Raw genomic sequence first — 72,089 nt, forward strand, 5'->3', positions numbered from 1 at the left:
AACTCCACTCCATACATATATATGGGGAGGTACTAGCTCCAACAAGGTTTTACAGTGAAAACTGCAGGAACTTCAAACCGGCACTACGAATCAGACTGAGAAACCAGAGTAAAATTTTTCCTGCAACCCGTTCCCTTTGTGCTAGATGAACGAACGTCTCTCCACATGCTCAGTTCTGAGAGATAAGTGTGTGTGAAAGCCGTCCTTCACCTAGCTTGTTGGGAACACAAAGTTTCTTTTCACTTGCCAACTCCACTCCATACATATATATGGGGAGGTACTAGCTCCAACTCGGTTTTACAGTGAAAACTGCAGGAACTTCAAACCGGCACTAGGAAACAGACTGAGAAACCAGAGTAAAAGTTTCTCCTGCAACCCGTTCCCTTTGTGCTAAATGAACAAACGTCTCTCCACATGCTCAGCTCTGAGAGATAAGTGTGTGTGAAAGCCGTCCTTCACCTAGCTTGTTGGGAACACAAAGTTTCTTTTCTGTTGCAAACTCCATTCCAAACATATATATGGGAATGTACTAGCTCCAACTCGGTTTTACAGTGAAAACTGCAGGAACTTCAAACCGGCTCTAGGAAACAGACTGAGAAACCAGAGTAAAAGTTTCTTCTGCAACCCGTTCCCTTTGTGCTAGATGAACGAATGTCTCTCCACATGCTCAGTTCTGAGAGATAATTGTGTGTGAAAGCCTTCCTTCACATAGCTTGTTGGGAACACAAAGTTTCTTTTCACTTGCAAAGACCACTCCATATATTTATATGGGGAGGTACTAGCTCCAACTCGGTTTTACAGTGAAAACTGCAGGAACTTCAAACCAGCACTAGGAAACAGACTGAGAAACCAGAGTAAAAGTTTCTCCTGCAACCCGTTCCCTTTGTGCTAGATGAACGAAAGTCTCTCCACATGCTCAGTTCTGAGAGATAAATGTGTGTGAAAGCCGTCCTTCACATAGCTTGTTGGGAACACAAAGTTTCTTTTCACTTGCAAACCCCACTCCATAAATATATATTGTGAGGTACTAGCTCCAACTCTGTTTTACAGTGCAAACTGCAGGAACTTCAAACCGGCACTAGGAAACAGACTGAGAAACCAGAGTAAAAGTTTCTTCTGCAAACCGGTTCCCTTTGTGCTAGATGAACGAACGTCTCTCCACATGCTCAGTTCTGAGAGATAAGTGTGTGTGAAAGCCGTACTTCACATAGCTTGTTGGGAACACAAAGTTTCTTTTCTCTTGCCAACTCCACTCCATACATATATATGGGGAGGTACTAGCTCCAAATAGTTTTTACAGTGAAACCTGCAGGAACTTCAAACCGACACTAGGAAACAGACTGAGAAACCAGAGTAAAAGTTTCTCCTGCAACCCGTTCCCTTTGTACTAAATGAACGAACGTCTCTCCACATGCTCAGTTCTGAGACATAAGTGTGTGTGAAAGCCGTCCTTCACCTAGCTTGTTGGGAACACAAAGTTCCTTTTCAGTTGCAAACTCCATTCCAAACATATATATGGGAAGGTACTAGCTCCTACTCGGTTTTACAGTGCAAACTGCAGGAACTTCAAACCGGCACTAGGAAACAGACTGAGAAACCAGAGCAAAAGTTTCTTCTGCAACCCGTTCCCTTTGTGCTAGATGAACGAATGTCTCTCCACATGCTCAGTTCTGAGAGATAATTGTGTGTGAAAGCCTTCCTTCACATAGCTTGTTGGGAACACAAAGTTTCTTTTCATTTGCAAAATAAACTCCATACATATATATGGGAAGGAACTAGCTCCAACTTGTTTCTACAGTGAAAACTGCAGGAACTTCAAAACCGGCACTAGGAAACAGACTGAGAAACCAGAGTAAAAGTTTCTCCTGCAACCAGTTCCATTTGTGCTAGATGAACGAACGTCTCTCCACATGCTCAGTTCTGAGAGATAAGTGTGTGTGAAAGCCGTCCTTCACCTAGCTTGTTGGGAACACAAATTTTCTTTTCACTTGCAAACTCCACTCCATAAATATATATGGGGAGGTACTAGCTCCAACTCGGTTTTACAGTGAAAACTGCAGGAACTTCAAACCGGCACTAGGAAACAGACTGAGAAACCAGAGTAAAAGTTTCTCCTGCAAACTTTTCCATTTGTGCTGGATGAACGAACGTCTCTCTACATGCTCAGTTCTGAGAGATAAGTGTTTGTGAAAGCCGTCCTTCACCTAGCTTGTTGGGAACACAAATTTTCTTTTCATTTGCAAACTCCACTCCATACATATATATGGGGAGGTACTAGCTCCAACACGGTTTTACAGTGAAAACTGCAGGAACTTCAAACCGGCACTAGGAAACAGACTGAGAAACCAGAGAAAAAGTTTCTCCTGCAACGCGTACCCTTTGTGCTAGATGAACGAACGTCTCTCCACATGCTCAGTTCTGAGAGATAAGTGTGTGTGAAAGCCGTCCTTCACCTAGCTTGTTGGGAACACAAAGTTTCTTTTCACTTGCAAACTCCACTCCATACATATATAAGGTGAGGTACTAGCTCCAACTCGATTTTACAGGGAAAACTGCAGGAACTTCAAACCGGCACTAGGAAAAAGACTGAGAAACCAGAGTAAAAGTTTCTCCTGCAACCCGTTCCCTTTGTGCTAGTTGAACGAACGTCTCTCCACATGGTAAGTTCTGAGAGAGAAGTGGGATTGAAAGCCGTCCTTCACCTAGCTTGTTTGGAACACAAAGTTTCTTTTCACTTGCCAACTCAAATCCATACATATATACGGGGAGGTACAAGCTCCAAGTCGGTTTTACAGTGAAAACTGCAGGAACTTCAAACCGGCACTAGGAAACAGACTGAGAAACCAGAGTAAAATTTTCTTCAGCAACCCGTTCCCTTTGTGCTAGATGAACGAACGTATCTCCACATGCTCAGTTCTGAGAGAGAAGTGTGTGTGAAAGCCGTACTTCACCTAGCTTGTTGGGAACACAAAGTTTCTTTTCAGTTGCAAACTCCACTCCATACATATATATGGGCAGGTACTAGCTCCAACTCGATTTTACAGTGAAAACTGCAGGAACTTCAAACCGGCACTAGGAAACAGACTGAGAAACCAGAGTAAAAGTTTCTCCTGCAACCCGTTCCCTTTGTGCTAGTTGAACGAACGTCTCTCCAAATGGTAAGTTCTGAGAGAGAAGTGGGATTGAAAGCCGTCCTTCACCTAGCTTGTTTGGAACACAAAGTTTCTTTTCACTTGCCAACTCAAATCCATACATATATACGGGGAGGTACAAGCTCCAAGTCGGTTTTACAGTGAAAACTGCAGGAACTTCAAACCGGCACTAGGAAACAGACTGAGAAACCAGAGTAAAAGTTTCTTCTGCAACCCGTTCCCTTTGTGCTAGATGAACGAACGTCTCTCCACCTGCTCAGTTCTGAGAGAGAAGTGTGTGTGAAAGCCGTACTTCACCTATCTTGTTGGGAACAGAAAGTTTCTTTCAGTTGCAAACTCCACTCCATACATATATATGGGCAGGTACTAGCTCCAAATCGGTTTTACAGTGAAAACTGCAGGAACTTCAAACCGGTACTAGGAAACAGACTGAGAAACCAGAGTAAAAGTTTCTCCTGCAACCCGTTCCCTTTGTGCTAGATGAACGAAAGTCTCTCCACATGCTTAGTTCTGAGAGATAATTGTGTGTGAAAGCCTTCCTTCACCTAGCTTGTTGGGAACACAAAGTTTCTTTTAACTTGCCAAAACCTCTCCATACATATATATGGGGAGGTACTAGCACCAACTCGATTCTACAGTGCAAACTGCAGGAACTTCAAACCGGCACTAGGAAACAGACTGAGAATCCAGAGTAAAAGTTTCTCCTGCAACCCGTTCCCCTTGTGCTAAAAGAACGAACGTCTCTCCACATGCTCAGTTCTGAGGGATAAGTGTGTGTGAAAGCCGTCCTTCACCTAGCTTGTTGGGAACACAAAGTTTCTTTTCACTTGCAAACTCCACTCCATACATTTATATGGGGAGGTACTAGCTCCAACTCGGTTTTACAGTGAAAACTGCAGGAACTTCAAACCAGCACTAGGAAACAGACTGAGAAACCTGAGTAAAAGTTTCTCCTTCAAACCGTTCCCTTTGTGCTACATGAACGAAAGTCTCTCCACATGCTCAGTTCTGAGAGATAAATGTGTGTGAAAGCCGTCCTTCATATAGCTTGTTGGGAACACAAAGTTTCTTTTCAGTTGCAAAATAAACTCCATACATATATATGGGGAGGTACTAGCTCCAACTTGTTTCTACAGTGAAAACTGCAGGAACTTCAAAACCGGCACTAGAAAACAGACTGAGAAACCAGAGTAAAAGTTTATCCTGCAACCCGTTCCATTTGTGCTAGATGAACGAACGTCTCTCCACATTCTCAGTTCTGAAAGATAAGTGTGTGTGAAAGCCGTTCTTCACCTAGCTTGTTGGGAAAACAAAGTCTCTTTTCACTTGCAAACACCACTCCATACATATATATGGTGAGGTACTAGCTCCAACTCGGTTTTACAGTGAAAACTGCAGGAACTTCAAACCGGCACTAGGAAACAGACTGAGAAACCAGAGTAAAAGTTTCACCTGCAACCCTTTCCCTTTGTGCTAGATGAACGAACGTCTCTCCACATGCTCAGTTCTGAGACATAAGTGTGTGTATAAGCCGCCATTCACGTAGCATGTTTGGAAGACAAAGTTTCTTTTCACGTGCAAACTCCACTCCATAAATATATATTGTGAGGTACTAGCTCCAACTCTGTTTTACAGTGCAAACTGCAGGAACTTCAAACCGGCACTAGGAAACAGAATGAGAAACCAGAGTAAAAGTTTCTTCTGCAACCCGGTTCCCTTTGTGCTAGATGAACGAACGTCTCTCCACATGCTCAGTTCTGAGAGATAAGTGTCTGTGAAAGCCGTACTTCACATAGCATGTTGGGAACACAAAATTTCTTTTCACTTGCCAACTCCACTCCATACATATATATGGGGAGGTAATAGCTCCAAATAGTTTTTACAGTGAAAACTGCAGGAACTTCAAACCGACACTAGGAAACAGACTGAGAAAGCAGAGTAAAAGTTTCTCCTGCAAACTTTTCCATTTGTGCTGGACGAACGAACGTCTCTCCACATGCTCAGTTCTGAGAGATAAGTGTGTGTGAAAGCCGTCCTTCACCTAGCTTGTTGGGAACACAAATTTTCTTTTCATTTGCAAACTCCACTCCATACATATATATGGGGAGGTAATAGCTCCAACACGGTTTTACAGTGAAAACTGCAGGAACTTCAACCCGGCACTAAGAAAAAGACTGAGAAACCAGAGTAAAAGTTTCTCCTGCAAACCGTTCCCTTTGTGCTAGATGAACGAACGTCTCTCCACATGCTCAGTTCTGAGAGATAAGTGTGTGTGAAAGCCGTCCTTCACCTAGCTTGTTGGGAACACAAAGTTTCTTTTCAGTTGCAAACTCCACTCCATACATATATAAGGGGAGGTACTATCTCCAACTCGGGTTTACAGTGAAAACTGCAGGAACTTCAAACCGGCACTAGGAAACAGACTGAGAAACCAGAGTAAAAGTTTCTCCTGCAACGCGTACCCTTTGTGCTAGATGAACGAACGTCTCTCCACATGCTCAGTTCTGAGAGATAAGTGTGTGTGAAAGCCGTCCTTCACCTAGCTTGTTGGGAACACAAAGTTTCTTTTAACTTGCAAAATCCACTCCATACATATATATGGTAAGGTACTAGCTCCAACACGGTTTTACAGAGAAAACTGCAGGTACTTCAAACCGGCACTAGGAAAAAGACTGAGAAAGCAGAGTAAAAGTTTTTCTGCAACCCGTTCCTTTTGTGCTAGATGAACGAACGTCTCTCCACATGCTCAGTTCTGAGAGATAAGTGTGTGTGAAAGCCGCCCTTCACCTAGCTTGTTTGGAACACAAAGTTTCTTTTCACTTGCAAACTCCACTCCATAAATATATATGGTGAGGTACTAGCTCCAACTCGGTTTTACAGGGCAAACTGCAGGAACTTCAAACCGGCACTAGGAAACAGACTGAGAAACCAGAGTAAAAGTTTCTCCTGCAACCCGTTCCCTTTGTGCTAGATGAACGAACGTCTCTCCACATGCTCAGTTCTGAGAGATAAGTGTGTGTGAAAGCCGTCCTTCACCTAGCTTGTTGGGAACACAAAGTTTCTTTTCACTTGCAAACTCCACTCCATACATATATATGGGGAGGTACTAGCTCCAACTCGATTTTACAGTGAAAACTGCAGGAACTTCAAACCGGCACTAGGAAACAGACTGAGAAACCAGAGTAAAAGTTTCTCCTGCAAACTTTTCCATTTGTGCTGGATGAACGATCGTCTCTCCACATGCTCAGTTCTGAGAGATAAGTGTTTGTGAAAGCCGTCCTTCACCTAGCTTGTTGGGAACACAAATTTTCTTTTCATTTGCAAACTCCACTCCATACATATATATGGGGAGGTACTAGCTCCAACACGGTTTTACAGTGAAAACTGCAGGAACTTCAAACCGGCACTAGGAAACAGACTGAGAAACCAGAGTAAAAGTTTCTCCTGCAACCCGTTCCCTTTGTGCTAGTTGAACGAACGTCTCTCCACATGGAAATTTCTGAGAGAGAATTGGGAGTGAAAGCCGTCCTTCACCTAGCTTGTTTGGAACACAAAGTTTCTTTTCACTTGCCAACTCTAATCCATACATATATACGGGGAGGTACAAGCTCCAAGTCGGTTTTACAGTGAAAACTGCAGGAACTTCAAACCGGCACTAGGAAACAGACTGAGAAACCAGAGGAAAAGTTTCTTCTGCAACCCGTTCCCTTTGTGCTAGATGAACGAACGTCTCTCCACATGCTCAGTTCTGAGAGAGAAGTGTGTGTGAAAGCCGTATTTCACCTAGCGTGTTGGGAACACAAAGTTTCTTTTCACTTGCAAACTCCACTCCATACATATATATGGGCAGGTACTAGCTCCAAATCGGTTTTACAGTGAAAAGTGCAGGAACTTCAAACCGGCACTAGGAAACAGACTGAGAAACCAGAGTAAAAGTTTCTCCTGCAACCCGTTCCCTTTGTGCTAGATGAACGAACGTCTCTCCACATGCTCAGTTCTGAGAGATAAGTGTGTGTGAAAGCCGTCCTTCACCTAGCTTGTTGGGAACACAAAGTTTCTTTTCAGTTGCAAACTCCACTCCATACATATATATGGGGAAGTACTAGCTACAAGTCCGTTTTACAGTGAAAACTGCAGGAACTTCAAACAGGCACTAGGAAACAGACTGAGAAACCAGAGTAAAAGTTTCTCCTGCAACCCGTTCCCTTTGTGCTAGATGAACGAAAGTCTCTCCACATGCTTAGTTCTGAGAGATAAGTGTGTGTGAAAGCCTTCCTTCACCTAGCTTGTTGGGAACACAAAGTTTCTTTTCACTTGCAAACTCCACTCCATACATTTATATGGGGAGGTACTAGCTCCAACTCGGTTTTAGAGTGAAAACTGCAGGAACTTCAAACCGGCACTACGAAACAGACTCAGAAACCAGAGTAAAAGTTTCTCCTGCAAACTTTTCCATTTGTGCTGGATGAACGAACGTCTCTCCACATGCTCAGTTCTGAGAGATAAGTGTTTGTGAAAGCCGTCCTTCACCTAGCTTGTTGGGAACACAAATTTTCTTTTCATTTGCAAACTCCACTCCATACATATATATGGGGAGGTACTAGCTCCAACACGGTTTTACAGTGAAAACTGCAGGAACTTCAACCCGGCACTAGGAAAAAGACTGAGAAACCAGAGTAAAAGTTTCTCCTGCAACCTGTTCCCTTTGTGCTAGATGAACGAACGTCTCTCCACATGCTCACTTCTGAGAGATAAGTGTGTGTGAAAGCCGTCCTTCACCTAGCTTGTTGGAAACACAAAGATTCTTTTCAGTTGCAAACTCCAATCCATACATATATAAGGGGAGGTACTATCTCCAACTCGGGTGTACAGTGAAAACTGCAGGAACTTCAAACCGGCACTAGGAAACAGACTGAGAAACCAGAGTAAAAGTTTCTCCTGCAACGCGTACCATTTGTGCTAGATGAACGAAAGTCTCTCCACATGCTCAGTTCTGAGAGATAAGTGTGTGTGAAAGCCGTCCTTCAAGTAGCTTGTAGGGAAAACAAAGTTTCTTTTCACTTGCAAAATCCACTCCATACATATATATGGTGAGGTACTAGCTCCAACTCTGTTTTACAGTGAAAACTGCAGGAACTTCAAACCGGCACTAGGAAACAGAATGAGAAAGCAGAGTAAAAGTTTCTCCTGCAACTCGTTCCTTTTGTGCTAGATGAACGAACGTCTCTCCACATGCTTAGTTCTGAGAGATAAGTGTGTGTGAATGCCTTCCTTCACCTAGCTTGTTGGGAACACAAAGTTTCTTTTCACTTGCAAACTCCACTCCATACATTTATATGGGGAGGTACTAGCTCCAACTCGGTTTTACAGTGAAAACCGCAGGAACTTCAAACCGGCACTACGAAACAGACTGAGAAACCAGAGTAAAATTTTTCCCTGCAACCCGTTCCCTTTGTGCTAGATGAACGAAAGTCTCTCCACATGCTCAGTTCTGAGAGATAAGTGTGTGTGAAAGCCGTACTTCACCTAGCTTGTTGGGAACACAAAGTTTCTTTTAACTTGCCAACACCATTCCGTACATATATATGGGGAGGTACTAGCACCAACTCGATTCTACAGTGCAAACTGCAGGAACTTCAAACCGGCACTAGGAAACAGACTGAGAAACCAGAGTAAAGTTTCTCCTGCAACCCGTTCCCTTTGTGCTAAATGAACGAACGTCTCTCCACATGCTCAGTTCTGAGACATAAGTGTGTGTGAAAGCCGTCCTTCACCTAGCTTGTTGGGAACACAAAGTTTCTTTTCAGTTGCAAACTCCATTCCAAACATATATATGGGAAGGTACTAGCTCCAACTCGGTTTTACAGTGAAAACTGCAGGAACTTCAAACCGGCACTAGGAAACAGACTGAGAAACCAGAGTAAAAGTTTCTTCTGCAACCCGTTCCCTTTGTGCTAGATGAACGAATGTCTCTCCACATGCTCAGTTCTGAGAGATAATTGTGTGTGAAAGCCTTCCTTCACATAGCTTGTTGGGAACACAAAGTTTCTTTTCACTTGCAAACACCACTCCATACATTTATATGGGGAGGTACTAGCTCCAACTCGGTTTTACAGTGAAAACTGCAGGAACTTCAAACCAGCACTAGGAAACAGACTGAGAAACCAGAGTAAAAGTTTCTCCTGCAACCCGTTCCCTTTGTGCTAGATGAACGAACGTCTCTCCACATGCTCAGTTCTGAGAGATAAATGTGTGTGAAAGCCGTCCTTCAAATAGCTTGTTGGGAACACAATGTTTCTTTTCACTTGCAAAATAAACTCCATACATATATATGGGTAGGAACTAGCTCCAACTTGTTTCTACAGTGAAAACTGCAGGAACTTCAAAACCGGCACTAGGAAACAGACTGAGAAACCAGAGTAAAAGTTTCTCCTGCAACCAGTTCCATTTGTGCTAGGTGAACGAACGTCTCTCCACAAGCTCAGTTCTGAGATATAAGTGTGTGTGAAAGCCGTCCTTCACCTAGCTTGTTGGGAACACAAAGTTTCTTTTCACTTGCAAACCCCACTCCATACATATATATGGGGAGGTACTAGCTCCAACTCGGTTTTACAGTGAAAACTGCAGGAAATTCAAACCGGCACTAGGAAACAGACTGAGAAACCAGAGTAAAAGTTTCTCCTGCAAACTTTTCCATTTGTGCTGGATGAACGAACGTCTCTCCACATGCTCTGTTCTGAGAGATAAGTGTTGGTGAAAGCCGTTCTTCACCTAGCTTGTTGGGAACACAAATTTTCTTTTCATTTGCAAACTCCACTCCATAAATATATATGGGGAGGTACTAGCTCCAACACGGTTTTACAGTGAAAACTGCAGGAATTTCAAACCGGCACTAGGAAACAGACTGAGAAACCAGAGTAAAAGTTTCTCCTGCAACCCATTCCCTTTGTGCTAGATGAACGAACGTCTCTCCACATGCTCAGTTCTGAGAGAGAAGTGTTTGTGAAAGCCGTTCTTCACCTAGCTTGTTGGGATCACAAAGTTTCTTTTCAGTTGCAAACCCCAATCCATACATATATATGGGCAGGTACTAGCTCCAACTCGGTTTTACAGTGAAAACTGCAGGAACTTCAAACCGGCACTAGGAAACAGACTGAGAAACCAGAGTAAAAGTTTCTCCTGCAACCCGTTCCCTTTGTGCTAGATGAACGAACGTCTCTCCACATGCTAAGTTCTGAGAGAGAAGTGGGAGTGAAAGCCGATTTTCACCTAGCTTGTTGGGAACACAAAGTTTCTTTTCACTTGCCAACTCAACTCCATACATATATATGGGGAGGTACAAGCTCCAAGTCGGTTTTACAGTGAAAACTGCAGGAACTTCAAAACGGCACTAGGAAACAGACTGAGAAACCAGAGTAAAAGTTTCTCCTGCAACCCGTTCCCTTTGTGCTAGATGAATGAACGTCTCTCCACATGCTCAGTTCTGAGAGAGAAGTGTGTGTGAAAGCCGTCCTTCACCTAGCTTGTTGGGAACACAAAGTTTCTTTTCAGTTGCAAACCCCACTCCATACATATATATGGTCAGGTACTAGATCCAACTCGGTTTTACAGTGAAAACTGCAGGAACTTCAAACCGGCACTAGGAAACAGACTGAGAGACCAGAGTAAAAGTTTCTCCTGCAACCCATTCCCTTTGTGCTAGATGAACGAACGTCTATCCACATGCTCAGTTCTGAGAGATAAGTGTGTGTGAAAGCCGTCCTTCACCTAGCTTGTTGGGAACACAAAGTTTCTTTTCACTTGCCAACTCCACTCCATACATATATATGGGGAGGTACTAGCTCCAACACGGTTTTACAGTGAAAACTGCAGGACCTTCAAACCGGCACTAGGAAACAGACTGAGAAACCAGAGTAAAAGTTTCTCCTGCAACCCGTTCCCTTTGTGCTAAATGAACGAACGTCTCTCCACATGCTCAGTTCTGAGAGAGAAGTGTGTGTGAAAGCCGTCCTTCACCTAGCTTGTTGGGAACACAAAGATTCTTTTCAGTTGCAAACTCCATTCCAAACATATATATGGGAAGGTACTAGCTCCAACTCGGTTTTACTGTGAAAACTGCAGGAACTTCAAACCGGCTCTAGGAAACAGACTGAGAAACCAGAGTAAAAGTTTCTTCTGCAACCCGTTCCCTTTGTGCTAGATGAACGAATGTCTCTCCACATGCTCAGTTCTGAGAGATAATTGTGTGTGAAAGCCTTCCTTCACATAGCTTGTTGGGAACACAAAGTTTCTTTTCACTTGCAAACACCACTCCATACATTTATATGGGGAGGTACTAGCTCCAACACGGTTTTACATTGAAAACTGCAGGAAATTCAAACCAGCACTAGGAAACAGACTGAGAAACCAGAGAAAAAGTTTCTCCTGCAACCCGTTCCCTTTGTGCTAGATGAACGAAAGTCTCTCCACATGCTCAGTCCTGAGAGATAAATGTGTGTGAAAGCCGTCCTTCAAATAGCTTGTTGGGAACACAAAGTTTCTTTTCAGCTGCTAAATCCACTCCATACATATATATGGGGAGGTAATAGCTCCAACTCTGTTCTACAGTGAAAACTGCAGGAAATTCAAACCGGCACTAGAAAAAAGACTGAGATTCCAGAGTAAAAGTTTCTCCTGCAACCCGTTCCCTTTGTGCTAGATGAACGAACGTCTCTCCTCATGCTCAGTTCTGAGAGAGAAGTGTGTGTGAAAGCCGTCCTTCACCTAGCTTGTTGGGAACACAAAGATTCTTTTCAGTTGCAAACTCCATTCCAAACATATATATGGGAAGTTACTAGCTCCAACTCGGTTTTACTGTGAAAACTGCAGGAACTTCAAACCGGCTCTAGGAAACAGACTGAGAAACCAGAGTAAAAGTTTCTTCTGCAACCCGTTCCCTTTGTGCTAGATGAACGAATGTCTCTCCACATGCTCAGTTCTGAGATATAAGTGTGTGTGAAAGCCGTCCTTCACCTAGCTTGTTGGGAACACAAAGTTTCTTTTCACTTGCAAACTCCACTCCATACATATATATGGGGAGGTACTAGCTCCAACTCTGTTTTACAGTGAAAACTGCAGGAAATTCAAACCGGCACTAGGAAACAGACTGAGAAACCAGAGTAAAAGTTTCTCCTGCAAACTTTTCCATTTGTGCTGGATGAACGAACGTCTCTCCACCTGCTCAGTTCTGAGAGATAAGTGTTTGTGAAAGCCGTTCTTCACCTAGCTTGTTGGGAACACAAATTTTCTTTTCATTTGCAAACTCCACTCCATAAATATATATGGGGAGTTACTAGCTCCAACACGGTTTTACAGTGAAAACTGCAGGAATTTCAAACCGGCACTAGGAAACAGACTGAGAAACCAGAGTAAAAGTTTCTCCTGCATCCCATTCCCTTTGTGCTAGATGAACGAACGTCTCTCCACATGCTCAGTTCTGAGAGAGAAGTGTTTGTGAAAGCCGTTCTTCACCTAGCTTGTTGGGATCACAAAGTTTCTTTTCAGTTGCAAACCCCAATCCATACATATATATGGGCAGGTACTAGCTCCAACACGGTTTTACAGTGAAAACTGCAGGAACTTCAAACCGGCACTAGGAAACAGACTGAGAAACCAGAGTAAAAGTTTCTCCTGCAACCCGTTCCCTTTGTGCTAGATGAACGAACGTCTCTCCACATGCTAAGTTCTGAGAGAGAAGTGGGAGTGAAAGCCGATTTTCACCTAGCTTGTTGGGAACACAAAGTTTCTTTTCACTTGCCAACTCAACTCCATACATATATATGGGGAGGTACAAGCTCCAAGTCGGTTTTACAGTGAAAACTGCAGGAACTTCAAAACGGCACTAGGAAACAGACTGAGAAACCAGAGTAAAAGTTTCTCCTGCAACCCGTTCCCTTTGTGCTAGATGAATGAACGTCTCTCCACATGCTCAGTTCTGAGAGAGAAGTGTGTGTGAAAGCCGTCCTTCACCTAGCTTGTTGGGAACACAAAGTTTCTTTTCAGTTGCAAACCCCACTCCATACATATATATGGTCAGGTACTAGATCCAACTCGGTTTTACAGTGAAAACTGCAGGAACTTCAAACCGGCACTAGGAAACAGACTGAGAGACCAGAGTAAAAGTTTCTCCTGCAACCCATTCCCTTTGTGCTAGATGAACGAACGTCTATCCACATGCTCAGTTCTGAGAGATAAGTGTGTGTGAAAGCCGTCCTTCACCTAGCTTGTTGGGAACACAAAGTTTCTTTTCACTTGCCAACTCCACTCCATACATATATATGGGGAGGTACTAGCTCCAACACGGTTTTACAGTGAAAACTGCAGGAACTTCAAACCGGCACTAGGAAACAGACTGAGAAACCAGAGTAAAAGTTTCTCCTGCAACCCGTTCCCTTTGTGCTAAATGAACGAACGTCTCTCCACATGCTCAGTTCTGAGAGAGAAGTGTGTGTGAAAGCCGTCCTTCACCTAGCTTGTTGGGAACACAAAGATTCTTTTCAGTTGCAAACTCCATTCCAAACATATATATGGGAAGGTACTAGCTCCAACTCGGTTTTACTGTGAAAACTGCAGGAACTTCAAACCGGCTCTAGGAAACAGACTGAGAAACCAGAGTAAAAGTTTCTTCTGCAACCAGTTCCCTTTGTGCTAGATGAACGAATGTCTCTCCACATGCTCAGTTCTGAGAGATAATTGTGTGTGAAAGCCTTCCTTCACATAGCTTGTTGGGAACACAAAGTTTCTTTTCACTTGCAAACACCACTCCATACATTTATATGGGGAGGTACTAGCTCCAACACGGTTTTACAGTGAAAACTGCAGGAAATTCAAACCAGCACTAGGAAACAGACTGAGAAACCAGAGAAAAAGTTTCTCCTGCAACCCGTTCCCTTTGTGCTAGATGAACGAAAGTCTCTCCACATGCTCAGTCCTGAGAGATAAATGTGTGTGAAAGCCGTCCTTCAAATAGCTTGTTGGGAACACAAAGTTTCTTTTCAGCTGCTAAATCCACTCCATACATATATATGGGGAGGTAATAGCTCCAACTCTGTTCTACAGTGAAAACTGCAGGAAATTCAAACCGGCACTAGAAAAAAGACTGAGATTCCAGAGTAAAAGTTTCTCCTGCAACCCGTTCCCTTTGTGCTAGATGAACGAACGTCTCTCCTCATGCTCAGTTCTGAGAGAGAAGTGTGTGTGAAAGCCGTCCTTCACCTAGCTTGTTGGGAACACAAAGATTCTTTTCAGTTGCAAACTCCATTCCAAACATATATATGGGAAGGTACTAGCTCCAACTCGGTTTTACTGTGAAAACTGCAGGAACTTCAAACCGGCTCTAGGAAACAGACTGAGAAACCAGAGTAAAAGTTTCTTCTGCAACCCGTTCCCTTTGTGCTAGATGAACGAATGTCTCTCCACATGCTCAGTTCTGAGATATAAGTGTGTGTGAAAGCCGTCCTTCACCTAGCTTGTTGGGAACACAAAGTTTCTTTTCACTTGCAAACTCCACTCCATACATATATATGGGGAGGTACTAGCTCCAACTCTGTTTTACAGTGAAAACTGCAGGAAATTCAAACCGGCACTAGGAAACAGACTGAGAAACCAGAGTAAAAGTTTCTCCTGCAAACTTTTCCATTTGTGCTGGATGAACGAACGTCTCTCCACCTGCTCAGTTCTGAGAGATAAGTGTTTGTGAAAGCCGTTCTTCACCTAGCTTGTTGGGAACACAAATTTTCTTTTCATTTGCAAACTCCACTCCATAAATATATATGGGGAGTTACTAGCTCCAACACGGTTTTACAGTGAAAACTGCAGGAATTTCAAACCGGCACTAGGAAACAGACTGAGAAACCAGAGTAAAAGTTTCTCCTGCATCCCATTCCCTTTGTGCTAGATGAACGAACGTCTCTCCACATGCTCAGTTCTGAGAGAGAAGTGTTTGTGAAAGCCGTTCTTCACCTAGCTTGTTGGGATCACAAAGTTTCTTTTCAGTTGCAAACCCCAATCCATACATATATATGGGCAGGTACTAGCTCCAACTCGGTTTTACAGTGAAAACTGCAGGAACTTCAAACCGGCACTAGGAAACAGACTGAGAAACCAGAGTAAAAGTTTCTCCTGCAACCGGTTCCCTTTGTGCTAGATGAACGATCGTCTCTCCACATGCTAAGTTCTGAGAGAGAAGTGGGAGTGAAAGCCGCCCTTCACCTAGCTTGTTGGGAACACAAAGTTTCTTTTCACTTGCCAACTCAACTCCATACATATATATGGGGAGGTACAAGCTCCAAGTCGGTTTTACAGTGAAAACTGCAGGAACTTCAAAACGGCACTAGGAAACAGACTGAGAAACCAGAGTAAAAGTTTCTCCTGCAACCAGTTCCCTTTGTGCTAGATGAACGAACGTCTCTCCACATGCTCAGTTCTGAGAGATAATTGTGTGTGAAAGCCGTCCTTCACCTAGCTTGTTGGGAACACAAAGTTTCTTTTCACTTGCCAACTCCACTCCATAAATATATATGGGGAGGTACTAGCTCCAACACGGTTTTACAGTGAAAACTGCAGGAACTTCAAACCGGCACTAGGAAACAGACTGAGAAACCAGAGTAAAAGTTTCTCCTGCAACCCGTTCCCTTTGTGCTAAATGAACGAAAGTCTCTCCACATGCTCAGTTCTGAGAGAGATGTGTGTGTGAAAGCCGTCCTTCACCTAGCTTGTTGGGAACACAAAGATTCTTTTCAGTTGCAAACTCCATTCCAAACATATATATGGGAAGGTACTAGCTCCAACTCGGTTTTACTGTGAAAACTGCAGGAACTTCAAACCGGCTCTAGGAAACAGACTGAAAAACCAGAGAAAAAGTTTCTTCTGCAACCCGTTCCCTTTGTGCTAGATGAACGAATGTCTCTCCACATGCTCAGTTCTGAGAGATAATTGTGTGTGAAAGCCTTCCTTCACATAGCTTGTTGGGAACACAAAGTTTCTTTTCACTTGCAAACACCACTCCATACATTTATATGGGGAGGTACTAGCTCCAACACGGTTTTACAGTGAAAACTGCAGGAAATTCAAACCAGCACTAGGAAACAGACTGAGAAACCAGAGTAAAAGTTTCTCCTGCAACCCGTTCCCTTTGTGCTAGATGAACGAAAGTCTCTCCACATGCTCAGTTCTGAGAGATAAATGTGTGTGAAAGCCGTCCTTCAAATAGCTTGTTGGGAACACAAAGTTTCTTTTCAGCTGCTAAATCCACTCCATACATATATATGGGGAGGTAATAGCTCCAACTCTGTTCTACAGTGAAAACTGCAGGAAATTCAAACCGGCACTAGAAAAAAGACTGAGAATCCAGAGTAAAAGTTTCTCCTGCAAACCGTTCCCTTTGTGCTAGATGAACGAACGTCTCTCCTCATGCTCAGTTCTGAGAGAGAAGTGTGTGTGAAAGCCGTCCTTCACCTAGCTTGTTGGGAACACAAAGATTCTTTTCAGTTGCAAACTCCATTCCAAACATATATATGGGAAGGTACTAGCTCCAACTCGGTTTTACTGTGAAAACTGCAGGAACTTCAAACCGGCTCTAGGAAACAGACTGAGAAACCAGAGTAAAAGTTTCTTCTGCAACCCGTTCCCTTTGTGCTAGATGAACGAACGTCTCTCCACATGCTCAGTTCTGAGAGATAAGTGTGTGTGAAAGCCTTCCTTCACCTAGCTTGTTCGGAACACAAAGTTTCTTTTCACTTGCAAACTCCACTCCATATATTTATATGGGGAGGTACTAGCTCCAACTCCGTTTTACAGAGAAAACTGCAGGAACTTCAAACCGGCACTAGGAAACAGACTGAGAAACCAGAGTAAAAGTTTCTCCTGCAACCTTTTCCATTTGTGCTGGACGAACGAACGTCTCTCCACATGCTCAGTTCTGAGAGATAAGTGTGTGTGAAAGCCGTCCTTCACCTAGCTTGATGGGAACACAAATTTTCTTTTCATTTGCAAACTCCACTCCATACATATATATGGGGAGGTTAAAGCTCCAACACGGATTTACAGTGAAAACTGCAGGAACTTCAACACGGCACTAGGAAAAAGACTGAGAAACCAGAGTAAAAGTTTCTCCTGCAACCCGTTCCATTTGTGCTAGATGAACGAACGTCTCGCCACATGCTCAGTTCTGAGAGATATGTGTGTGTGAAAGCCGTCCTTCACCTAGCTTGTTGGGAACACAAAGTTTCTTTTCAGTTGCAAACTCCACTCCATACATATATAAGGGGAGGTACTTTCTCCAACTCGTGTTTACAGTGAAAACTGCAGGAACTTCAAACCGGCACTAGGAAACAGACTGAGAAACCAGAGTAAAAGTTTCTCCTGCAACGCGTTCCCTTTGTGCTAGATGAACGAACGTCTCTCCAAATTCTCAGTTCTGAGACATAAGTGTGTGTGAAAGCCGTCCTTCACGTAGCTTTTTGGGAACACAAAGTTTCTTTTCACTTGCAAAATCCACTCCATACATATATATGGTGAGGTACTAGCTTCAACTCGGTTTTACCGTGAAAACTGCAGGAACTGCAAACCGGCACTAGGAAACAGACTGAGAAAGCAGAGTAAAAGTTTCTCCTGCAACCCGTTTCTTTTGTGCTAGATGAACGAACGTCTCTCCACATGCTCAGTTCTGAGAGATAAGTGTGTGTGAAAGCCGCCCTTCACCTAGCTTCTTTGGAACACAAAGTTTCTTTTCACTTGCAGACTCCACTCCATACATTTATATGGGGAGGTACTAGCTCCAACTCGGTTTTACAGTGAAAACTGCAGGAACTTCAAACCGGCACTAGGAAACAGACTGAGAAACCAGAGAAAAAGTTTCTCCTGCAAACCGTTCCCTTTGTGCTAGATGAACGAACGTCTCTCCACATGCTAAGTTCTGAGAGAGAAGTGGGAGTGAAAGCCGTCCTTCAATTAGGTTGTTGGGAACACAAAGTTTCTTTTCACTTGCCAACACAATTCCATACATATATATGGGGAGGTACAAGCTCCAAGACGGTTTTACAGTGAAAACTGCAGGAACTTCAAAACGGCACTAGGAAACAGACTGAGAAACCAGAGTAAAAGTTTCTCCTGCAACCCGTTCCCTTTGTGCTAGATGAACGAACGTCTCTCCACATTCTCAGTTCTGAGAGAGAAGTGTGTGTGAAAGCCGTGCTTCACCTAGCTTGTTGGGAACACAAAGTTTCTTTTCAGTTGCAAACTCCACTCCATACATATATATGGGGAGGTACTAGCTCCAACTCGGTTTTACAGTGCAAACTGCAGGAACTTCAAACCGGCACTAGGAAACAGACTGAGAAACCAGAGTAAAAGTTTCTCCTGCAACCCGATCCCTTTGTGCTAGATGAACGAACGTCTATCCACATGCTCAGTTCTGAGAGATAAGTGTGTGTGAAAGCCGTTCTTCAACTATCTTGTTGGGAACACAAAGTTTCTTTTCTCTTGCCAACTCCACTCCATACATATATATGGGGAGGTACAAGCTCCAACTCGGTTTTACAGTGAAAACTGCAGGAACTTCAAACCGGCACTAGGAAACAGACTGAGAAACCACTGTAAAAGTTTCTCCTGCAACCCGTTCCAATTGTGCTAGATGAACGAACGTCTCTCCACATGCTCAGTTCTGAGAGATAAGTGTGTGTGAAAGCCGTCCTTCACGTAGCTTTTTGGGGACACAAAGTTTCTTTTCAGTTGCAAACTCCATTCCATACATATATATGGGAAGGTAATAGCTCCAACTCGGTTTTACAGTGAAAACTGCAGGAACTTCAAACAGGCACTAGGAAACGGACTGAGAAAGCAGAGTAAAAGTTTCCCGTGCAACCCTTTCCCTTTGTGCTAGATGAACGAATGTCTCTCCACATGCTCAGTTCTGAGAGATAAGTGTGTGTGAAAGCCTTCCTTCACCTAGCTTGTTGGGAACACAAAGTTTCTTTTCACTTGCAACTCCACTCCATACATATATATGGGCAGGTACTAGCTCCAAATCGGTTTTACAGTGAAAACTGCAGGAACTTCAAACCGGCACTAGGAAACAGACTGAGAAACCAGAGTAAAAATTTCTCCTGCAAACCGTTCCCTTTGTGCTAGATGAACGAACGTCTCTCCACATGCTCAGTTCTGAGAGATAACTGTGTGTGAAAGCCGTCCTTCACCTAGCTTGTTGGGAACACAAAGTTTCTTTTCACTTGCAAACTCCACTCCATGCATATATATGGTGAGGTACTAGCTCCAACTCGGTTTTACAGTGAAAACTGCAGGAACTTCAAACCGGCACTAGGAAACAGACTGAGAAACCAGAGTAAAAGTTTCTCCTGCAAACTTTTCCATTTGTGCTGGATGAACGAACGTCTTTCCACATGCTCAGTTCTGAGAGATAAGTGTTTGTGAAAGCCGTCCTTCACCTAGCTTGTTGGGAACACAAATTTTCTTTTCATTTGCAAACTCCACTCCATACATATATATGGGGTGGTACTAGCTCCAACACGGTTTTACAGTGAAAATTGCAGGAACTTCAAACCGGCACTAGGAAACAGACTGAGAAACCAGAGTAAAAGTTTCTCCTGCAACCCGTTCCCTTTGTGCTAGTAGAACGAACGTCTCTCCACATGCTCAGTTCTGAGAGAGAAGTGTGTGTGAAAGCCGTACTTCACCTAGCTTGTTGGGAACACAAAGTTTCTTTTCAGTTGCAAACTCCACTCCATACATATATATGGGCAGGTTCTAGCTCCAACTCGGGTTTACAGTGAAAACTGCAGGAACTTCAAACCGGCACTAGGAAACAGACTGAGAAACCAGAGTAAAAGTTTCTCCTGCAACGCGTTCCCTTTGTGCTAGATGAACGAACATCTCTCCACATGCTCAGTTCTGAGAGATAAGTGTGTGTGAAAGCCGTCCTTCACCCAGCTTGTTGGGAACACAAAGTTTCTTTTCACTTGCCAACTCCACTCCATACATATATATGGGGTGGTACTAGCTCCAACTCGGTTTTACAGTGAAAACTGCAGGAACTTCAAACAGGCACTAGGAAACAGACTGAGAAACCAGAGTAAAAGTTTCTCCTGCAACCCGTTCCCTTTGTGCTAGATGAACGAACGTCTATCCACATGCTCAGTTCTGAGAGATAAGTGTGTGTGAAAGCCGCCCTTCACCTAGCTTGTTTGGAACACAAAGTTTCTTTTCACTTGCAAACTCCACTCCATAAATATATATGGTGAGGTACTAGCTCCAACTCGGTTTTACAGTGCAAACTGCAGGAACTTCAAACCGGCACTAGGAAACAGACTGAGAAACCAGAGTAAAAGTTTCTTCTGCAACCCGTTCCCTTTGTGCTAGATGAACGAACGTCTCTCCACATGCTCAGTTCTGAGAGATAAGTGTGTGTGAAAGCCATCCTTCACCTAGCTTGTTGGGAACACAAAGTTTCTTTTCAGTTGCAAACTCCACTCCATACATATATATGGTGAGGTACTAGCTCCAACTCGGTTTTACAGTGAAAACTGCAGGAACTTCAAACCGGCACTAGGAAACAGACTGAGAAACCAGAGTAAAAGTTTCTCCTGCAAACTTTTCCATTTGTGCTGGATGAACGAACGTCTCTCCACATGCTCAGTTCTGAGAGATAAGTGTTTGTGAAAGCCGTCCTTCACCTAGCTTGTTGGGAACACAAATTTTCTTTTCATTTGCAAACTCCACTCCATACATATATATGGGGAGGTACTAGCTCAAACACGGTTTTACAGTGAAAAATGCAGGAACTTCAAACCGGCACTAGGAAACAGACTGAGAAACCAGAGTAAAAGTTTCTCCTGCAAACCGTTCCCTTTGTGCTAGTTGAACGAACGTCTCTCCACATGCTAAGTTCTGAGAGAGAAGTGGGAGTGAAAGCCGTCCTTCACTTAGCTTGTTGGGAACACAAAGTTTCTTTTCACTTGCCAACTAAACTCCATACATATATATGGGGAGGTACAAGCTCCAAGTCGGTTTTACAGTGAAAACTGCAGGAACTTCAAAACGGCACTAGGAAACAGACTGAGAAACCAGAGTAAAAGTTTCTCCTGAAACCCGTTCCCTTTGTGCTAGTTGAACGAACGTCTCTCAACATGCTAAGTTCTGAGAGAGAATTGGGAGTGAAAGCCGTCCTTCACTTAGCTTGTTGGGAACACAAAGTTTCTTTTCACTTGCCAACTAAACTCCATACATATATATGGGGAGGTACAAACTCCAAGTCGGTTTTACAGTGAAAACTGCAGGAACTTCAAAACGGCACTAGGAAACAGACTGAGAAACCAGAGTAAAAGTTTCTCCTGCAACCCGTTCCATTTGTGCTAGATGAACGAACGTCTCTCCACATTCTCAGTTCTGAGAAAGAAGTGTGTGTGAAAGCCGTGCTTCACCTAGCTTGTTGGGAACACAAAGTTTCTTTTCAGTTGCAAACTCCAATCCATACATATATATGGGCAGGTACTAGCTCCAACTCGGTTTTACAGTGAAAACTGCAGGAACTTCAAACCGGCACTAGGAAACAGACTGAGAAACCATAGTAAAAGTTTCTCCTGCAACCCGTTCCCTTTGTGCTAGTTGAACGAACGTCTCTCCACATGCTAAGTTCTGAGACAGAAGTGGGAGTGAAAGCCGTCCTTCACCTTGCTTGTTTGGAACACAAAGTTTCTTTTCACTTGCCAACTCAAATCCATACATATATATGGGGAGGTACAAGCTCCAAGTCGGTTTTACAGTGAAAACTGCAGGAACTTCAAACCGGCACTAGGAAACAGACTGAGAAACCAGAGTAAAAGTTTCTCCTGCAACCTTTTCCATTTGTGCTGGATGAACGAACGTCTCTCCACATGCTCAGTTCTGAGAGATAAGTGTTTGTGAAAGCCGTCCTTCACCTAGCTTGTTGGGAACACAAATTTTCTTTTCATTTGCAAACTCCACTCCATACATATATATGGGGTGGTACTAGCTCCAACACGGTTTTACAGTGAAAATTGCAGGAACTTCAAACCGGCACTAGGAAACAGACTGAGAAACCAGAGTAAAAGTTTCTCCTGCAACCCGTTCCCTTTGTGCTAGTAGAACGAACGTCTCTCCACATGCTCAGTTCTGAGAGAGAAGTGTGTGTGAAAGCCGTACTTCACCTAGCTTGTTGGGAACACAAAGTTTCTTTTCACTTGCCATCTCCACTCCATACATATATATGGGGTGGTACTAGCTCCAACTCGGTTTTACAGTGAAAACTGCAGGAACTTCAAACAGGCACTAGGAAACAGACTGAGAAACCAGAGTAAAAGTTTCTCCTGCAACCCGTTCCCTTTGTGCTAGATGAACGAACGTCTATCCACATGCTCAGTTCTGAGAGATAAGTGTGTGTGAAAGCCGCCCTTCACCTAGCTTGTTTGGAACACAAAGTTTCTTTTCACTTGCAAACTCCACTCCATAAATATATATGGTGAGGTACTAGTTCCAACTCGGTTTTACAGTGCAAACTGCAGGAACTTCAAACCGGCACTAGGAAACAGACTGAGAAACCAGAGTAAAAGTTTCTCCTGCAACCCGTTCCCTTTGTGCTAGATGAACGAACGTCTCTCCACATGCTCAGTTCTGAGAGATAAGTGTGTGTGAAAGCCGTCCTTCACCTAGCTTGTTGGGAACACAAAGTTTCTTTTCACTTGCAAACTCCACTCCATACATATATATGGTGAGGTACTAGCTCCAACTCGGTTTTACAGTGAAAACTGCAGGAACTTCAAACCGGCACTAGGAAACAGACTGAGAAACCAGAGTAAAAGTTTCTCCTGCAAACTTTTCCATTTGTGCTGGATGAACGAACGTCTCTCCACATGCTCAGTTCTGAGAGATAAGTGTTTGTGAAAGCCGTCCTTCACCTAGCTTGTTGGGAACACAAATTTTCTTTTCATTTGCAAACTCCACTCCATACATATATATGGGGAGGTACTAGCTCCAACACGGTTTTACAGTGAAAAATGCAGGAACTTCAAACCGGCACTAGGAAACAGACTGAGAAACCAGAGTAAAAGTTTCTCCTGCAACCCGTTCCCTTTGTGCTAGTTGAACGAACGTCTATCCACATGCTAAGTTCTGAGAGAGAAGTGGGAGTGAAAGCCGTCCTTCACTTAGCTTGTTGGGAACACAAAGTTTCTTTTCACTTGCCAACTCAACTCCATACATATATATGGGGAGGTACAAGCTCCAAGTCGGTTTTACAGTGAAAACTGCAGGAACTTCAAAACGGCACTAGGAAACAGACTGAGAAACCAGAGTAAAAGTTTCTCCTGAAACCCGTTCCCTTTGTGCTAGTTGAACGAACGTCTCTCAACATGCTAAGTTCTGAGAGAGAAGTGGGAGTGAAAGCCGTCCTTCACTTAGCTTGTTGGGAACACAAAGTTTCTTTTCACTTGCCAACTAAACTCCATAAATATATATGGGGAGGTACAAACTCCAAGTCGGTTTTACAGTGAAAACTGCAGGAACTTCAAAACGGCACTAGGAAACAGACTGAGAAACCAGAGTAAAAGTTTCTCCTGCAACCCGTTCCATTTGTGCTAGATGAACGAACGTCTCTCCACATTCTCAGTTCTGAGAGAGAAGTGTGTGTGAAAGCCGTGCTTCACCTAGCTTGTTGGGAACACAAAGTTTCTTTTCAGTTGCAAACTCCAATCCATACATATATATGGGCAGGTACTAGCTCCAACTCGGTTTTACAGTGAAAACTGCAGGAACTTCAAACCGGCACTAGGAAACAGACTGAGAAACCAGAGTAAAAGTTTCTCCTGCAACCCGTTCCCTTTGTGCTAGTTGAACGAACGTCTCTCCACATGCTAAGTTCTGAGACAGAAGTGGGAGTGAAAGCCGTCCTTCACCTTGCTTGTTTGGAACACAAAGTTTCTTTTCACTTGCCAACTCAAATCCATACATATATATGGGGAGGTAAAAGCTCCAAGTCGGTTTTACAGTGAAAACTGCAGGAATTCAAACCGGCATTAGGAAACAGACTGAGAAACCAGAGTAAAAGTTTCTTCTGCAACCCGTTCCCTTTGTGCTAGATGAACGAACGTCTCTCCACATGCTCAGTTCTGAGAGAGAAGTGTGTTTGAAAGCCGTACTTCACCTAGCTTGTTGGGAACACAAAGTTTCTTTTCAGTTGCAAACTCCACTAATACATATATATGGGCAGGTACTAGCTCCAACTCGGTTTTACAGTGAAAACTGCAGGAAATTCAAACCGGCACTAGGAAACAGACTGAGAAACCAGAGTAAAAGTTTCTCCTGCAACGCGTTCCCAATGTGCTAGATGAACGAACGTCTCTCCACATGCTCAGTTCTGAGAGATAAGTGTGTGTGAAAGCCGTCCTTCACCAAGCTTGTTGGGAACACAAAGTTTCTTTTCACTTGCCAACTCCACTAAATACATATATATGGGGTGGTTCTAGCTCCAACTCGGTTTTACAGTGAAAACTGCAGGAACTTCAAACAGGCACTAGGAAACAGACTGAGAAACCAGAGTAAAAGTTTCTCCTGCAACCCGTTCCCTTTGTGCTAGATGAACGAACGTCTCTCCACATGCTCAGTTCTGAGAGATAAGTGTGTGTGAAAGCCGTCCTTCACGTAGCTTTTTGGGAACACAAAGTTTCTTTTCATTTGCAAACTCCACTCCATACATATATATGGTGAGGTACTAGCTCCAACTCGGTTTTACAGTGAAAACTGCAGGAACTTCAAACCGGCACTAGGAAACAGACTGAGAAACCAGAGTAAAAGTTTCTCCTGCAAAGTTTTCCATTTGTGCTGGATGAACGAAAGTCTCTCCACATGCTCAGTTCTGAGAGATAAGTGTTTGTGAAAGCCGTCCTTCACCTAGCTTGTTGGGAACACAAATTTTCTTTTCATTTGCAAACTCCACTCCATACATATATATGGGGAGGTACTAGCTCCAACAAGGTTTTACAGTGAAAAATGCAGGAACTTCAAACCGGCACTAGGAAACAGACTGAGAAACCAGAGTAAAAGTTTCTCCTGCAACCCGTTCCCTTTGTGCTAGTTGAACGAACGTCTCTCCACCTGCTAAGTTCTGAGAAAGAAGTGGGAGTGAAAGCCGTCCTTCACTTAGCTTGTTGGGAACACAAAGTTTCTTTTCAATTGCCAACTCAACTCCATACATATATATGGGGAGGTACAAGCTCCAATTCGTTTTTACAGTGAAAACTGCAGGAACTTCAAAACGGCACTAGGAAACAAAATGAGAAACCAGAGTAAAAGTTTCTCCTGCAACCCGTTCCCTTTGTGCTAGTTGAACGAACGTCTCTCCACATGCTAAGTTCTGAGAGAGAAGTGGGAGTGAAAGCCGTCCTTCACTTAGCTTGTTGGGAACACAAAGTTTCTTTTCACTTGCCAACTCAATTCCATACATATATATGGGGAGGTACAAGCTCCAAGTCGGTTTTACAGTGAAAACTGCAGGAACTTCAAAACGGCACTAGGAAACAGACTGAGAAACCAGAGTAAAAGTTTCTCCTACAACCCGTTCCCTTTGTGCTAGATGAACGAACGTCTCTCCACATTCTCAGTTCTGAGAGAGAAGTGTGTGTGAAAGCCGTGCTTCACCTAGCTTGTTGGGAACACAAAGTTTCTTTTCAGTTGCAAACTCCACTCCATACATATATATGGTCAGGTACTAGCTCCAACTCGGTTTTACAGTGAAAACTGCAGGAACTTCAAACCGGCACTAGGAAACAGACTGAGAAACCAGAGTAAAAGTTTCTCCTGCAAACCGTTCCCTTTGTGCTAGATGAACGAACTTCTATCCACATGCTCAATTCTGAGAGATAAGTGTGTGTGAAAGCCGTCCTTCACCAAGCTTGTTGGGAACACAAAGTTTCTTTTCTATTGAAAACACCACTCCATACATATATATGGAGAGGTACTAGATCCAACTCGGTTTTACAGTGAAAACTGCAGGAACTTCAAACCGGCACTAGGAAACAGACTGAGAAACCACTGTAAAAGTTTCTCCTGCAACCCGTTCCAATTGTGCTAGATGAACGAACGTCTCTCCACATGCTCAGTTCTGAGAGATAAGTGTGTGTGAAAGCCGTCCTTCACGTAGCTTTTTGGGAACACAAAGTTTCTTTTCAGTTGCAAACTCCATTCCATACATATATATGGGAAGGTAATAGCTCCAACTCGGTTTTACAGTGAAAACTGCAGGAACTTCAAACCGGCACTAGGAAACAGACTGAGAAACCAGAGTAAAATTTTCTCCTGCAACCCTTTCCCTTTGTGCTAGATGAAGGAACGTCTCTCCACATGCTCAGTTCTGAGAGATAAGTGTGTGTGAAAGCCGTCCTTCAACTAGCTTGTTGGGAACACAAAGTTTCTTTTCACTTGCCAACTCCACTCCATACATATATATGGGGATGTACTAGCTCCAACTCGGTTTTACAGTGAAAACTGCAGGAACTTCAAACCGACACTAGGAAACGGACTGAGAAAGCAGAGTAAAAGTTTCCCGTGCAACCCGTTCCTTTGTGCTAGATGAACGAATGTCTCTCCACATGCTCAGTTCTGAGAGATAAGTGTGTGTGAAAGCCTTCCTTCACCTAGCTTGTTGGGAACACAAAGTTTCTTTTCACTTGCAAACTCCAATCCATACATATATATGGGCAGGTACTAGCTCCAACTCGGTTTTACAGTGAAAACTGCAGGAAATTCAAACCGGCACTAGGAAAAAACTGAGAAACCAGAGTAAAAGTTTCTCCTGCAACCCGTTCCCTTTGTTCTAGATGATCGAAAGTCTCTCCACATGCTCAGTTCTGAGAGATAAGTGTTTGTGAAAGCCGTCCTTCAACTAGCTTGTTGGGAACACAAATTTTCTTTTCATTTGCAAACTCCACTCCATACATATATATGGGGAGGTACTAGCTCCAACACGGTTTTACAGTGAAAAATGCAGGAACTTCAAACCGGCACTAGGAAACAGACTGAGAAACCAGAGTAATAGTTTCTCCTGCAACCCGTTCCCTTTGTGCTAGTTGAATGAACGTCTCTACACCTGCTAAGTTCTGAGAGAGAAGTGGGAGTGAAAGCCGTCCTTCACTTAGCTTGTTGGGAACACAAAGTTTCTTTTCACTTGCCAACTCATCTCCATACATATATATGGGGAGGTACAAGCTCCAATTCGTTTTTACAGTGAAAAGTGCAGGAACTTCAAAACGGCACTATGAAACAAAATGAGAAACCAGAGTAAAAGTTTCTCCGGCAACCCGTTCCCTTTGTGCTAGTTGAACGAACGTCTCTCCACATGCTAAGTTCTGAGAGAGAAGTGGGAGTGAAAGCCGTCCTTCACTTAGCTTGTTGGGAACACAAAGTTTCTTTTCTCTTGCCAACTCAACTCCATACATATATATGGGGAGGTACAAACTCCAAGTCGGTTTTACAGTGAAAACTGCAGGAACTTCAAAACGGCACTAGGAAACAGACTGAGAAACCAGAGTAAAAATTTCTCCTACAACCCGTTCCCTTTGTGCTAGATGAACGAACGTCTCTCCACATTCTCAGTTCTGAGAGAGAAGTGTGTGTGAAAGCCGTGCTTCACCTAGCTTGTTGGGAACACAAAATTTCTTTTCAGTTGCAAGCTCCATTCCATACATATATACGGGAATGTACTAGCTACAACTCGGTTTTACAGTGCAAACTGCAGGAACTTCAAACCGGCACTAGGAAACAGACTGAGAAACCAGAGTAAATGTTTCTCCTGCAAACTTTTCCATTTGTGCTGGATGAACGAACGTCTCTCCACATGCTCAGTTCTGAGAGATAAGTGTTTGTGAAAGCCGTCCTTCACCTAGCTTGTTGGGAACACAAATTTTCTTTTCATTTGCAAATTCCACTCCATACATATATATGGGGAGGTACTAGCTCCAACACTGTTTTACATTGAAAACTGCAGGAACTTCAAACCGGCACTAGGAAACAGACTGAGAAACCAGAGTAAAAGTTTCTCCTGCAACCCGTTCCCTTTGTGCTAGTTGAACGAACGTCTCTCCACATGCTAAGTTCTGAGACAGAAGTGGGAGTGAAAGCCGTCCTTCACCTTGCTTGTTTGGAACACAAAGTTTCTTTTCACTTGCCAACTCAAATCCATACATATATATGGGGAGGTACAAGCTCCAAGTCGGTTTTACAGTGAAAACTGCAGGAACTTCAAACCGGCACTAGGAAACAGACTGAGCAACCAGATTAAAAGTTTCTTCTGCAACCCGTTCCCTTTGTGCTAGATGAACGAACGTCTCTCCACATGCTCAGTTCTGAGAGAGAAGTGTGTTTGAAAGCCGTACTTCACCTAGCTTGTTGGGAACACAAAGTTTCTTTTCAGTTGCAAACTCCACTAAATACATATATATGGGCAGGTACTAGCTCCAACTCGGTTTTACAGTGAAAACTGCAGGAACTTCAAACCGGCACTAGGAAACAGACTGAGAAACCAGAGTAAAACTTTCTCCTGCAACGCGTTCCCAATGTGCTAGATGAACGAACTTCTCTCCACATGCTCAGTTCTGAGAGATAAGTGTGTGTGAAAGCCGTGCTTCACCTAGCTTGTTGGGAACACAAAGTTTCTTTTCAGTTGGAAACTCCACTCCATACATATATATGGTCAGGTACTAGCTCCAACTCGGTTTTACAGTGAAAACTGCAGGAACTTCAAACCGGCACTAGGAAACAGACTGAGAAACCAGAGTAAAAGTTTCTCCTGCAACCCGTTCCCTTTGTGCTAGATGAACGAACGTCTATCCACATGCTCAGTTCTGAGAGATAAGTGTGTGTGAAAGCCGTCCTTCACCAAGCTTGTTGGGAACACAAAGTTTCTTTTCTCTTGAAAACTCCACTCCATACATATATATGGAGAGGTACTAGATCCAACTCGGTTTTACAGTGAAAACTGCAGGAACTTCAAACCGGCACTAGGAAACAGACTGAGAAACCACTGTAAAAGTTTCTCCTGCAACCCGTTCCAATTGTGCTAGATGAACGAACGTCTCTCCACATGCTCAGTTCTGAGAGATAAATGTGTGTGAAAGCCGTCCTTCACGTAGCTTTTTGGGAACACAAAGTTTCTTTTCAGTTGCAAACTCCATTCCATACATATATATGGGAAGGTAATAGCTCCAAGTCGGTTTTACAGTGAAAACTGCAGGAACTTCAAACCGGCACTAGGAAACAGACTGAGAAACCAGAGTAAAAGTTTCTCCTGCAACCCTTTCCCTTTGTGCTAGATGAAGGAACGTCTCTCCACATGCTCAGTTCTGAGAGATAAGTGTGTGTGAAAGCCGTCCTTCACCTAGCTTGTTGGGAACACAAAGTTTCTTTTCACTTGCCAACTCCACTCCATACATATATATGGGGATGTACTAGCTCCAACTCGGTTTTACAGTGAAAACTGCAGGAACTTCAAACCGGCACTAGGAAACGGACTGAGAAAGCAGAGTAAAAGTTTCCCGTGCAACCCGTTCCCTTTGTGCTAGATGAACGAATGTCTCTCCACATGCTCAGTTCTGAGAGATAAGTGTGTGTGAAAGCCTTCCTTCACCTAGCTTGTTGGGAACACAAAGTTTCTTTTCACTTGCAAACTCCAATCCATACATATATATGGGCAGGTACTAGCTCCAACTCGGTTTTACAGTGAAAACTGCAGGAAATTCAAACCGGCACTAGGAAAAAGACTGAGAAACCAGAGTAAAAGTTTCTCCTGCAACCCGTTCCCTTTGTTCTAGATGAACGAACGTCTCCCCACATGCTCAGTTCTGAGAGAGAAGTGTGTGTGAAAGCCGTCCTTCACCTAGCTTGTTGGGAACACAAAGATTCTTTTAACTTGCAAACTCCGCTCCATACATATATATGGGGAGGTACTAGCTCCAACTCGGTTTTACAGTGAAAACTGCAGGAACTTCAAACCGGCACTAGGAAACAGACTGAGAAACCAGAGTAAAAGTTTCTCCTGCAACCTTTTGAATTTGTGCTGGATGAACGAACGTCTCTCCACATGCTCAGTTCTGAGAGATAAGTGTTTGTGAAAGCCGTCCTTCAACTAGCTTGTTGGGAACACAAATTTTCTTTTCATTTGCAAACTCCACTCCATACATATATATGGGGAGGTACTAGCTCCAACACGGTTTTACAGTGAAAAATGCAGGAACTTCAAACCGGCACTAGGAAACAGACTGAGAAACCAGAGTAAAAGTTTCTCCTGCAACCCGTTCCCTTTGTGCTAGTTGAACGAACGTCTCTCCACCTGCTAAGTTCTGAGAGAGAAGTGGGATGAAAGCCGTCCTTCACTTACCTTGTTGGGAACACAAAGTTTCTTTTCACTTGCCAACTCAACTCCATACATATATATGGGGAGGTACAAGCTCCAATTCGGTTTTACATTGAAAACTGCAGGAACTTCAAAACGGCACTATGAAACAAAATGAGAAACCAGAGTAAAAGTTTCTCCTGCAACCCGTTCCCTTTGTGCTAGTTGAACGAACGTCTCTCCACATGCTAAGTTCTGAGAGAGTAGTGGGAGTGAAAGCCGTCCTTCACTTAGCTTGTTGGGAACACAAAGTTTCTTTTCACTTGCCAACTCAACTCCATACATATATATGGGGAGGTACAAGCTCCAAGTCGGTTTTACAGTGAAAACTGCAGGAACTTCAAAACGGCACTAGGAAACAGACTGAGAAACCAGTGTAAAAGTTTCTCCTGCAACCCGTTCCAATTGTGCTAGATGAACGAACGTCTCTCCACATGCTCAGTTCTGAGAGATAAGTGTGTGTGAAAGCCGTCCTTGACCTAGCTTGTTGGGAACACAAAGTTTCTTTTCACTTGCCAACTCCACTCCATACATATATATGGGGACGTACTAGCTCCAACTCGGTTTTACAGTGAAAACTGCAGGAACTTCAAACCGGCACTAGGAAACGGACTGAGAAAGCAGAGTAAAAGTTTCCCGTGCAACCCGTTCCCTTTGTGCTAGATGAACGAATGTCTCTCCACATGCTCAGTTCTGAGAGATAAGTGTGTGTGAAAGCCTTCCTTCACCTAGCTTGTTGGGAACACAAAGTTTCTTTTCACTTGCAAACTCCACTCCATACATATATATGGGCAGGTACTAGCTCCAACTCGGTTTTACAGTGAAAACTGCAGGAACTTCAAACCGGCACTAGGAAACAGACTGAGAAACCAGAGTAAAAGTTTCTCCTGCAACCCGTTCCCTTTGTTCTAGATGAACGAACGTCTCCCCACATGCTCAGTTCTGAGAGAGAAGTGTGTGTGAAAGCCGTCCTTCACCTAGCTTGTTGGGAACACAAAGTTTCTTTTAACTTGCAAACTCCACTCCATACATATATATGGGGAGGTACTATCTCCAGCTCGGTTTTACAGTGCAAACTTCAGGAACTTCAAACCGGCACTAGAAAACAGACTGAGATACCAGAGTAAAAGTTTCCCCTGCAACACGTTCCATTTGTGCTAGATGAACGAACGTCTCTCCACATGCTCAGTTCTGAGAGATAAGTGTGTGTGAAAGCCGTCCTTCACCTAGCTTGTTGGGAACACAAAGTTTCTTTTCAGTTGCAAGCTCCATTCCATACAAATATATATGGGAATGTACTAGCTACAACTCGGTTTTACAGTGCAAACTGCAGGAACTTCAAACCGGCACTAGGAAACAGACTGAGACACCAGAGTAAAAGTTTCTCCTGCAACCCATTCCATTTGTGCTAGATGAACGAATGTCTCTACACATGCTCAGTTCTGAGAGATAAGTGTGTGTGAAAGCCTTCCTTCACCTAGCTTGTTGGGAACACAAAGTTTCTTTTCACTTGCAAACTCCACTCCATACATTTATATGGGGAGGTACTAGCTCCAACTCGGTTTTACAGTGAATACTGCAGGAACTTCAAACCAGCACTAGGAAAAATACTGAGAAACCAGAGTAAAAGTTTATCCTGCAACACGTTCCCTTTGTGCTAGATGAACGAAAGTCTCTCCACATTCTCAGTTCTGAGAGATAAATGTGTGTGAAAGCCGTCTTTCACATAGCTTGTTGGGAACACAAAGTTTCTTTTCAGTTGCATAATCCACTCCATACATATATACGGGGAGGTACTAGCTCCAACTAGGTTCTACAGTGAAAACTTCAGGAACTTCAAACCGGCACTAGGAAACAGACTGAGAAACCAGAGTAAAAGTTTCACCTGCAAACCGTTCCATTTGTGCTAGATGAACGAACGTGTCTCCAATGCTCAGTTCTGAGAGATAGGTGTGAGTGAAAGCCTTCCTTCAACTAGTTTGTTGGGAACACAAAGTTTCTTTTCACTTGCAAACTCCACTCCATACATATATATTAGGAGGTACATGCTCCAACTCGGTTTTACAGTGAAAACTGCAGGAACTTCAAACCGGCACTAGGAAACAGACTGAGAAACCAGAGTAAAAGTTTCTCCGGCAACCCGTTCCCTTTGTGCTAGATGAACGAACGTCTCTCCACATGCTCAGTTCTGAGAGATAAGTGTGTGTGAAAGCCGTATTTCACCTAGCTTGTTGGGAACACAAAGTTTCTTTTCACTTGCAAACTCCACTCCATACATATATATGGGGAGGAACAAGCTCCAACTCGTATTTACAGTGAAAACTGCAGGAACTTCAAACCGGCACTAGAAAACAGACTGAGAAAGCAGAGTAAATGTTTCTCCAGCAACCAGATCCTTTGTGCTAGATGAACGAACGTCTCCCAACATGCTCAGTTCTGAGAGATAAGTGTGTGTGAAAGCCGTCCTTCACCTAGCTTGTTGGGAACACAAAGTTTCTTTTCACTTGCAAACTCCACTCCATACATATATATGGGGAGGTACTAGCTCCAACTCGGTTTTACAGTGAAAACTGCAGGAACTTCAAACCGGCACTTGGAAACAGACTGAGAAACCAGAGTAAAAGTTTCTCCTGCAACCCGTTCAATTTCTGCTAGATGAACGAACGTCTCTCCAATGCTCATTTCTGAGAGATAAGTGTGAGTGAAAGCCTTCCTTCACCTAGTTTGTTGGGAACACAAAGTTTCTTTTCAGTTGCAAACTCCACTCCATACATATCTATTAGGATGTACATGCTCCAAATCGGTTTTACAGTGAAAACTGCAGGAACTTCAAACCGGCACTAGGAAACAGACTGAGAAACCAGAGTAAAAGTTTCTCCTGCAACCCGTTCCCTTTGTGCTAGATGAACGAACGTCTCTCCACATGCTCAGTTCTGAGAGATAAGTGAGTGTGAAAGCCGTATTTCACCTAGCTTGTTGGGAACACAAAGTTTCTTTTCACTTGCAAACTCCACTCCATACATATATTGGGGAGGTTCTAGCTCCAACTCGGTTTTACAGTGAAAACTGCAGGAACTTCAAACCGGAACTAGGAAACAGACTGAGAAACCAGTGTAAAAGTTTCTCCTGCAACCCGTTCCATTTGTGCTAGATGAACGAACGTCTCTCCACATGCTCAAGTCTGAGTGAAAATTGTGTGTGAAAGCCGTCCTTCACCTCGCTTGTTGGGAACACAAAGTTTCTTTTAACATGCAAACTGCACTCCATACATATATATGGGGAGGTTCTAGCTCCAACTCGGTTTTACAGTGAAAACTGCAGGAACTTCAAACCGGCACTAGGAAACAGACTGAGAAACCAGAGTAAAAGTTTCTCCTGCAACCCGTTCACTTTCTGCTAGATGAACGAACGTCTCTCCAATGCTCAGTTCTGAGAGATAAGTGTGAGTGAAAGCCTTCCTTCACCTAGTTTGTTGGGAACACAAAGTTTCTTTTCATTTGCAAACTCCACTCCATACATATATATTAGGAGGTACATGCCCCAATTCGGTTTTACAGTGAAAACTGCAGGAACTTCAAACCGGCACTAGGAAACAGAATGAGAAACCAGAGTAAAAGTTTTTCCTGCAACCAGTTCCCTTTGTGCTAGATGAACGAACGTCTCCCAACATGCTCAGTTCTGAGAGATAAGTGTGTGTGAAAGCCGTCCTTCACCTCGCTTGTTGGGAACACAAAGTTTCTTTTCACTTGCAAACTCCACTCCATACATATATATTAGGAGGTACATGCTCCAACTCGGTTTTACAGTGAAAACTGCAGGAACTTCAAACCGGCACTAGGAAACAGACTGAGAAACCAGAGTAAAAGTTTCTCCTGCAACCCGTTCCCTTTATGCTAGATGAACGAACGTCTCTCCACATGCTCAGTTCTGAGAGATAAGTGTGTGTGAATGTCGTATTTCAACTAGCTGGTTGGGAACACAAAGTTTCTTTTCACTTGCAAACTCCACTCCATACATATATATGGGGAGGAACTAGCTCCAACACGTTTTTACAGTGAAAACTGCAGGAACTTCAAACCGGCACTAGGAAACAGACTGAGAAACCAGAGTAAAAGTTTCTCCTGCAAACAGTTCCATTTGTGCTAGATGAACGAACGTCTCCCAACATGCTCAGTTCTGAGAGATAAGTGTGTGTGAAAGCCGTCCTTCAACTAACTTGTTGGGAAAACAAAGTTTCTTTTCAGTTGCAAACTCCACTCCATACATATATATGGGGAGGTTCTAGCTCCAACTCGGTTTTACAGTGAAAACTGCAGGAACTTCAAACCGGCACTAGGAAACAGACTGAGAAACCAGAGTAAAAGTTTCCCCTGCAACCCTTTCCCTTTGTGCTAGATGAACGAACGTCTCTCCACATGCTCAGTTCTGAGAGATAAGTGTGTGTGAAAGCCGTCCTTCACCTAGCTTGTTGGGAACACAAAGTTTCTTTTCAGTTGCAAACTCCATTCCAAACATATATATGGGAAGGTACTAGCTCCAACTCGGTTTTACACTGAAAACTGCAGGAACTTCAAACCGGCACTAGGAAAAAGGCTGAGAAACCAGAGTAAAAGTTCCTCCTGCAACCCTTTCAATTTGTGCTAGATGAACGAATGTCTCTCCACATGCTCAGTTCTGAGAGGTAAATGTGTGTGAAAACCGTCCTTCACCTAGCTTGTTGGGAACACAAAGCTTCTTTTCAGTTGCATAATCCACTCCATACATATATATGGGGAGGTACTAAGTCCAACTCGGTTTTACAGTGAAAACTGCAGGAACTTCAAACTGGCATTAGGAAACAGACTGAGAAACCAGAGTAAAAGTTTTTCCTGCACCCGTTCCCATTGTGCTAAATGAAAGAAAGTCTCTCCACATGCTCAGTTCTGAGAGAAATGTGTGGGTGAAAGCCGACCTTCACCTATCTTGTTGGGAACACAAAGTTTCTTTTCAGTTGCAATCTCCACTCCATACATATATATGGGGAGGTACTAGCTCCAACTCGGTTTTACAGTGAAAACTGCAGGAACTTCAAACCGGCACTAGGAAACAGACTGAGAATCCAGAGTAAAAGTTTCTATTGCAACCCGTTCCCTTTGTGCTAGATGAACGAACGTCTCTCCACATGCTCAGTTCTGAGAGATAAGTGTGTGGGAAAGCCGTCCTTCACCTAGCTTGTTGGGAACACAAAGTTTCTTTTCAATTGCAAACTCCACTCCATACATATATATGGGGAGGTACTAGCTCCAACTCGGTTTTACAGTGAAAACTGCAGGAACTTCAAACCGGCACTAGGAAACAGACTGAGAAACCAGAGTAAAAGTTTCTCCTGCAACCCGTTCAATTTCTGCTAGATGAACGAACGTCTCTCCAATGCTCAGTTCTGAGAGATAAGTGTGAGTGGAAGCCTTCCTTCACCTAGTTTGTTGGGAACACAAAGTTTCTTTTCAGTTGCAAACTCCACTCCATACATATATATTAGGAGGTACATGCTCCAATTCGGTTTTACAGTGAAAAATACAGGAACTTCAAACCGGCACTAGGAAACAGACTGAGAAACCAGAGTAAAAGTTTCTCCTGCAACCCGTTCCCTTTGTGCTAGATGAACGAACGTCTCTCCACATGCTCTGTTCTGAGAGATAAATGTGTGTGAAAGCCGACTTTCACCTAGCTTGTTGGGAACACAAAGTTTCTTTTCAGTTGCCAAATACACTCCTTACATATATATGGGGAGGTACTAGCTTCAACAATCTTCTACAGTGAAAACTGCAGGAACTTCAAACCGGCACTAGGAAACAGACTGAGAATCCAGAGTAAAAGTTTCTCCTGCAACCATTTCCATTTGTGCTAGATGAACGAACATCTCTCCACATGCTCAGTTCCGAGACAGTAGTGTGTGTGAAAGCCGTTCTTCACCTAGCTTGTTGGGAACACAAAGTTTCTTTTCTCTTGCAAACTCCACTCCATACATTTATATGGGGAGGTACTAGCTCCAACTCGGTTTTACAGTGAAAACTGCAGGAACTTCAAACCAGCACTAGGAAACAGACAGAAAAAACAGAGTAAAAGTTTTCCCTGCAACTCGTTCTCTTTGTGCTAGATGAACGAACGTCTCTCCACATGCTCAGTTCTGAGAGATAAATGTGTGTGAAGGCCGACTTTCACCTAGCTTGTTGGGAACACAAAGTTTCTTTTCAGTTGCAAAATACACTCCTTACATATATATGGGGAGGTACAAGCTTCAACACTCTTCTACAGTGAAAACTGCAGGAACTTCAAACTGGCACTAGGAAACAGAATGAGAAACCAGAGTAAAAGTTTCTCCTGCATCCTCTTCCCTTTGTGCTTGATGAACGAACGTCTCTCCACATGCTCAGTTCTGAGAGATAAGTGTGTGTGAAAGCCGTCCTTCACCTGGCTTTTTGGGAACACAAAGTTTCTTTTCACTTGCAAACCCCACTCCATACATATATATGGGGAGGTACTAACTCCAACTCGTTTTTACAGTGAAAACTGCAGGAACTTCAAACCGGCACTAGGAAACAGACTGAGAATCCAGAGTAAAATTTATCCTGCAACCCGATCCCTTTGTGCTAGATGAACGAACGTCTCTCCACATGCACAGTTCTGAGAGATTAGTGTGTGTGAAAGCCGTCCTTCACCTAGCTTGTTGGGAACACAAAGTTTCTTTTCAGTTGCAAACTCCACTCCATACATATATATGGGGAGGTACTAACTCCAACTCGGTTTTACAGAGCAAAATGCAGGAACTTCAAACCGGCACTAGGAATCAGACTGAGAATCCAGAGTAAAAGTTTCTCCTGCAAACCGTTCCCTTTGTTCTAAATGAACGAACGTCTCTCCACATGCTCAGTTCTGAGAGATAAGTGTGTGTGAGAGCCGAGCTTCACCTGGCTTGTTGGGAACACTAAGTTTCTTTTCACTTGCAAACTCCACTCCATACATTTATATTGGTAGGTACTAGCTCCAACTCGGTTTTACAGTGAAAACTGCAGGAACTTCAAAACAGCACTAGGAAACAGACTGAGAAAACAGAGTAAAAGTTTTCCCTGCAACTCGTTCTCTTTGTGCTAGATGAACGAACATCTCTCCACATGCTCAGTTCCGAGACAGAAGTGTGTGTGAAAGCCGTCCTTCACCTAGCTTGTTGGGAACACAAAGTTTCTTTTCTCTTGCAAACTCCACTCCATACATTTATATGGGGAGGTACTAGCTCCAACTCGGTTTTACAGTGAAAACTGCAGGAACTTCAAACCAGCACTAGGAAACAGACTGAGAATACAGAGTAAAAGTTTTCCCTGCAACTCTTTCTCTTTGTGCTAGATGAACGAACGTCTCTCCACATGCTCAGTTCTGAGAGATAAATGTGTGTGAAAGCCGACCTTCACCTAGCTTGTTGGGAACACAAAGTTTCTTTTCAGTTGCAAAATACACTCCATACATATATATGGGGAGGTACTAGCTCCAAAACTCTTCTAAAGTGAAAACTGCAGGAACTTCAAACCGGCACTAGGAAACAGACTGAGAAACCAGAGTAAAAGTTTCTCCTGCAACCAGTTCCCTTTGTGCTAGATGAACGAACGTCTCTCCACATGCTCAGTTCTGAGAGACAAGTGTGTGTGAAAGCCGTCCTTCACCTAGCTTGTTGGGAACACATAGTTTCTTTTCACTTGCAAACTCCACTCCATACATATATATGGTGAGGTACTAGCTCCAACTCGGTTTTACAGTGAAAACTGCAGGAACTTCAAACCGGCACTAGGAAACAGACTGAGAAACCAGAGTAAAAGTTTATCCTGCAAACCGTTACCTTTGTGCTAGATGAAAGAACGTCTCTCCACATGCTCAGTTCTGAGAGATAAGTGTGTGAGAAAGCCGTCCTTCAACTAGCTTGTAGGGAACACAAAGTTTCTTTTCACTTGCAAACTCCACTCCATACATATATATGGGGAGGTACTAGCTCCAACTCGCTTTTACAGTGAAAACTGCAGGAACTTCAAACCGGCACTAGGAAACAGACTGAGAAACCAGAGTAAAAGTTTCTCCTGCAACCCGTTCACTTTCTGCTAGATGAACGAACGTCTCTCCAATGCTCAGTTCTGAGAGATAAGTGTGAGTGAAAGCCTTCCTTCGCCTAGTTTGTTGGGAACACAATGTTTCTTTTCAGTTGCAAACTCCACTCCATACATATATATTAGGAGGTACATGCTCCAACTCGGTTTTACAGTGAAAACTGCAGGAACTTCAAACCGGCACTAGGAAAAAGACTGAGAAACCAGAGTAAAAGTTTCTCCTGCAACCCGTTCCCTTTGTGCTAGATGAACGAACGTCTCTCCACATGCTCAGTTCTGAGAGATAAGTGTGTGTGAAAGCCGTATTTCACCAAGCTTGTTGGGAACACAAAGTTTCTTTTCACTTGCAAACTCCACTACATACATATATATGGGGAGGAACTAACTCCAACTCGGTTTTACAGTGAAAACTGCAGGAACTTCTAACCGGCACTAGGAAACAGACTGAGAAACCAGAGTAAAAGTTTCTCCTGCAACCAGTTCCTTTGTGCTAGATGATCGAACGTCTCCCAACATGCTCAGTTCTGAGAGACAAGTGTGTGTGAAAGCCGTCCTTCACCTAACTTGTTAGGAAAACAAAGTTTCTTTTCAGTTGCAAACTCCACTCCATACATATATATGGGGAGGTACTAGCTCCAACTCGGTTTTACAGTAAAAACTGCAGGAACTTCAAACCGGCACTAGGAAACAGACTGAGAAACCAGAGTAAAAGTTCCTCCTGCAACCCTTTCCCTTTGTGCTAGATGAACGAACGTCTCTCCACATGCTCAGTTCTGAGAGATAAGTGTGTGTGAAAGCCGTCCTTCACCTAGCTTGATGGGAACACATAGTTTCTTTTCATTTGCAAACTCCACTCCATACATTTATATTGGGAGGTACTAGCTCCAACTCTGTTTTACAGTGCAAACTGCAGGAACTTCAAACCGGCACTAGGAAACAGACTGAGAAACCAGAGTAAATGTTTCTCCCGGAACACGTTTCCTTTGTGCTAGATGAACGAACGTCTCTCCACATGCTCAGATCAGAGAGATAAGTGTGTGTGAAAGCCGTCCTTCACCTAGCTTGTTGGGAACACAAAGTTTCTTTTCAGTTGCAAACTCCACTCCATACATATATATGGGGAGGTACTAGCTCCAACTCGCTTTTACACTGCACACTGCAGGAACTTCAAACCGGCACTATGAAACAGACTGAGAAACCAGAGTTAAAGTTTCTCCTGGAAACCGTTCCCTTTGTTCTACATGAACGAACGTCTCTCCACATGCTCATTTCTGAGACAGAAGTGTGTGTGAAAGCCGTCCTTCAACTAGCTTGTTGGGAACACAAAGATTCTTTTCTCTTGCAAACTCCACTCCATACATTTATATGGGGAGGTACTAGCTCCAACTCGGTTTTACAGTGAAAACTGCAGGAACTTCAAACCAGCACTAGGAAACAGACTGAGAAAACAGAGTAAAAGTTTTCCCTGCAACTCGTTCTCTTTGTGCTAGATGAACGAAAGTCTCTCCACATGCTCAGTTCTGAGAGATAAGTGTGTGTGAAAGCCGTCCTTCACCTAGCTTGTTGGGAACACTAAGTTTCTTTTCACTTGCAAACTCCACTCCATTCATATATATAGTGGAGGTACTAGCTCCAACTCGGTTTTACAGTGAAAACTGCAGGAACTTCAATCCGGCACTAGGAAACAGACTGAGAAACCAGAGTAAAAGTTTCACCTGCAAACCGTTCCCTTTGTGCTAGATGAATGAACGTCTATCCACATGCTCAGTTCTGAGAGGGAAGTGTGTGTGAAAGCCGTACTTCACGTAGCTTGTTGGGAACACAAAGTTTCTTTTCACTTGCAAACTCCACTCCATACATATATATGGGGAGGTACTAGCAAAAACTCGATTTTACAGTGAAAACTGCAGGAACTTCAAACCGGCACTAGGAAACAGCCTGAGAAACCAGAGTAAAAGTTTCTTCTGCAACGCTTTCCCTTTGTGCTAGATGAACTAACGTCTCTCCACATGCTCAGTTCTGAGAGATAAGTGTGTGTGAAAGCCGTCTTTCACCCAGCTTGCTGGGAACACAAATTTATTTTCAGTTGCAAAATCCACTCCATATATATATATGGGGAGGTACTAGCTCCAACTCGGTTTTACAGTGAAAACTGCAGGAACTTCAAACCGGCACTAGGAAACAGACTGAGAAACCAGAGTAAAATTTTTTCCTGCAAACCGTTCCCTTTGTGCTAGATGAACGTATGTTTCTCCACATGCTCAGTTCTGAGAGAGAAGAGTGTGTTAAAGCCGTTATTCACATAGCTTGTAGGGAACACAGAGTTTCTTTTCACTTGCAAACTCAACTCCATACATATATATGGGGAGGTACGAGCACCAACTCGGTTTTACAGTGAAAACTGCAGGAACTTCAAACCGGAACTAGGAAACAGACTGAGAAACCAGAGTAAAATTTTCTCCTGCAACCCGTTCCATTTGTGCTAGATGAACGAACGTCTCTCCACATGCTCAGGTCTGAGAGAAAATTGTGTGTGAAAGCCGTCCTTCACCTAGCTTGTTGGGAACACAAAGTTTCTTTTAACATGCAAACTGCACTCCATACATATATATGGGGAGGTACTAGCTCCAACTCGCTTTTACACTGCACACTGCAGGAACTTCAAACCGGCACTATGAAACAGACTGAGAAACCAGAGTAAAAGTTTCCCCTGCAAACCGTTCCCTTTGTTCTAAATGAACGAACGTCTCTCCACATGCTCAGTTCCGAGACAGAAGTGTGTGTGAAAGCCGTCCTTCAACTAGCTTGTTGGGAACACAAAGATTCTTTTCTCTTGCAAACTCCACTCCATACATTTATATGGGGAGGTACTAGCTCCAACTCGGTTTTACAGTGAAAACTGCAGGAACTTCAAACCAGCACTAGGAAACAGACTGAGAAAACAGAGTAAAAGTTTTCCCTGCAACTCGTTCTCTTTGTGCTAGATGAACGAACGTCTCTCCACATGCTCAGTTTTGAGAGATACGTGTGTGTGAAAGCCGTCCTTCACCTAGCTAGTTGGGAACACAAAGTTACTTTTCACTTGCAAACTCCATTCCATACATATATATGGGGAAGTACTAGCTCCAAATCTGTTTTACACTGAAAACTGCAGGAACTTCAAACCGGCACTAGGAAACAGACTGAGAAACCAGAGTAAAAGTTTCTCCTGCAACTCGTTCCCTTTGTGCTAGATGAACGAACGTCTCACCACATGCTCAGTTCTGAGAGATAAGTGTGTGTGAAAGCCGTCCTTCACCTAGCTTGTTGGGAACACTAAGTTTCTTTTCACATGCAAACTCCACTCCATTCATATATATAGGGGAGGTACAAGCTCCAACTCGGTTTTACAGTGAAAACTGGAGGAACTTCAAACCGGCACTAGGAAACAGACTGAGAAATCAGAGTAAAAGTTTCTCCTGCAACCCGTTCCATTTGTGCTACATGAACGAACGTCTCTCCACATGCTCAGTTCTGATAGATAAGTGTGTGTGAAAGCCGTCCTTCACCTAGCTTGTTGGGAATACTAAGTTTCTTTTCACTTGCAAACTCCACTCCATACATATATATGGGGAGGTACTAGCTCCAACACGGTTTTACAGTAAAAACTGCAGGAACTTCAAACCGGCAGTAGGAAACAGAATGAGAAACCAGAGTAAAAGTTTCTCCTGCAACCCGTTCCCTTTGTGCGAGATGAACGAACGTCTCTCCACATGCTCAGTTCTGAGAGATAAGTGTGTGTGAAAGCCGTCCTTCACCTAGCTTGTTGGGAACACAAAGTTTCTTTTCAGTTGCAAAGTCCACTTCATACATTTATATGGGGAGGTACTAGATCCAACTCGGTTTTACAGTGAAAACTGCAGGAAATTCAAACCGGCACTAGGAAACAGACTGAGAAACCAGAGTAAAAGTTTCTCCTGCAACCCTTTCCCTTTGTGCTAGATGAACGAACGTCTCTCCACATGCTCAGTTCTGAGAGATAAGTGTGTGTGAAAGCCGTCCTTCACCTAGCTTGTTGGGAACACATAGATTCTTTTCATTTGCAAACTCCACTCCATACATTTATATGGGGAGGTACTAGCTCCAACTCTGTTTTACAGTGCAAACTGCAGGAACTTCAAAAAGGCACTAGGAAACAGACTGAGAAACCAGAGTAAAAGTTTCTCCCGGAACACGTTTCCTTTGTGCTAGATGAACGAACGTCTCTCCACATGCTCAGTTCTGAGAGAGAAGTGTGTGTGAAAGCCGTCCTTCACCTAGCTTGTTGGGAACACAAAGTTTCTTTTCAGTTGCAAACTCCACTTCATACATATATATGGGGAGGTACAAGCTCCAACTCGCTTTTACACTGCACACTGCAGGAACTTCAAACCGGCACTAGGAAACAGAATGAGAAACCAGAGTAAAAGTTTTTCCTGCAACCAGTTCCCTTTGTGCTAGATGAACGAACGTCTCTCCACATGCTCAGTTCTGAGAGACAAGTGTGTGTGAAAGCCTTCCTTCACCTAACTTGTTGGGAAAACAAAGTTTCTTTTCAGTTGCAAACTCCACTCCATACATATATTGGGGAGGTTCTAGCTCCAACTCGGTTTTACAGTGAAAACTGCAGGAACTTCAAACCGGAACTAGGAAACAGACTGAGAAACCAGAGTAAAAGTTTCTCCTGCAACCCGTTCCATTTGTGCTAGATGAACGAACGTCTCTCCACATGCTCAGGTCTGAGAGAAATTTGTGTGTGAAAGCCGTCCTTCACCTCGCTTGTTGGGAACACAAAGTTTCTTTTAACATGCAAACTGCACTCCATACATATATATGGGGAGGTTCTAGCTCCAACTCGGTTTTACAGTGAAAACTGCAGGAACTTCAAACCGGCACTAGGAAACAGACTGAGAAACCAGAGTAATAGTTTCTCCTGCAACCCGTTCCCTTTGTGCTAGATGAACGAACGTCTCTCCACATGCTCAGTTCTGAGAGATAAGTGTGTGTGAAAGCCGTCCTTCACCTAGCTTGTTGGGAACACAAAGTTTCTTTTCACTTGCAAACTCCACTCCATACATATATATGGGGAGGTACTAGCTCCAACTCGGTTTTACAGTGAAAACTGCAGGAACTTCAAACCGGCACTAGGAAACAGACTGAGAAACCAGAGTAAAAGTTTCTCCTGCAACCCGTTCACTTTCTGCTAGATGAACGAACGTCTCTCCAATGCTCAGTTCTGAGAGATAAGTGTGAGTGAAAGCCTTCCTTCACCTAGTTTGTTGGGAACACAAAGTTTCTTTTCAGTTGCAAACTCCACTCCATACATATATATTAGGAGGTACATGCTCCAATTCGGTTTTACAGTGAAAACTGCAGGAACTTCAAACCGGCACTAGGAAACAGAATGAGAAACCAGAGTAAAAGTTTTTCCTGCAACCAGTTCCCTTTGTGCTAGATGAACGAACGTCTCTCCACATGCTCAGTTCTGAGAGGCAAGTGTGTGTGAAAGCCGTCCTTCACCTAACTTGTTGGGAAAACAAAGTTTCTTTTCACTTGCAAACTCCACTCCATACATATATATGGGCAGGTACTAGCTCCAACTCGGTTTTACAGTGAAAACTGCAGGAACTTCAAACCGGCACTAGGAAACAGACTGAGAAACCAGAGTAAAAGTTTCTCCTGCAACCCGTTCACTTTCTGCTAGATGAACGAACGTCTCTCCAATGCTCAGTTCTGAGAGATAAGTGTGAGTGAAAGCCTTCCTTCACCTAGTTTGTTGGGAACACAAAGTTTCTTTTCAGTTGCAAACTCCACTCCATACATATATATTAGGAGGTACATGCTCCAATTCGGTTTTACAGTGAAAACTGCAGGAACTTCAAACCGGCACTAGGAAACAGAATGAGAAACCAGAGTAAAAGTTTTTCCTGCAACCAGTTCCCTTTGTGCTAGATGAACGAACGTCTCTCCACATGCTCAATTCTGAGAGGCAATTGTGTGTGAAAGCCGTCCTTCACCTAACTTGTTGGGAAAACAAAGTTTCTTTTCAGTTGCAAACTCCACTCCATACATATATAGGGGAGGTTCTAGCTCCAACTCGGTTTTACAGTGAAAACTGCAGGAACTTCAAACCGGAACTAGGAAACAGACTGAGAAACCAGAGTAAAAGTTTCTCCTGCAACCCGTTCCATTTGTGCTAGATGAACGAACGTCTCTCCACATGCTCAGGTCTGAGAGAAAATTGTGTGTGAAAGCCGTCCTTCACCTAGCTTCTTGGGAACACAAAGTTTCTTATAACATGCAAACTGCACTCCATACATATATATGGGGAGGTTCTAGCTCCAACTCGGTTTTACAGTGAAAACTGCAGGAACTTCAAAACGGCACTAGGAAACAGACTGAAAAACCAGAGTAAAAGTTTCACCTGCAAACCGTTCCATTTTTGCTAGATGAACGAACGTGTCTCCAATGCTCAGTTCTGAGAGATAGATGTGAGTGAAAGCCTTCCTTCACCTAGTTTGTTGGGAACACAAAGTTTCTTTTCACTTGCAAACTCCACTCCATACATATATATTAGGAGGTACATGCTCCAACTCGGTTTTACAGTGAAAACTGCAGGAAATTCAAACCGGCACTAGGAAACAGACTGAGAAACCAGAGTAAAAGTTTCTCCTGCAACCCGTTCCCTTTATGCTAGATGAACGAACGTCTCTCCACATGCTCAGTTCTGAGAGATAAGTGTGTGTGAATGCCGTATTTCAACTAGCTGGTTGGGAACACAAAGTTTCTTTTCACTTGCAAACTCCACTCCATACATATATATGGGGAGGAACTAGCTCCAACTCGTTTTTACAGTGAAAACTGCAGGAACTTCAAACCGGCACTAGGAAACAGACTGAGAAACCAGAGTAAAAGTTTCTCCTGCAAACAGTTCCATTTGTGCTAGATGAACGAACGTCTCCCAACATGCTCAGTTCTGAGAGATAAGTGTGTGTGAAAGCCATCCTTCAACTAACTTGTTGGGAAAACAAAGTTTCTTTTCAGTTGCAAACTCCACTCCATACATATATATGGGGAGGTTCTAGCTCCAACTCGGTTTTACAGTGAAAACTGCAGGAACTTCAAACCGGCACTAGGAAACAGACTGAGAAACCAGAGTAAAAGTTTCCCCTGCAACCCTTTCCCTTTGTGCTAGATGAACGAACGTCTCTCCACATGCTCAGTTCTGAGAGATAAGTGTGTGTGAAAGCCGTCCTTCACCTAGCTTGTTGGGAACACAAAGTTTCTTTTCAGTTGCAAACTCCATTCCAAACATATATATGGGAAGGTACTAGCTCCAACTCGGTTTTACACTGAAAACTGCTGGAACTTCAAACCGGCACTAGGAAAAAGGCTGAGAAACCAGAGTAAAAGTTCCTCCTGCAACCCTTTCACTTTGTGCTAGATGAACGAATGTCTCTCCACATGCTCAGTTCTGAGAGATAAATGTGTGTGAAAACCGTCCTTCACCTAGCTTGTTGGGAACACAAAGCTTCTTTTCAGTTGCATAATCCACTCCATACATATATATGGGGAGGTACTAAGTCCAACTCGGTTTTAGAGTGAAAACTGCAGGAACTTCAAACTGGCATTAGGAAACAGACTGAGAAACCAGAGTAAAAGTTTTTCCTGCACCCGTTCCCATTGTGCTAAATGAAAGAAAGTCTCTCCACATGCTCAGTTCTGAGAGAAATGTGTGGGTGAAAGCCGACCTTCACCTATCTTGTTGGGAACACAAAGTTTCTTTTCAGTTGCAATCTCCACTCATACATATATATGGGGAGGTACTAGCTCCAAATCGGTTTTACAGTGAAAACTGCAGGAACTTCAAACCGGCACTAGGAAACAGACTGAGAATCCAGAGTAAAAGTTTCTATTGCAACCCGTTCCCTTTGTGCTAGATGAACGAACGTCTCTCCACATGCTCAGTTCTGAGAGATAAGTGTGTGTGAAAGCCGTCCTTCACCTAGCTTGTTGGGAACACAAAGTTTCTTTTCAATTGCAAACTCCACTCCATACATATATATGGGGAGGTACTAGCTCCAACTCGCTTTTACACTGCACACTGCAGGAACTTCAAACCGGCACTATGAAACAGACTGAGAAACCAGAGTAAAAGTTTCTCCTGGAAACCGTTCCCTTTGTTCTACATGAACGAACGTCTCTCCACATGCTCATTTCTGAGACAGAAGTGTGTGTGAAAGCCGTCCTTCAACTAGCTTGTTGGGAACACAAATATTCTTTTCTCTTGCAAACTCCACTCCATACATTTATATGGGGAGGTACTAGCTCCAACTCGGTTTTACAGTGAAAACTGCAGGAACTTCAAACCAGCACTAGGAAACAGACTGAGAAAACAGAGTAAAAGTTTTCCCTGCAAATCGTTCTCTTTGTGCTAGATGAACGAAAGTCTCTCCACATGCTCAGTTCTGAGAGATAAGTGTGTGTGAAAGCCGTCCTTCACCTAGCTTGTTGGGAACACTAAGTTTCTTTTCACTTGCAAACTCCACTCCATTCATATATATAGTGGAGGTACTAGCTCCAACTCGGTTTTACAGTGAAAACTGCAGGAACTTCAAACCGGCACTAGGAAACAGACTGAGAAACCAGAGTAAAAGTTTCACCTGCAAACCGTTCCCTTTGTGCTAGATGAATGAACGTCTCTCCACATGCTCAGTTCTGAGAGGGAAGTGTGTGTGAAAGCCGTACTTCACGTAGCTTGTTGGGAACACAAAGTTTCTTTTCAGTTGCAAACTCCACTCCATACATATATATGGGGAGGTACTAGCAAAAACTCGATTTTACAGTGAAAACTGCAGGAACTTCAAACCGGCACTAGGAAACAGCCTGAGAAACCAGAGTAAAAGTTTCTTCTGCAACGCTTTCCCTTTGTGCTAGATGAACTAACGTCTCTCCACATGCTCAGTTCTGAGAGATAAGTGTGTGTGAAAGCCGTCTTTCACCCAGCTTGCTGGGAACACAAATTTATTTTCAGTTGCAAAATCCACTCCATATATATATATGGGGAGGTACTAGCTCCAACTCGGTTTTATAGTGAAAACTGCAGGAACTTCAAACCGGCACTAGGAAACAGACTGAGAAACCAGAGTAAAATTTTTTCCTGCAAACCGTTCCCTTTGTGCTAGATGAACGAATGTTTCTCCACATGCTCAGTTCTGAGAGAGAAGAGTGTGTTAAAGCCGTTATTCACATAGCTTGTAGGGAACACAGAGTTTCTTTTCACTTGCAAACTCAACTCCATACATATATATGGGGAGGTACGAGCACCAACTCGGTTTTACAGTGAAAACTGCAGGAACTTCAAACCGGAACTAGGAAACAGACTGAGAAACCAGAGTAAAATTTTCTCCTGCAACCCGTTCCATTTGTGCTAGATGAACGAACGTCTCTCCACATGCTCAGGTCTGAGAGAAAATTGTGTGTGAAAGCCGTCCTTCACCTAGCTTGTTGGGAACACAAAGTTTCTTTTAACATGCAAACTGCACTCCATACATTTATATGGGGAGGTACTAGCTCCAACTCGGTTTTACAGTGAAAACTGCAGGAACTTCAAACCAGCACTAGGAAACAGACTGAGAAAACAGAGTAAAAGTTTTCCCTGCAACTCGTTCTCTTTGTGCTAGATGAACGAACGTCTCTCCACATGCTCAGTTCTGAGAGATAAGTGTGTGTGAAAGCCGTCCTTCACCTAGCTAGTTGGGAACACAAAGTTACTTTTCACTTGCAAACTCCATTCCATACATATATATGGGAAGTACTAGCTCCAAATCTGTTTTACACTGAAAACTGCAGGAACTTCAAACCGGCACTAGGAAACAGACTGAGAAACCAGAGTAAAATTTCTCCTGCAACCCGTTCCCTTTGTGCTAGATGAACGAACGTCTCACCACATGCTCAGTTCTGAGAGATAAGTGTGTGTGAAAGCCGTCCTTCACCTAGCTTGTTGGGAACACTAAGTTTCTTTTCACATGCAAACTCCACTCCATTCATATATATAGGGGAGGTACAAGCTCCAACTCGGTTTTACAGTGAAAACTGGAGGAACTTCAAACCGGCACTAGGAAACAGACTGAGAAATCAGAGTAAAAGTTTCTCCTGCAACCCGTTCCATTTGTGCTACATGAACGAACGTCTCTCCACATGCTCAGTTCTGATAGATAAGTGTGTGTGAAAGCCGTCCTTCACCTAACTTGTTGGGAATACTAAGTTTCTTTTCACTTGCAAACTCCACTCCATACATATATATGGGGAGGTACTAGCTCCAACTCGGTTTTACAGTAAAAACTGCAGGAACTTCAAACCGGCAGTAGGAAACAGAATGAGAAACCAGAGTAAAAGTTTCTCCTGCAACCCGTTCCCTTTGTGCTAGATGAACGAACGTCTCTCCACATGCTCAGTTCTGAGAGATAAGTGTGTGTGAAAGCCGTCCTTCACCTAGCTTGTTGGGAACACAAAGTTTCTTTTCAGTTGCAAAGTCCACTTCATACATTTATATGGGGAGGTACTAGATCCAACTCGGTTTTACAGTGAAAACTGCAGGAACTTCAAACCGGCACTAGGAAACAGACTGAGAAACCAGAGTAAAAGTTTCTCCTGCAACCCTTTCCCTTTGTGCTAGATGAACGAACGTCTCTCCACATGCTCAGTTCTGAGAGATAAGTGTGTGTGAAAGCCGTCCTTCACCTAGCTTGTTGGGAACACATAGATTCTTTTCATTTGCAAACTCCACTCCATACATTTATATGGGGAGGTACTAGCTCCAACTCTGTTTTACAGTGCAAACTGCAGGAACTTCAAACCGGCACTAGGAAACAGACTGAGAAACCAGAGTAAAAGTTTCTCCCGGAACACGTTTCCTTTGTGCTAGATGAACGAACGTCTCTCCACATGCTCAGTTCTGAGAGAGAAGTGTGTGTGAAAGCCGTCCTTCACCTAGCTTGTTGGGAACACAAAGTTTCTTTTCAGTTGCAAACTCCTCTTCATACATATATATGGGGAGGTACAAGCTCCAACTCGCTTTTACACTGCACACTGCAGGAACTTCAAACCGGCACTAGGAAACAGAATGAGAAACCAGAGTAAAAGTTTTTCCTGCAACCAGTTCCCTTTGTGCTAGATGAACGAACGTCTCTCCACATGCTCAGTTCTGAGAGACAAGTGTGTGTGAAAGCCTTCCTTCACCTAACTTGTTGGGAAAACAAAGTTTCTTTTCAGTTGCAAACTCCACTCCATACATATATTGGGGAGGTTCTAGCTCCAACTCGGTTTTACAGTGAAAACTGCAGGAACTTCAAACCGGAACTAGGAAACAGACTGAGAAACCAGAGTAAAAGTTTCTCCTGCAACCCGTTCCGTTTGTGCTAGATGAACGAACGTCTCTCCACATGCTCAGGTCTGAGAGAAATTTGTGTGTGAAAGCCGTCCTTCACCTCGCTTGTTGGGAACACAAAGTTTCTTTTAACATGCAAACTGCACTCCATACATATATATGGGGAGGTTCTAGCTCCAACTCGGTTTTAAAGTGAAAACTGCAGGAACTTCAAACCGGCACTAGGAAACAGACTGAGAAACCAGAGTAAAAGTTTCTCCTGCAACCCGTTCCCTTTGTGCTAGATGAACGAACGTCTCTCCACATGCTCAGTTCTGAGAGATAAGTGTGTGTGAAAGCCGTCCTTCAACTAGCTTGTTGGGAACACAAAGTTTCTTTTCACTTGCAAACTCCACTCCATACATATATATGGGGAGGTACTAGCTCCAACTCGGTTTTACAGTGAAAACTGCAGGAACTTCAAACCGGCACTAGGAAACAGACTGAGAAACCAGAGTAAAAGTTTCTCCTGCAACCCGTTCACTTTCTGCTAGATGAACGAACGTCTCTCCAATGCTCAGTTCTGAGAGATAAGTGTGAGTGAAAGCCTTCCTTCACCTAGTTTGTTGGGAACACAAAGTTTCTTTTCAGTTGCAAACTCCACTCCATACATATATATTAGGAGGTACATGCTCCAATTCGGTTTTACAGTGAAAACTGCAGGAACTTCAAACCGGCACTAGGAAACAGAATGAGAAACCAGAGTAAAAGTTTTTCCTGCAACCAGTTCCCTTTGTGCTAGATGAACGAACGTCTCTCCACATGCTCAGTTCTGAGAGGCAAGTGTGTGTGAAAGCCGTCCTTCACCTAACTTGTTGGGAAAACAAAGTTTCTTTTCACTTGCAAACTCCACTCCATACATATATATGGGCAGGTACTAGCTCCAACTCGGTTTTACAGTGAAAACTGCAGGAACTTCAAACCGGCACTAGGAAACAGACTGAGAAACCAGAGTAAAAGTTTCTCCTGCAACCCGTTCACTTTCTGCTAGATGAACGAACGTCTCTCCAATGCTCAGTTCTGAGAGATAAGTGTGAGTGAAAGCCTTCCTTCACCTAGTTTGTTGGGAACACAAAGTTTCTTTTCAGTTGCAAACTCCACTCCATACATATATATTAGGAGGTACATGCTCCAATTCGGTTTTACAGTGAAAACTGCAGGAACTTCAAACCGGCACTAGGAAACAGAATGAGAAACCAGAGTAAAAGTTTTTCCTGCAACCAGTTCCCTTTGTGCTAGATGAACGAACGTGTCTCCAATGCTCAGTTCTGAGAGATAGATGTGAGTGAAAGCCTTCCTTCACCTAGTTTGTTGGGAACACAAAGTTTCTTTTCACTTGCAAACTCCACTCCATACATATATATTAGGAGGTACATGCTCCAACTCGGTTTTACAGTGAAAACTGCAGGAACTTCAAACCGGCACTAGGAAACAGACTGAGAAACCAGAGTAAAAGTTTCTCCTGCAACCCGTTCCCTTTATGCTAGATGAACGAACGTCTCTCCACATGCTCAGTTCTGAGAGATAAGTGTGTGTGAATGCCGTATTTCAACTAGCTGGTTGGGAACACAAAGTTTCTTTTCACTTGCAAACTCCACTCCATACATATATATGGGGAGGAACTAGCTCCAACTCGTTTTTACAGTGAAAACTGCAGGAACTTCAAACCGGCACTAGGAAACAGACTGAGAAACCAGAGTAAAAGTTTCTCCTGCAAACAGTTCCATTTGTGCTAGATGAACGAACGTCTCCCAACATGCTCAGTTCTGAGAGATAAGTGTGTGTGAAAGCCGTCCTTCAACTAACTTGTTGGGAAAACAAAGTTTCTTTTCAGTTGCAAACTCCACTCCATACATATATATGGGGAGGTTCTAGCTCCAACTCGGTTTTACAGTGAAAACTGCAGGAACTTCAAACCGGCACTAGGAAACAGACTGAGAAACCAGAGTAAAATTTTTTCCTGCAAACCGTTCCCTTTGTGCTAGATGAACGAATGTTTCTCCACATGCTCAGTTCTGAGAGAGAAGAGTGTGTTAAAGCCGTTATTCACCTAGCTTGTAGGGAACACAGAGTTTCTTTTCACTTGCAAACTCAACTCCATACATATATATGGGGAGGTACGAGCACCAACTCGGTTTTACAGTGAAAACTGCAGGAACTTCAAACCGGAACTAGGAAACAGACTGAGAAACCAGAGTAAAATTTTCTCCTGCAACCCGTTCCATTTGTGCTAGATGAACGAACGTCTCTCCACATGCTCAGGTCTGAGAGAAAATTGTGTGTGAAAGCCGTCCTTCACCTAGCTTGTTGGGAACACAAAGTTTCTTTTAACATGCAAACTGCACTCCATACATATATATGGGGAGGTACTAGCTCCAACTCGCTTTTACACTGTACACTGCAGGAACTTCAAACCGGCACTATGAAACAGACTGAGAAACCAGAGTAAAAGTTTCCCCTGCAAACCGTTCAATTTGTTCTAAATGAACGAACGTCTCTCCACATGCTCAGTTCCGAGACAGAAGTGTGTGTGAAAGCCGTCCTTCAACTAGCTTGTTGGGAACACAAACATTCTTTTCTCTTGCAAACTCCACTCCATACATTTATATGGGGAGGTACTAGCTCCAACTCGGTTTTACAGTGAAAACTGCAGGAACTTCAAACCAGCACTAGGAAACAGACTGAGAAAACAGAGTAAAAGTTTTCCCTGCAACTCGTTCTCTTTGTGCTAGATGAACGAACGTCTCTCCACATGCTCAGTTCTGAGAGATAAGTGTGTGTGAAAGCCGTCCTTCACCTAGCTAGTTGGGAACACAAAGTTACTTTTCACTTGCAAACTCCATTCCATACATATATATGGGGAAGTACTAGCTCCAAATCTGTTTTACACTGAAAACTGCAGGAACTTCAAACCGGCACTAGGAAACAGACTGAGAAACCAGAGTAAAAGTTTCTCCTGCAACCCGTTCCCTTTGTGCTAGATGAACGAACGTCTCACCACATGCTCAGTTCTCAGAGATAAGTGTGTGTGAAAGCCGTCCTTCACCTAGCTTGTTGGGAACACTAAGTTTCTTTTCACATGCAAACTCCACTCCATTCATATATATAGGGGAGGTACAAGCTCCAACTCGGTTTTACAGTGAAAACTGGAGGAACTTCAAACCGGCACTAGGAAACAGACTGAGAAATCAGAGTAAAAGTTTCTCCTGCAAACCGTTCCATTTGTGCTAGATGAACGAACGTCTCTCCACATGCTCAGTTCTGAGAGATAAGTGTGTGTGAAAGCCGTCCTTCACCTAGCTTGTTGGGAACACAAAGTTTCTTTTCAGTTGCAAAGTCCACTTCATACATTTATATGGGGAGGTACTAGATCCAACTCGGTTTTACAGTGAAAACTGCAGGAACTTCAAACCGGCACTAGGAAACAGACTGAGAAACCAGAGTAAAAGTTTCTCCTGCAACCCTTTCCCTTTGTGCTAGATGAACGAACGTCTCTCCACATGCTCAGTTCTGAGAGATAAGTGTGTGTGAAAGCCGTCCTTCACCTAGCTTGTTGGGAACACATAGATTCTTTTCATTTGCAAACTCCACTCCATACATTTATATGGGGAGGTACTAGCTCCAACTCTGTTTTACAGTGCAAACTGCAGGAACTTCAAACCGGCACTAGGAAACAGCCTGAGAAACCAGAGTAAAAGTTTCTTCTGCAACGCTTTCCCTTTGTGCTAGATAAACTAACGTCTCTCCACATGCTCAGTTCTGAGAGATAAGTGTGTGTGAAAGCCGTCTTTCACCCAGCTTGCTGGGAACACAAATTTATTTTCAGTTGCAAAATCCACTCCATATATATATATGGGGAGGTACTAGCTCCAACTCGGTTTTACAGTGAAAACTGCAGGAACTTCAAACCGGCACTAGGAAACAGACTGAGAAACCAGAGTAAAAGTTTTTCCTGCAAACCGTTCCCTTTGTGCTAGATGAACGAATGTTTCTCCACATGCTCAGTTCTGAGAGAGAAGAGTGTGTTAAAGCCGTTATTCACCTAGCTTGTAGGGAACACAGAGTTTCTTTTCACTTGCAAACTCAACTCCATACATATATATGGGGAGGTACGAGCACCAACTCGGTTTTACAGTGAAAACTGCAGGAACTTCAAACCGGAACTAGGAAACAGTCTGAGAAACCAGAGTAAAATTTTCTCCTGCAACCCGTTCCATTTGTGCTAGATGAACGAACGTCTCTCCACATGCTCAGGTCTGAGAGAAAATTGTGTGTGAAAGCCGTCCTTCACCTAGCTTGTTGGGAACACAAAGTTTCTTTTAACATGCAAACTGCACTCCATATATATATGGGGAGGTAGTAGCTCCAACTCGGTTTTACAGTTAAAACTGCAGGAACTTCAAACCAGCACTAGGAAACAGACTGAGAATCCAGAGTAAATGTTTCCCCTGCAACCAATTCTCTTTGTGCTAGATGAATGAACATCTCTCCACATGTTCAGTTCCGAGACAGAAGTGTGTGTGAAAGCCGTCCTTCACCGAGCTTGTTGGGAACACAAAGTTTCTCTTCTCTTGCAAACTCCACTCCATAAATTTATATGGGGAGGTACAAGCTCCAAATCGGTTTTACAGTGAAAACTGCAGGAACTTCAAACCAGCACTAGGAAACTGACTGAGAAAACAGAGTAAAAGTTTTCCCTGCAACTCGTTCTATTTGTGCTAGATGAACGAACGTCTCTCCACATGCTCAGTTCTGAGAGAAAAATGTGTGTGACAGCCGACTTTCACCTAGCTTGTTGGGAACACAAACTTTCTTTTCAGTTGCAAAATACACTCCATACATATATATGGGGAGGTAGTAGCTCCAACACTCTTCTACAGTGAAAACTGCAGGAACTTCAAACCGGCACTAGGAAACAGACTGAGAAACCAGAGTAAAAGTTTCTCCTGCAACCTCTTCCATTTGTGCTTGATGAACGAACGTCTCTCCACATGCTCAGTTCTGAGAGATAAGTGTGTGTGAAAGCCGTCCTTCACCTAGCTTGTTGGGAACACAAAGTTTCTTTTCACTTGCAAACTCCACTCCTTACATATATATGAGGAGGTACTAGCTCCAACTCGGTTTTACAGTGCAAAATGCAGGAACTTCAAACCGGCACTAGGAAACAGACTGAGAAACCAGAGTAAAAGTTTCTACTGCAACCCGTTCTCTTTGAGCTAGATTAACGAACGTCTCTCCACATGCTGAGTTCTGAGAGATAAGTGTGTGTGAAAGCCGTACTTCACCCAGCTTGTTGGGAACACAAAGTTTCTTTTCACTTGCAAACTCCATTCCATACATATATATGGGGAAGTACTAGCTCCAACTCTGTTTTACAGTGAAAACTGCAGGAACTTCAAACCGGCACTAGGAAACAGACTGAGAAAACAGAGTAAATGTTTCTCCTGCAACCCGTTCCCTTTGTGCTAGATGAACGAAATTCTCACCACATGCTCAGTTCTGAGAGATAAGTGTGTGTGAAAGCCGTCCTTCACCTAGCTTGTTGGGAACACTAAGTTTCTTTTCAGTTGCAAAATCCACTCCATACATATATATAGGGGAGGTACTAGCTCCAACTCGGTTTTACAGTGAAAACTGCAGGAACTTCAAACCGGCACTAGGAAACAGACTGAGAAACCAGAGTAAAAGTTTCACCTGCAAACCGATCCCTGTGTGCTAGATGAACGAACGTCTCTCCACATGCTCAGTTCTGAGAGGGAAGTGTGTGTGAATGCCTTCCTTCACGTAGCTTGTTGGGAACACAAAGTTTCTTTTCAGTTGCAAACTCCACTCCATACATATATATGGGGAGGTACTAGCAAAAACTCGGTTTTACAGTGAAAACTGCAGGAACTTCAAACCGGCACTAGGAAACAGCCTGAGAAACCAGAGTAAAAGTTTCTTCTGCAATGCTTTCCCTTTGAGCTAGATGAACTAACGTCTCTACACATGCTCAGTTCTGAGAGATAAGTGTGTGTGAAAGCCGTCTTTCACCCAGGTTGCTGGGAACACAAATTTTTTTTCAGTTGCAAAATCCACTCCATATATATATATGGGGATGTACTAGCTCCAACTCGGTTTTACAGTGCAAACTGGAGGAACTTCAAACCGGCACTAGGAAACAGACTGAGAAACCAGAGTAAAAGTTTCTCCTGCAAACCGTTCCATTTGTTCTAAATGAACGAACGTCTCTCCACATGCTCAGTTCCGAGACAGAAGTGTGTGTGAAAGCCGTCCTTCACGTAGCTTGTTGGGAATACTAAGTTTCTTTTCACTTGCAAACTCCACTCCATACATATATATGGGTAGGTACTAGCTCCAACTCGGTTTTACAGTAAAAACTGCAGGAACTTCAAACCGGCAGTAGGAAACAGAATGAGAAACCAGAGTAAAAGTTTCTCCTGCAACCCATTCCCTTTGTGCTAGATGAACGAACGTCTCTCCACATGCTCAGATCTGAGACATAAGTGTGTGTGAAAGCCGTCCTTCACCTAGCTTGTTGGGAACACAAAGTTTCTTTTCACTTGCAAACTCCATTCCATACATATATATGGGGAAGTACTAGCTCCAACACTGTTTTACAGTGAAAACTGCAGGAACTTCAAAACGGCACTAGGAAACAGACTGAGAAAACAGAGTAAATGTTTCTCCTGCAACCCTTTCCCTTTCTGCTAGATGAACGAACGTCTCACCACATGCTCAGTTCTGAGAGATAAGTGTGTGTGAAAGCCGTCCTTCACCTAGCTTGTTGGGAACACTAAGTTTCTTTTCACTTGCAAACTCCACTCCATACATATATATAGGGGAGGTACAAGCTCCAACTCGGTTTTACAGTAAAAACTGCAGGAACTTCAAACCGGCAGTAGGAAACAGAATGAGTAACCAGAGTAAAAGTTTCTCCTGCAACCCGTTCCCTTTGTGCTAGATGAACGAACGTCTCTCCACGTGCTCAGTTCTGAGAGATAAGTGTGTGTGAAAGCCGTCCTTCACCTAGCTTGTTGGGAACACAAAGATTCTTTTCTCTTGCAAACTCCACTCCATACATTTATATGGGGAGGTACTAGCTCCAACTCGGTTTTACAGTGAAAACTGCAGGAACTTCAAACCAGCACTAGGAAACAGACTGATAAAACAGAGTAAAAGTTTTCCCTGCAACTCGTTCTCTTTGTGCTAGATGAACGAACGTCTCTCCACATGCTCAGTTCTGAGAGATAAATGTGTGTGAAAGCCGACCTTCACCTAGCTTGTTGGGAACACAAAGTTTCTTTTCAGTTGCAAAATACACTCCATACATATATATGGGGTGGTACTAGCTCCAACTCTCTTCTAAAGTGAAAACTGCAGGAACTTCAAACCGGCACTAGGAAACAGACTGAGAAACCAGAGTAAAAGTTTCTCCTGCAAACTCTTCCCTTTGTGCTTGATGAACGAACGTCTCTCCACATGCTCAGTTCTGAGAGATAAGTGTGTGTGAAAGCCGTCCTTCACCTAGCTTGTTGGGAACACAAAGTTTCTTTTCACTAGCAAACTCCACTCCATACATATATATGGTGAGGTACTAGCTCCAACTCGGTTTTACAGTGAAAACTGCAGGAACTTCAAACCGGCACTAGGAAACAGACTGAGAAAACAGAGTAAATGTTTCTCCTGCAACCCGTTCCCTTTCTGCTAGATGAACGAACGTCTCACCACATGCTCAGTTCTGAGAGATAAGTGTGTGTGAAAGCCGTACTTCACCTAGCTTGTTGGGAACACTAAGTTTCTTTTCTCTTGCAAACTCCACTCCATACATATATATGGGGAGGTACTATCTCCAACTCGGTTTTACAGTGAAAACTGCAGGAACTTCATACCGGCACTAGGAAACAGACTGAGAAACCAGAGTAAAATTTTCTCTTGCAAACCGTTCCCTTTGTGCTAGATGAACGAACGTCTCTCCTCATGCTCAGTTCTGAGAGATAAGTGTGTGTGAAAGCCGTACTTCACCTAGCTTGTTGGGAACACAAAGTTTCTTTTCAGTTGCAAACTACACTCCATACATATATATGGGGAGGTACTAGCAAAAACTCGGTTTTACAGTGAAAACTGCAGGAACTTCAAACCGGCACTAGGAAACAGCCTGAGAAACCAGAGTAAAAGATTCTCCTGCAACGTGTTCCCTTTGTGCTAGATGAACGAACGTCTCTCCACATGCTCAGTTCTGAGAGATAAGTGTGTGTGAAAGCCTTCTTTCACATAGCTTGCTGGGAAAACATAGTTATTTTTCAGTTGCAAAATCCACTCCATACATATATATGGGGAGGTACTAGCTCCAACTCGGTTTTACAGTTCAATCTGGAGGAACTTCAAACCGGAACTAGGAAACAGACTGAGAAACCAGAGTAAAAGTTTCTCCTGCAACCCGTTCCCTTTGTGCTAGATGAACGAACGTCTCTCCACGTGCTCAGTTCTGAGAGATAAGTGTGTGTGAAAGCCGTCCTTCACCTAGCTTGTTGGGAACACAAAGATTCTTTTCTCTTGCAAACTCCACTCCATACATTTATATGGGGAGGTACTAGCTCCAACTCGGTTTTACAGTGAAAACTGCAGGAACTTCATACCAGCACTAGGAAACAGACTGATAAAACAGAGTAAAAGTTTTCCCTGCAACTCGTTCTCTTTGTGCTAGATGAACGAACGTCTCTCCACATGCTCAGTTCTGAGAGATAAATGTGTGTGAAAGCCGACCTTCACCTAGCTTGTTGGGAACACAAAGTTTCTTTTCAGTTGCAAAATACACTTCATACATATATATGGGGTGGTACTAGCTCCAACTCTCTTCTAAAGTGAAAACTGCAGGAACTTCAAACCGGCACTAGGAAACAGACTGAGAAACCAGAGTAAAAGTTTCTCCTGCAAACTCTTCCCTTTGTGCATGATGAACGAACGTCTCTCCACATGCTCAGTTCTGAGAGAAAAATGTGTGTGACAGCCGACTTTCACCTAGCTTGTTGGGAACACAAACTTTCTTTTCAGTTGCAAAATACACTCCATACATATATATGGGGAGGTAGTAGCTCCAACACTCTTCTACAGTGAAAACTGCAGGAACTTCAAACCGGCACTAGGAAACAGACTGAGAAACCATAGTAAAAGTTTCTCCTGCAACCTCTTCCATTTGTGCTTGATGAACGAACGTCTCTCCACATGCTCAGTTCTGAGAGATAAGTGTGTGTGAAAGCCGTCCTTCACCTAGCTTGTTGGGAACACAAAGTTTCTTTTCACTTGCAAACTCCACTCCTTACATATATATGGGGAGGTACTAGCTCCAACTCGGTTTTACAGTGCAAAATGCAGGAACTTCAAACCGGCACTAGGAAACAGACTGAGAAACCAGAGTAAAAGTTTCTCCTGCAACCCGTTCTCTTTGAGCTAGATTAACGAACGTCTCTCCACATGCTGAGTTCTGAGAGATAAGTGTGTGTGAAAGCCGTACTTCACCCAGCTTGTTGGGAACACAAAGTTTCTTTTCACTTGCAAACTCCATTCCATACATATATATGGGGAAGTACTAGCTCCAACACTGTTTTACAGTGAAAACTGCAGGAACTTCAAAACGGCACTAGGAAACAGACTGAGAAAACAGAGTAAATGTTTCTCCTGCAACCCGTTCCCTTTGTGCTAGATGAACGAACTTCTCACCACATGCTCAGTTCTGAGAGATAAGTGTGTGTGAAAGCCGTCCTTCACCTAGCTTGTTGGGATCACTAAGTTTCTTTTCAGTTGCAAAATCCACTCCATACATATATATAGGGGAGGTACTAGCTCCAACTCGGTTTTACAGTGAAAACTGCAGGAACTTCAAACCGGCACTAGGAAACAGACTGAGAAACCAGAGTAAAAGTTTCACCTGCAAACCGTTCCCTTTGTGCTAGATGAACGAACGTCTCTCCACATGCTCAGTTCTGAGAGGGAAGTGTGTGTGAAAGCCTTCCTTCACGTAGCTTGTTGGGAACACAAAGTTTCTTTTCAGTTGCAAACTCCACTCCATACATATATATGGGGAGGTACTAGCAAAAACTCCGTTTTACAGTGAAAACTGCAGGAACTTCAAACCGGCACTAGGAAACAGACTGAGAAACCAGAGTAAAAGTTTCCCCTGCATACCGTTCCCTTTGTTCTAAATGAACGAACGTCTCTCCACATGCTCAGTTCCGAGACAGAAGTGTGTGTGAAAGCCGTCCTTCACGTAGCTTGTTGGGAATACTAAGTTTCTTTTCACTTGCAAACTCCACTCCATACATATATATGGGTAGGTACTAGCTCCAACTCGGTTTTACAGTTCAAACTGGAGGAACTTCAAACCGGAACTAGGAAACAGACTGAGAAACCAGAGTAAAAGTTTATCCTGCAATCCGTTCCCTTTCTGCTAGATGAACGAACGTCTCTCCACATGCTCAGTTCTGAGAGATTAGTGTGTGTGAAAGCCGTCCTTCACCTAGCTTGTTGGGAACACAAAGTTTCTTTTCAGTTGCAAACTCCACTCCATACATATATATGGGGAGGTACTAACTCCAACTCGGTTTTACAGTGCAAAATGCAGGAACTTCAAACCGGCACTAGGAAACAGACTGAGAAACCAGAGTAAAAGTTTCTCCTGCAACCCGTTCCCTTTGTGCTAGATGAACGAACGTCTCTCCACGTGCTCAGTTCTGAGAGATAAGTGTGTGTGAAAGCCGTCCTTCACCTAGCTTGTTGGGAACACAAAGATTCTTTTCTCTTGCAAACTCCACTCCATACATTTATATGGGGAGGTACTAGCTCCAACTCGGTTTTACAGTGAAAACTGCAGGAACTTCAAACCAGCACTAGGAAACAGACTGATAAAACAGAGTAAAAGTTTTCCCTGCAACTCGTTCTCTTTGTGCTAGATGAACGAACGTCTCTCCACATGCTCAGTTCTGAGAGATAAATGTGTGTGAAAGCCGACCTTCACCTAGCTTGTTGGGAACACAAAGTTTCTTTTCAGTTGCAAAATACACTCCATACATATATATGGGGTGGTACTAGCTCCAACTCTCTTCTAAAGTGAAAACTGCAGGAACTTCAAACCGGCACTAGGAAACAGACTGAGAAACCAGAGTAAAAGTTTCTCCTGCAAACTCTTCCCTTTGTGCTTGATGAACGAACGTCTCTCCACATGCTCAGTTCTGAGAGATAAGTGTGTGTGAAAGCCGTCCTTCACCTAGCTTGTTGGGAACACAAAGTTTCTTTTCACTAGCAAACTCCACTCCATACATATATATGGTGAGGTACTATCTCCAACTCGGTTTTACAGTGAAAACTGCAGGAACTTCATACCGGCACTAGGAAACAGACTGAGAAACCAGAGTAAAATTTTCTCTTGCAAACCGTTCCCTTTGTGCTAGATGAATGAACGTCTCTCCTCATGCTCAGTTCTGAGAGATAAGTGTGTGTGAAAGCCGTACTTCACCTAGCTTGTTGGGAACACAAAGTTTCTTTTCAGTTGCAAACTACACTCCATACATATATATGGGGAGGTACTAGCAAAAACTCGGTTTTACAGTGAAAACTGCAGGAACTTCAAACGGGAACTAGGAAACAGCCTGAGAAACCAGAGTAAAAGATTCTTCTGCAACGTGTTCCCTTTGTGCTAGATGAACGAACGTCTCTCCACATGCTCAGTTCTGAGAGATAATTGTGTGTGAAAGCCGTCTTTCACCTAGCTTGCTGGGAACACAAATTTTTTTTTCAGTTGCAAAATACACTCCATATATATATATGGGGAGGTACTAGCTCCAACTCGGTTTTACAGTGAAAACTGCAGGAACTTCAAACCGGCACTAGGAAACACACTGAGAAATCAGAGTAATAGTTTCTCCTGCAACCCGTTCCATTTGTGCTAGATGAACGAACGTCTCTCCACATGCTCAGTTCTGACTGATAAGTGTGTGTGAAAGCCGTCCTTCACCTAGCTTGTTGGGAATACTAAGTTTCTTTTCACTTGCAAACACCACTCCATACATATATAGGGGAGGTATTAGCTCCAACTCGGTTTTACAGTAAAAACTGCAGGAAATTAAAACCGGCAGTAGGAAACAGACTGAGAAAACAGAGTAAAAGTTTCTCCTGCAACCCGTTCCTTTGTGCTAGATGAACGAACGTCTCTCCACATGCTCAGTTCTGAGAGATAAGTGTGTGTGAAAGCCATCTTTCACATAGCTTGCTGGGAAAACATAGTTATTTTTCAGTTGCAAAATCCACTCCATACATATATATGGGGAGGTACTAGCTCCAACTCGGTTTTACAGTTCAAACTGGAGGAACTTCAAACCGGAACTAGGAAACAGACTGAGAAACCAGAGTAAAAGTTTATCCTGCAATCCGTTCCCTTTGTGCTAGATGAACGAACGTCTCTCCACATGCTCAGTTCTGAGAGATTAGTGTGTGTGAAAGCCGTCCTTCACCTAGCTTGTTGGGAACACAAAGTTTCTTTTCAGTTGCAAACTCCACTCCATACATATGTATGGGGAGGTACTAACTCCAACTCGGTTTTACAGTGCAAAATGCAGGAACTTCAAACCGGCACTAGGAAACAGACTGAGAAACCAGAGTAAAAGTTTCTCCTGCAACCCGTTCCCTTTGTGCTAGATGAACGAACGTCTCTCCACGTGCTCAGTTCTGAGAGATAAGTGTGTGTGAAAGCCGTCCTTCACCTAGCTCGTTGGGAACACAAAGATTCTTTTCTCTTGCAAACTCCACTCCATACATTTATATGGGGAGGTACTAGCTCCAACTCGGTTTTACAGTGAAAACTGCAGGAACTTCAAACCAGCACTAGGAAACAGACTGATAAAACAGAGTAAAAGTTTTCCCTGCAAACCGTTCCCTTTGTGCTAGATGAACGAACGTCTCTCCACATGCTCAGTTCTGAGAGATAAATGTGTGTGAAAGCCGAACTTCACCTAGCTTGTTGGGAACACAAAGTTTCTTTTCAGTTGCAAAATACACTCCATACATATATATGGGGTGGTACTAGCTCCAACTCTCTTCTAAAGTGAAAACTGCAGGAACTTCAAACCGGCACTAGGAAACAGACTGAGAAACCGGAGTAATAGTTTCTCCTGCAAACTCTTCCCTTTGTGCTTGATGAACGAACGTCTCTCCACATGCTCAGTTCTGAGAGATAAGTGTGTGTGAAAGCCGTCCTTCACCTAGCTTGTTGGGAACACAAAGTTTCTTTTCACTAGCAAACTCCACTCCATACATATATATGGGGAGGTACTAGCTCCAACTCGGTTTTACAGTTCAAACTGGAGGAACTTCAAACCGGCACTAGGAAACAGACTGAGAAATCAGAGTAAAAGATTCTCCTGCAACCCGTTCCATTTGTGCTAGATGAAAGAACGTCTCTCCACATGCTCAGTTCTGAGAGATAAGTGTGTGTGAAAACCGTCATTCACCTAGCTTGTTGGGAAAACTAAGTTTCTTTTCACTTGCCAACTCCACTCCATACATATATATGGGGAGGTACTAGCTCCAAATCCGTTTTACACTAAAAACTGCAGGAACTTCAAACCGGCACTAGGAAACAGACTGAGAAACCAGAGTAAAAGTTTCTCACGGAACACGTTCATTTTGTGCTAGATGAACGAACGTGTCTCCACATGCTCAGTTCTGAGAGATAAGTGTGTGTGAAAGCCGTCTTTCACCTAGCTTGTAGGGAACACAAAGTTTCTTTTCAGTTGAAAAATCCACTCCATACTTATATATGGGGAGGTACTAGCTCCAACTCGGTTTTACAGTGCAAACTGCAGGAACTTCAAACCGGCACTAGGAAACAGACTGAGAAACCAGAGTAAATGTTCCTCCCGGAACAAGTTCCCTTTGTGCTAGATGAACGAACGTCTCTCCACATGCTCAGTTCTGAGAGATAAGTGTGTGTGAAAGCCGTCCTTCACCGAGCTTGTTGGGAACACAAAGTTTCTTTTCACTTGCAAACTCCACTCCATACATATATATGGGGAGGTACTAGCTCCAACTCGGTTTTACAGTGAAAACTGCAGGAACTTAAAACCGGCACTAGGAAACAGACTGAGAAACCAGAGTAAAAGATTCTCCTGCAACCCGTTCCCTTTGTGCTATATGAACGAACGTCTCTCCACATGCTCATTTCTGAGAGAAAAGTGTGTGTGAAAGCCATCCTTCACCTAGCTTGTTCGGAAAACATAGTTTCTTTTCAGTTGCAAACTCCACTCCATACATATATATGGGGAGGTACTTGCTCCAACTCGGTTTTACAGTAAAAAATGCAGGATCTTCAAACGGGCACTAGGAAACAGACTGAGAAACCAGAGTAAAAGTTTCTCCCGGAACCCGTTCCCTTTGTGCTAGATGAACGAACGTCTCTCCACATGCTCAGTTCTGAGAGATAAGTCTGTGTGAAAGCCGTCCTTCACCTAGCTTGTTGGGAACACAAAGTTTCTTTTCAGTTGCAAACTCCACTCCATACATATATATGGGGAGGTACTAGCTCCAACTCGGTTTTACCGTGCAAACTGCAGGAACTTCAAACCGGCACTAGGAAACAGACTGAGAAACCAGAGTAAAAGTTTCTCTCGGAACACGTTCCTTTTGTGCTAGATGAACGAACGTCTCTCCACATGCTCAGTTCTGAGAGATAAATGTGTGTGAAAGCCATCCTTCACATAGCTTGTTGGGAACACATAGATTATTTTCAGTTGCAAACTCCAATCCATACATATATATGGGGAGTTACTATCTCCAACTCGGTTTTACAGTGCAAAATGCAGGACCTTCAAACCGGCACTAGGAAACAGACTGAGAAACCAGAGTAAAAGTTTCTCCCGGAACACGTTCCCTTTGTGCTAGATGAACGAACGTCTCTCCACATGCTCAGTTCTGAGAGAGAAGTGTGTGTGAAACCCGTCCTTCACCTAGCTTGTTGGGAACACAAAGTTTCTTTTCAGTTGAAAAATCCAATCCATACATATACATGGGGAGGTACTAGCTCCAACTCGGTTTTACAGTGCAAACTGCAGGAACTTCAAACCGGCACTAGGAAATAGACTGAGAATCCAGAGTAAAAGTTTCTCCTGCCACCCGTTCCCTTTGTGCTAGATTAAAGAACGTCTCTCCACATGCTCAGTTCTGAGAGATAAGTGTGTGTGAAAGCCGCCCTTCACCTAGCTTTTTGGGAACACAAAGTTTCTTTTCAGCTGCAAACTCCACTCCATACATATATATGGGGAGGTACGAGCTCTAACTCGGTTTTACAGTGAAAACTGCAGGAACTTCAAACCGGCACTAGGAAACAGACTGAGAAACCAGAGTAAAAATTCCTCCCGGAACAAGTTCCCTTTGTGCTAGATGAACGAACGTCTCTCCACATGCTCAGTTCTGAGAGATAAGTGTGTGTGAAAGCCGTCCTTCACCTAGCTTGTTGGGAACACAAAGTTTCTTTTCACTTGCAAACTCCACTCCATACTTTTATATGGGCAGGTACGAGCTCCAACTCGGTTTTACAGTGAAAACTGCAGGAACTTCAAACCGGCACTAAGAAACAGACTAAGAATCCAGGGTAAAAGTTTCTCCTGCAACCCGTTCCCTTTGTGCTAGATGAACGAACGTCTCTCCACGTGCTCAGTTCTGAGAGATAAGTGTGTGTGAAAGCCGTCCTTCACCTAGCTTGTTGGGAACACAAAGATTCTTTTCTCTTGCAAACTCCACTCCATACATTTATATGGGGAGGTACTAGCTCCAACTCGGTTTTACAGTGAAAACTGCAGGAACTTCAAACCAGCACTAGGAAACAGACTGATAAAACAGAGTAAAAGTTTTCCCTGCAACTCGTTCTCTTTGTGCTAGATGAACGAACGTCTCTCCACATGCTCAGTTCTGAGAGATAAATGTGTGTGAAAGCCGAACTTCACCTAGCTTGTTGGGAACACAAAGTTTCTTTTCAGTTGCAAAATACACTCCATACATATATATGGGGTGGTACTAGCTCCAACTCTCTTCTAAAGTGAAAACTGCAGGAACTTCAAACCGGCACTAGGAAACAGACTGAGAAACCGGAGTAAAAGTTTCTCCTGCAAACTCTTCCCTTTGTGCTTGATGAACGAACGTCTCTCCACATGCTCAGTTCTGAGAGATAAGTGTGTGTGAAAGCCGTCCTTCACCTAGCTTGTTGGGAACACAAAGTTTCTTTTCACTAGCAAACTCCACTCCATACATATATATGGGGAGGTACTAGCTCCAACTCGGTTTTACAGTTCAAACTGGAGGAACTTCAAACCGGCACTATGAAACAGACTGAGAAATCAGAGTAAAAGTTTCTCCTGCAACCCGTTCCATTTGTGCTAGATGAAAGAACGTCTCTCCACATGCTCAGTTCTGAGAGATAAGTGTGTGTGAAAACCGTCATTCACCTAGCTTGTTGGGAAAACTAAGTTTCTTTTCACTTGCAAACTCCACTGCATACATATATATGGGGAGGTACTAGCTCCAACTCCGTTTTACACTAAAAACTGCAGGAACTTCAAACCGGCACTAGGAAACAGACTGAGAAACCAGAGTAAAAGTTTCTCACGGAACACGTTCATTTTGTGCTAGATGAACGAACGTGTCTCCACATGCTCAGTTCTGAGAGATAAGTGTGTGTGAAAGCCGTCTTTCACCTAGATTGTTGGGAACACATAGTTTCTTTTCAGTTGCAAACTCCACTCCATACATATATATGGGGAGGTACTAGCTCCAACTCGGTTTTACAGTGCAAACTGCAGGAACTTCAAACCGCCACTAGGAAACAGACTGAGAAACCAGAGTAAAAGTTTCTCCCGGAACACGTTCCCTTTGTGCTAGATGAACGAACGTCTCTCCACATGCTCAGTTCTGAGAGAGAAGTGTGTGTGAAAGCCGTCCTTCACCTAGCTTGTTGGGAACACAAAATTTCTTTTCAGCTGCAAACTCCACTCCATACATATATATGGGGTGGTACGAGCTCTAACTCAGTTTCACAGTGAAAACTGCAGGAACTTAAAACCGGCACTAGGAAACAGACTGAGAAACCATAGTAAAAGTTTCTCCTGCAACCCGTTCCCTTTGTGCTAGATGAACGAACGTCTCCCCACATGCTCAGTTCTGAGAGAAAAGTGTGTGTGAAAGCCGTCCTTCAACTAGCTTGTAGGGAACACAAAGTTTCCTTTCAGTTGAAAAATCCACTCCATACTTATATATGGGGAGGTACTAGCTCCAACTCGGTTTTACAGTGCAAACTGCAGGAACTTCAAACCGGCACTAGGAAACAGACTGAGAAACCAGAGTAAATGTTCCTCCCGGAACAAGTTCCCTTTGTGCTAGATGAACGAACGTCTCTCCACATGCTCAGTTCTGAGAGATAAGTGTGTGTGAAAGCCGTCCTTCACCGAGCTTGTTGGGAACACAAAGTTTCTTTTCACTTGCAAACTCCACTCCATACATATATATGGGGAGGTACTAGCTCCAACTCGGTTTTACAGTGAAAACTGCAGGAACTTAAAACCGGCACTAGGAAACAGACTGAGAAACCAGAGTAAAAGATTCTCCTGCAACCCGTTCCCTTTGTGCTATATGAACGAACGTCTCTCCACATGCTCATTTCTGAGAGAAAAGTGTGTGTGAAAGCCGTCCTTCACCTAGCTTGTTCGGAAAACATAGTTTCTTTTCAGTTGCAAACTCCACTCCATACATATATATGGGGAGGTACTTGCTCCAACTCGGTTTTACAGTAAAAAATGCAGGATCTTCAAACGGGCACTAGGAAACAGACTGAGAAACCAGAGTAAAAGTTTCTCCCGGAACACGTTCCATTTGTGCTAGATGAACGAACGTCTCTCCACATGCTCAGTTCTGAGAGATAAATGTGTGTGAAAGCCATCCTTCACATAGCTTGTTGGGAACACATAGATTATTTTCAGTTGCAAACTCCAATCCATACATATATATGGGGAGTTACTATCTCCAACTCGGTTTTACAGTGCAAAATGCAGGACCTTCAAACCGGCACTAGGAAACAGACTGAGAAACCAGAGTAAAAGTTTCTCCCGGAACACGTTCCCTTTGTGCTAGATGAACGAACGTCTCTCCACATGCTCAGTTCTGAGAGAGAAGTGTGTGTGAAACCCGTCCTTCACCTAGCTTGTTGGGAACACAAAGTTTCTTTTCAGTTGAAAAATCCAATCCATACATATACATGGGGAGGTACTAGCTCCAACTCGGTTTTACAGTGCAAACTGCAGGAACTTCAAACCGGCACTAGGAAATAGACTGAGAATCCAGAGTAAAAGTTTCTCCTGCCACCCGTTCCCTTTGTGCTAGATTAAAGAACGTCTCTCCACATGCTCAGTTCTGAGAGATAAGTGTGTGTGAAAGCCGCCCTTCACCTAGCTTTTTGGGAACACAAAGTTTCTTTTCAGCTGCAAACTCCACTCCATACATATATATGGGGAGGTACGAGCTCTAACTCGGTTTTACAGTGAAAACTGCAGGAACTTCAAACCGGCACTAGGAAACAGACTGAGAAACCAGAGTAAAAATTCCTCCCGGAACAAGTTCCCTTTGTGCTAGATGAACGAACGTCTCTCCACATGCTCAGTTCTGAGAGATAAGTGTGTGTGAAAGCCGTCCTTCACCTAGCTTGTTGGGAACACAAAGTTTCTTTTCACTTGCAAACTCCACTCCATACTTTTATATGGGGAGGTACTAGCTCCAACTCGGTTTTACAGTGAAAACTGCAGGAACTTCAAACCGGCACTAAGAAACAGACTAAGAAACCAGGGTAAAAGTTTCTCCTGCAACCCATCCCCTTTGTGCTAGATGAACGAACATCTCTCCAAATGCTCAGTTCTGAGAGATAAGTGTGTGTGAAAGCCGTCCTTCACATAGCTTGTTGGGAACACAAAGTTTCTTTTCAGTTGCAAACTCCACTCCATACATATATATGGGGAGGTACTAGCTCCAACTCGGTTTTACAGTGCAAACTGCAGGAACTTCAAAACGACACTAGGAAACAGACTGAGAAACCAGAGTAAAAGTTTCTCCCGGAACACGTTCCCTTTGTGCTAGATGAACGAACGCCTCTCCACATGCTCAGTTCTTAGAGATAAGTTTGTGTGAAAGCCATCCTTCACCTAGCTTGTTGGGAACACAAAGTTTCTTTTCAGTTGCAAACTCCACTCCATACATATATATGGGAAGGAACTAGCTCCAACTCGGTTTTACAGTGAAAACTGCAGGAACTTCAAACCGGCACTAGGAAACAGACTGAGAAACCAGAGTAAAAGTTTCTCCTGCAACCCGATCTCTTTGTGCTAGATGAAGGAACGTCTCTCCACATGCTCAGTTCTGAGAGATAAGTGTGTGTGAAAGCCGTCCTTCACATAGCTTGTTGGGAACACATAGATTCTTTTCAGTTGCAAACTCCAATCCATACATGTATATGGGGAGTTACTATCTCCAACACGGTTTTACAGTGCAAACTGCAGGACATTCAAACCGGCACTACGAAACAGACTGAGAAACCAGAGTAAAGTTTCTCCCGGAACACGTTCCCTTTGTGCTAGATGAACGAACGTCTCTCCACATGCTCAGTTCTGAGAGAGAAGTGTGTGTGAAACCCGTCCTTCACCTAGCTTGTTGGGAACACAAAGTTTCTTTTCAGTTGAAAAATCCAATCCATACATATACATGGGGAGGTACTAGCTCCAACTCGGTTTTACAGTGCAAACTGCAGGAACTTCAAACCGGCACTAGGAAATAGACTGAGAATCCAGAGTAAAAGTTTCTCCTGCCACCCGTTCCCTTTGTGCTAGATTAAAGAACGTCTCTCCACATGCTCAGTTCTGAGAGATAAGTGTGTGTGAAAGCCGTCCTTCACCTAGCTTTTTGGGAACACAAAGTTTCTTTTCAGCTGCAAACTCCACTCCATACATATATATGGGGAGGTACTAGCTCCAACTCTGTTTTACAGTGAAAACTGCAGGAAATTCAAACCGGCACTAGGAAACAGACTGAGAAACCAGAGTAATAGTCTCTCCTGAAAACCGTTCCCTTTGTGCTAGATGAACGAACGTCTCTCCACATGTTCAGTTCTGAGAAATAAGTGTGTGTGAAAGCCGTCCTTCACCTAGCTTGTTGGGAACACAAAGTTTCTTTTCAGTTGCAAACTCCACTCCATACATATATAAGGGGAGTTACAAGCTCCAACTCGGTTTTACAGTGCAAACTGCAGGAAATTCAAACCGGCACCAGGAAACAGACTGTGAAACCAGAGTAAAACTTTCCCCTGCAACCCTTTCCCTTTGTTCTAGATGAACGAACGTCTCTCCACATGTTCAGTTCTGAGAGATAAATGTGTGTGAAAGCCGTCCTTCACCTAGCTTGTTGGGAACACAAAGTTCCTTTTCATTTGAAAACTGCACTCCATACATATATATGGGGAGGTACTAGCACCAAATCGGTTTTACAGTGAAAACTGCAGGAACTTCAAACCGGCACTAGGAAACAGACTGAGAAACCAGAGTAAAAGTTTCTCCTGCAACCCTTTCCCTTTGTGCTAGATGAACGAAAGTCTCTCCACATGCTCAGTTCTGAGTGATAAGTGTGTGTGAAAGCCGTCCTTCACCTAGCTTGTTGGGAACACAAAGTTTATTTTCACTTGCAAACTCCACTCCATACATATATATGGGGAGGTAGGAGCTCCAACTCGGTTTTACAGTGAAAACTGCAGGAACTTCAAACCGGCACTAGGAAACAGACTGAGAAACCAGAGTAAAAGTTTCCCCTGCAACCCGTTCCCTTTGGGCTACATGAACGAACGTCTCTCCACATGCTCAGTTCTGAGAGATAATTGTGTGTGAAAGCAGTCCTTCAACTAGCTTGTTGGGAACACAAAGTTTCTTTTCACTTGCAAACTCCACTCCATACATATATATGGGGTGGTACTAGCTCCAACTCGGTTTTACAGTGAAAACTGCAGGAACTTCAAACCGGCACTAGGAAACAGACTGAGAAACCAGAGTAAAACTTTCTCCTGCACACCGTTCAATTTGTGCTAGATGAACGAACTTCTCTCCACATGCTCAGTTCTGAGAGATAAGTGTGTGTGAAAGCCGTCCTTCACCTAGCTTGTTGTGAACACAAAGTTTCTTTTCACTTGCTAACTCCACTCCATATATTTATATGGGGAGGTACTAGCTCCAACTCTGTTTTACAGTGAAAACTGCATGAACTTCAAACCGGCACTAGGAAACAGACTGAGAAACCAGAGTAAAAGTTTCTCCTGCAACACGTTCCCTTTGTGCTAGATGAACGAAAGTCTCTCCACATGCTCACTTCTGAGAGAGATGTGTGTGTGAAAGCCTACCTTCACCTAGCTTGTTGGGAACACATAGTTTCTTTTCAGTTGCAAACTCCACTCCATACATATATATGGGGAGGTACTAGCTCCAACTCGGTTTTACAGTGAAAACTGCAGGAACTTCAAACCGGCACAAGGAAACAGACTGAGGAACCAGAGTAAAAGTTTCTCCCGGAACACGTTCCCTTTGTGCTTGATGAACGAACGTCCCGCCACATGCTCAGTTCTGAGAGATAAGTGTGTGTGAAAGCCGTCCTTCACCTAGATTGTTGGGAACACAAAGTTTCTTTTCAGTTGCAAACTCCACTCCATACATATATATGGGGATGTACGAGCTCAAACTCGGTTTTACACTGAAAACTGCAGGAACTTCAAACCGGCACTAGGAAACAGACTGAGTAACCAGAGTAAAAGTTTCTCCTGCAAAATGTTCCCTTTGTGCTAGATGAACGAA

Source organism: Camelus bactrianus, chromosome 8 (assembly GCF_048773025.1).
Source record: "Camelus bactrianus isolate YW-2024 breed Bactrian camel chromosome 8, ASM4877302v1, whole genome shotgun sequence".
In the NCBI taxonomy this organism is placed as follows: domain Eukaryota; kingdom Metazoa; phylum Chordata; class Mammalia; order Artiodactyla; family Camelidae; genus Camelus; species Camelus bactrianus.